Source organism: Astyanax mexicanus, chromosome 5 (assembly GCF_023375975.1).
Source record: "Astyanax mexicanus isolate ESR-SI-001 chromosome 5, AstMex3_surface, whole genome shotgun sequence".
Lineage (NCBI taxonomy): Eukaryota > Metazoa > Chordata > Actinopteri > Characiformes > Acestrorhamphidae > Astyanax > Astyanax mexicanus.
In genome coordinates this window covers 43,092,495-43,164,583 of record NC_064412.1, presented here as the reverse complement: position 1 = coordinate 43,164,583, position 72,089 = coordinate 43,092,495, and positions in this window count along the sequence as shown.

Below are 72,089 nucleotides of genomic sequence, written 5' to 3'. Positions count from 1 at the left end.
AAAACATATATATTAAATGAACTTAAAATTCAGGCATACTAACTTAACTTTTTATGTAAATTAGTTAATGTTTTCAGTCCACATTACTTAAACATGCTATGGTACCAGTTTCCTCAAATTATTTAAGTAAATTCAGCTTATTCAGGTGAGGATATGTTAGGGGTGCACATGAATCTTTAAAATTTCCAGTTTGTTGTTTATTTCCTGGTGTGTGTGTGAATATGTTTTTAGGTTCAGCACATCAAATCAGCATTCACTGGACTCAAACCAAACCTCAAACAGCCTGTCTGAGAACGTGTGAGCACTCAGTGGCTCGGCCAGTGAAATGGCCATTGATTGCCTGATCATTAGGAGTGACCGCCAGAACGGCAGCTTCTCAGCTGACACTGTTAACACCAACCTCCAGCCTCTGACCACTTTTTAACGAATAGCCATTGAGTGACCTGGCCCACTCATTGACCCCAGTAGTCACTATGGCCTGTCCTGTTGGCTAACTACACACAGCCATCTAATCAGCTGCCGCCGAGGGATCGGTCCTCCACTGACTGACCACTGCTGCCTGCAGTAGCTGCTCTACAGTCTTTTCAAAGAGAAATGATCAGTGAAATAGCAGAATTGGCAGTAGGGATTGATTGATGTTTATTTACGAAATCAACCTGTGCATATCTGATAATAATATGGCCGAAATCTGCAAAGTACAAATGTTAAAATGTTACTGGTTCACACTACATGTGTTTCTGAGTAATCAGATGGTTGTAAGCTTAAGACTACACACCTTGTTGTCGTGTAATGGGGAATATACAGGGGTTGGACAATGAAACTGAAACACGTGTCATTTTAGTGTTATTTTCATTATTTGCACATTGCACCAGTAAGAGCAGAGTATGAAGGTTCAATTAGCAGGGTAAGAGCTCAGTTCTGCTCAAAATACTGCGATGCACACAACATTATGGGTGACATACCAAAGTTCAAAAGAGGACAAATATTTGGTGCACGTCTTGCTGGCGCATCTGTGACCAAGACAGCAAGTCTTTGTGATGTATCAACAGTGTTGGGCACGTTACTTTGAAAAAGTAATTAGTTATAGTTACTCGTTACTTCTCCAAAAAAGTAACTGAGTTACTAACGGAGTTACTCCACTATAAAAGTAATTAGTTACCAGTAAAAGTAACTATCGCGTTACTTTTTATTATTCGCCCGTCAAAAAAAGGAAATCAATTATGCATTTACTATTATTATTAGAAAAATAACAAAAAATAACAAACGAAAATAAACCCAAAATGTTGACAAAAATATAATCTAACGAATTTCAAAAAAATAAAACGAAATTCTCCACACAACCAAAGAAAATTACTAAAACTTGTAATACTGAAAAAAGCGGAAAAACGCGTCTGGGGATGAAATTTAACAAACCAAGCCACACTCAAAAGAAATATGTATATATAAAACAAAATAATGGACAAAAACAACAATTTAATGCCCGTTAAAATGGTATTAATATAACAGCTTCACCAAAAGAGAATAGAGCTTAGATCGTGCCCAAAAAATCCGACCCAGCCGGAGCCCGTGCACATTCTGCCCAAGCCCGAACCATAAACTGTCATTATGAGCCTGACCCGATCCGCCCCATAAACTGTCTGTTTTCGGGCTGATTGAATGAGCGAAATATAATCAGAATTATGTTAATTAACACTGTAACATAGAAGCATAGAACTATTATTTAATTTAAATGATTTTTAAGAACAGGTACACACAATGCTGCAAGTCAAACGCGGAGGCGTTCACGTGCGCCCAGAGCTACGTGATTACAGTTTTCATTTTTATTATAGTTTAATTTTATTTTGTTTTTATTTTTTCTGTTCATTTTAGGGTGGGCTTGCTAGCGCGAGCGCTTTACACAAGAACTAACGGACCACGAGTGCCGCGCGCTCGGCACAACAACTCCCGCTGTACAACTCCGCTGTACAACAGCGCTTATAAATAAATTAAACACAAAAATGAGGGTATTCTATCAGTAATTTCAGTTCGTTTTAGTTAGTTTTATAAACACAAAATACAGTTCGAGATAGTTATGTTTTTCCTTTTAATTACCGTTTTTATTAGATTCAGTTAACACAAATGTTTTTCACTTTCAATTTTCGCTATTTCGTTCGCTTTAGTGAACAATAATAATTGGTTACTTAGCAACATTGTGATTATCACACCAGAGCTTTATATAAAATAAAAATAGGAGCCTGATTTCGGGTCGGTCCTCAGGTCAGGTGGGATTCGGGCAGAGAATCTAAGCTCTAAAATAGAAAGCAGCAGCACCACAAAAACCGGAGCAGCTAAAAAGAGCTTAACGTCCTTAATTCGGAACTTGGGTTGTCCACGGCAATCACTGAATTGATTAGAGCACGCAAATCGTCACAATTGTGCCTCACTTCACCACGCCAAACCACAGGCACAGCGGCCAGAAGCTCAAGTTCACCGGACAGAGGAGGGGTTAACCAGGGCAAAGCGAAATAAAAAAAAAAGTTCATAGAGCTGCTAAAGTAACGTGCAGTAACGGGGTGTCGGAAATGGTAACGGCGTTATAGTTACAGTCATAGTAATTAGTTAGATTACTCGTTACTGAAAAAAAGTAACGGCGTTAGTAACGCCGTTAGTTTTAACGCCGTTACTCCCAACACTGTGTATCAAGAACCACAGTATCCAGGGTAATGTTAGCATACCAGCAAGAAGGACCAACCACATCCAACAGGATTAACTGTGGACGCAAGAGGAAGCTGTCTGAAAGGGATGTTCGGGTGCTAACCCGGATTGTATCGAAAAAAACATAAAACCACGGCTGCCCAAATCACGGCAGAATTCAATGTGCACCTCAACTCTCCTGTTTCCACCAGAACTGTCCATCACCACAATAAATTATTGTGGTCTAAAACCAGGTGTTTCAGTTTTCACTGTCCAACCCCTGTATTAGTGGGTCTTTTGCCAGGAGGAACCCCCAGTGAGCCTAACTGCTCTGCAAAATTACATTTTGTGCAAAAAAAAAAAACATGCAAAAAAGGATGCGATCCAAACAATAGCAGCGTATTTTGGAATTAGCCATTTTAGAATTTTTTTGTATTTTAGAAACTGAGCTTTAAGTTGTCTGTGTGTTGATTTGCGGCAAAAACACACAGAATAAAAAAAAAAGAAAATAATATGGATGAGAAAATGGATAAAGACTGGTGGACTGTATAACTCCACCCTCTGCTTTCTCCTCCCCCTGTGTCTTGTGCTTTCATTAGCTGTAGCTATTCGCCAACCAGTTCAGATACTAAACCTCCCTGATACTGTCTGGGTCTTGTGAGGCATCGGGGATCAGTCTGCGATCTTCTATTCACGTCTTACAGGCGTTCACACAATGACTAAACCAATGACTAAGTTAGCTGAGTTAATGCAGATTATATAATAAACATGTGCATATCTGCTGAAAATATAAAAATAAACTATGCATTACAAGCACCTGCCATTTGGGAAAAATATGGCTCACACTATGAAGTCCAAATGCTACAATTAACCCCTTAGAGGTGGTAAGAGGAGGTGATTTGTAGCCATGATTTAGCATCAAACATTAAGATTGATACTACATATAATGACAGAGCAAACTGTCCTTTATAGTTTATCGCAATTTTGCGATAAATGGACCAATGGAAATGTTCCGAAATTGCTTGGAATTACCAATTGTACTCTCTCAGACTCCGGCTGCTGATGGAGAAGCAGCATAATCGAGGATTCAAACAGGCGATCTTCAGATCATATTGATAGTGTCCCTGTGTTCACACAAGCAGATGAATCTCTGATACTTGCCCACATGTAACAATGTGAAAACAGGGCCACCATGAGCTTAGTTAAGGCTTCTTAATCAACTTTACATCCCTTCAGACCCACAGCCATGAACTATCTATTCTATTCTATTCTATTCTATTCTATTCTATTCTATTCTATTCTATTCTATTCCCAGCGAGAATCTCAGCTGCTCTGAATCACCTGTGGATTATGTAGAGTGAGATTTTGTGAGATGCACAGCATTCCTTGCGTAGAATAGTCAATAAATTAAATCGTGAGTTTAGTTTACACTGGGCTCACACCCACCGTAAGAGGTCTACTAGTGGCACTGTTCATCTCCCGCCGAGCAATTAGACAGCATGACTGCCAGTCCAGAATTACTGCTTCACACTTCCTCCCTGTTTGTGTACGAGCGAGAGAGAGAAGGAGAGAAAAAGAGATAGAGGGCAGAGATATGGGTGGGGGGGTGGGGGGAAGAGGAGAGAGTGATAGACACAGATACAGAAAAGAGAGAGAGAGAGAGAGAGAGAGAGAGAGAGACAGTGTGAAGGTGTGTGTGCTGTATGTGTGTAAATGAGAGAGGGATAAAACGAGACAGTAAGAATGTGTTAGTGGCTCTGATCAGTGAAAGAAATGAGCTATTTTGCTGGCCAATGCTGTTTCTCTCTTTTTCTCTCTCTCTCTCTCTCTCTCTCCCTCTCTCTTTCTGACTCTGTTCCTCTCTCTCTCTCTCTCTCGTTCACACACACACACACGCTCTCTCTCTCTCTTGCTCTCTCTCTCTCAGCAGGAAGGAAGCAGTTCAGTGGACGGTGTGGAAATGAACTCGACAGAGCGGTGAGTTTGCTGACCCCACACTGCCCTCTCCACGCTGCCTGAGACCCGCTGCGTCCTGTCTATCACTGGAAATGTCCTGTGAGATAATACCTGTCCAGTCCATTACACAACTAAAAAGGCTCCTAAAAAGCTTTGAAGCCACGGTGCTGCTTAAAAAAAAAAATCACATTTACACAGTTTTTCCTTTACTTTAGTAATCAGTAAGCCAAGGCTTACATGTCTAAAGATAACAAAAAATGGAAAAATGTTCTGTTGTCATATTAATCAGAATATTAAGTTTTAAATAAAACTTGGTCCAGAGAAGACAGCAGTGTTTCTGGCTTTTACCTGCATTATGAACAGTGATTTCTGGAAGTGTTCCTGAGCTCATGCAGTGATTTCCAGCACAGAATCAGTACAGCCTGCCTGTTTTAATGCAGTGTTTCCTGAGGGCCTGAAGATCACCAGCATCCAGTGCTGACCAATGGCCTTGTCTCCTACACACAGTGATATCTATTCATTTTCTGAATCTTTTGATAATACATGTATTATGGGCTGTAGATGGTGGGATATCCAAAGCTTGTCCCGAGGAACATTTATTTACTGACCATCTGCCCATCTTTGCTTCTAAAATGCTCTTTTCATACCCAGTCATATGAGTTGGTAGTAAATTACGCTTATTGCAGCTGTTTATTAGTACAGCTTACCTTCCAGCCTTTTGTTGCTCTGTTGAGATGTGCTGCTGCCATTAAGAGTTCTAAATGAATACATGTTTATCATGAAATGTTATAATGTCTCAATTTCAACATCTGATATGTGCTCTATGTTCTTTTGTGATTAAAATACGGATCAGATTTGCACATTTTTGCATCCTGTTTTTATTTACATTTATTTATATTATGCACAGCTATTATGTGGCGGTCTGCTAAAAACAATCTAGTTCAAGGCCAGATTTTAGTTGATGTAAATGGATTTAAAGGGTCTGATCTGGGCCTCAAAGTGGTAAAAAAGCAAGTAAAGTAAAAAAACATAACCTATGCTGGTAAACAGCTTTTAATCAGCATAGTATATAACATTTGATTTTGGTCACATTGGTCTTGCTGGTTAATCAGAGACTATTTTTGAGGCCCTCATTTACAATGTAGCCAAACCAGAACATAGAATATCGATTTAAAATGAAAAGACAGTATTTGTAAAATATACAAGATATAAAACAAACAAGATAAACATAAATATAATGTGAAATACTAAATACTAAAATACTAGATTAATGTTAGCAAACCATAAATCCATAAGTTATTTACATTTAATAAAATGGGAGCAACATAGGTAATAAGAAACTAATAGAGTGGAACCTAAAAACGTAAAATATAGTTGAGCATTACCAAAAAACGTTGCTGGTCATGCTTGTCTTCTTGGTTTTGTCAGTCACTCAGCTAAATCATGGTAAAGCTTGGTAGAGCTTGGTCATACTAGTTGTCTAGTTTGGTCAGGTTTATTATATGGATGCACATAATAAAACACTTATGTTGGTTCAGAACTAAAAGGCCAAACAGTTTAACCATTTAGACGGACGCGACTGACTAACCTGAGCTGTCCAGGCTGTTTATTTCTGTCTAAAGTCTATTTGTAATTAATTATCGAGCACAGTCTGAAGTAAGCCTGTCATTATGTAGGCATGCTAATTAGCGAGCTATAATATTTTTTCCATTACTTGTTAGCTTCATTAGCCTTCTTTGCAAATAAGGATATCTTGGCAAGAATCATGTTAAATTAGTCAAAATATCTTCTCATTTTAATGTTGTTGTTAGAATATTATTGGATTAATGAACTTGAATTAATCATTTCTCAACATTATCAGCCTGTTTTTCATGTCTGAGTTTACATGTCTTTTTTATGCTCTGTGGGAAATTATTTCTTATATTTGTTTTATATATTAATATTTGTTTAAACAAAACCATATTAATTTACACTAAAACGTGGAAAAATATTGAAGTTGAAATTATAAATAAAAATATAAGAGTTAATCTATCCAAATAAAAGTAGACATCTTTGCTAATTATAATAAAATTGTAAAAATGAAACAACACAGATATGAAAAAATAGAAGTGGAATATAAAACAGTAAAATACAAACAATTAGAAAAGGATAAAAATAATAAAAGAAAGAAATATAGTGAAATGATGCTAAATTGAATTAAAATTGTATCTTTTATTATATTATACTAACAATTGACATAACATATTTTATAACCTTTTAAATGAACTTTTTTTTTTGCATCAGTGCAAAATGTGGATGATTGCACATGGGTACATATTGTGTAAATTAGATTATTTTTTCCAAACTATTATTTTTTCCAATTTTTTTCTCCCCCTGTGGAATAAATTGAGGAATTGTTTAGATTTAGATGTAGAAAGGTATCTTATTCCCCTATTAATAACTTTGCTAGCTTTGCTTGAAAATGATCATTTTTTTACCTACACTTCGTTAAATTACTCTGAAAAGTGATTGCATGATTGAATTTTAGCTACAGTATCTTTATAACTGTCAGTTCTCTTTTAACAATTGTCAAACATAATATAAATAAATTGCATTTTTTTGCTTTTTGTTTTTTTGTATCATATATGTGTAGCAAAACGTTAGCTTATAAACTTTTGGTTTATGAATGACTGAATGCACATTTTTCTGAGTAATTGCACATTAATGCAGATCCAGACGCAGATCCAGATATCTGACCAAAGCCAAGAGCAGGACCAAGAGTCCGTTTTGCTGCTAAACACCTCCACATTTCTCTTCCTTTGAGGAATACATTTCTGAATGATGTGGCTGCAGTGCTGGGCTTTAGATTGGTACCATATGAGCACTCACTGTATGCCCACTGGCCCAACAGCTGCGACCTCAGGGCCTCTCTACATGCAGCTCTCAGTAACAGAGAGGCTGGTGCTTTACAGAATACTCTGCCTTTTTGTAAACCATAACTTACAAAAATGACTTACAGTTTTTAATTCTTTTGACTATTCATCATATTTATTTATTAGTTTATTTATGAAGATTTTAGACTTCAGATTACACAGAAATCATATTTTCCAGCTTAATCACATTTTATTCTCACTTTTTATTTCATGACAGCTTAAGCTTTGCCTCAGCTAACAGAGACAATATAAGAAATAATATGTGAAATTAATATTTTTATTGGTTGAAAATGCAGCATCTTTAGTACCTGAAAAGATGAAGAGTGTGAAGGTTGTGATGTCACAGAGGTTACCCTCTCAAAGCGGCAGGGTTATTGGGATATATACATATATATATGTGTATATAAAATATATATATATAAATATAATGAGTAAAATTGATTTCTTGGTCATATATATATATATATATATATATATATATATATATATATATATATATATATATATATATATATATGTGTGTGTGTGTGTGTGTGTGTGTGTCTATATAAAAAAATATATGTAAATATAATAAGTAAAATTAGTAAGTAAAAAAAATAAGTGAAAAAAGTTTCCCAACTTTTTATTTTTGCCTTTTTTAAGTAATTTAATTTCAGATAAATGTAAGTAACTTCAACTCGACTTCAAGACTTAAATGTTACATAAAGTAAATAAGTGAACTGAACTTCACTCAATCCTTTCTATTAGTAAACTATAATTAATTAATTGTTTCTGAATCAGTCCTTTCTTTTACTAAACTTTACTTCATTTCTGCATACAATATTACCTAATTACAATTACTTCATTTATACAATATTACTCAAATTATTTATTATACATACTATATTATAATTCCTGAAATTTTAATATTTTTAGTTAAAACAATTAAAAAATTGTGGAACTTTTTTAAAGAAAATTATATATATATATATATATATATATATATATATATATATATATATATATATATATATATATATATATATATATAATCTTGATATTAGAACTAAAATAGCAGAATGAATATCTGAAATGTATAAATTTATAAGATACATCTTTAGAACTGAAAAATCTAAATTAAACTAAAAATCTCTTTAAAATCAGCTTAAGCAGACAGCACTGCAGACAAAAAAACCTCCCCTCCACATCAAAGAAAACTGTATACACTGTATAAAAAGTTCTTTAAAGTAAAGGTTAATAATGCTCTATATGAATCCATATTAAAAATGCACTGTTACTCAGTGTTTGTATGAAATTTCAACAGCTATGCTGCAACACAAAAGACAGGATATATAGATAATGGCCTGTTTTAAGGCAGCAGGTAGCAGGTTTCTCGGTGGGCTGTCCGCCTGAGCCACGCTGGGGTTGCAGAGTGCTGGCCCCCACTGGCACAGGTGCTGTTGCTCGCTTCAATTTAACTCAAAGCCGCACTTGAAACGCTGTGGCTGTCACAGGCAATCTGTAAGTCGAGACAGAGCGCTGCCTTGTGGGAAGGGGGCATCAGAGCAGGCCAGTGAGAGGTCTTATTGCAACACAACACCCCCCCCCACCCAGCACTATCACCACCACCTGCCCCCCTCTGCCATGCTGCTCCCCTGTGTAACACATGTTCACTGTAGGTGCCCTCACCCACAGCAGCACAAAGAGAAATCAGCCCAGTCAACAAGTTATTTACTGCAGAGGAGACGCCCCCCCTCCACGCCTACAATCTGCTCCCATAGACTGCAGGATGAGGGAAGAGGAGGAGCCAAAGATGGGGACCAACCCATCAGTCTATTATGAAACTGAAGAAGGTTTGATTCACACATTCCTGTCTTCCTGTCTGAGACCACAGCTTTAAACCACCATTTAGGCCTGCCACAATAACTACAACTATTACAAGTATTTTACATCAGATGATATATTTTCCTAGAAATGATTAAGACTTAATTAATGATTAGCTTAATAATAAGACCATGGCATAATAATTCAGTTAAATTAATAAGGAACAAGCTAAATATGTAAATAAAAATATCTGTTTTTAAAGATTTAAACCTTTTCTTGTTTTTTTTTTTGTGAAATAAAATATGTCTCTCTGAGTTGTATATGCAAGCTGCACATGAAACTGCTCCTCAACCTTGATTTTCTGCAGTAGCTAGTAAAATAAAATATTTAGGAAAAGCACAATGTCTACGTCAGCCTTTGAATTAGTATTCATGGCCACGCCCACCTTGGCTCGCGACCGCACACAGACAGCGCTGAAACCAGGCAGGGATGGCGTCTGGTCAGAGCTAACAGAGCTAGGAACAACATGGTAGTTTTTTCCTGTGTTATTTCTGCAAATATCACATACAATTAAGATAGTTAAGTGTATTTTAGAATAGTTCTGTTTACACTAGTTAAAAGTAAAAATCCACCCAAGGGTTTGTTTGTCTGGTCAGAGCTAACAGAGCTAGGAACAACATGGCAGTTTTCCTATGTTATTTCTGAAAATATCACATACAATTAAAATAGTAAGGTGTATTTTAGGACAGTTCTGTTTACACTAGTTAAAAGTAAAATCCACCCCAAGGGTTTGGTTCAACTGCCTGGATGGCTCTGTTGCAGTTCAGCCAAAAAAAACCCAGGGTGGTTCTGGACTACCCACCATTGTGTGTAAGTACAGTAACTATAGGTTTAAATAGGATCTCCGGTGGATTTTGCATCTTACAGAGACTCTAAGTCTAGGTCAGTGTCTGAACTGCACTTAGCAGTTCTTTGGCATTACACATTTTGTAAAAAAAATATGACAGTGCAAAGCCTGTTATTAGTGAAAAAATGTCTTTATTTTAAAACATTGTCCGTCTAGCTGCCTCGCAGTGCTGTTAGCCAATCAGAGGTGATATGTTTGCATTTATGAATATTCATGAGCAAGAGCCAAAATTCTATCGCCCCCCCACCCCACTCCTCCCCTGGACTAAAGCAGCGGTATACTAGATCACCTGAGCACTTTTTTTCACAAAACAAAAACAGCTCACATGGCATTCATTCACTCTAAAGATCACAACTAGAATATTTTAAAATGAATGAAAAAACGATGGAATGAGACCTTTAAATGCCCAGATAACAGTGTATTCATGTTAATAGAGCTCTTCTTGCTCAGTAAAATCAAAGTCTGCTAAGACACACTCAACTCAAACACAAAGGGCAATACTGAGATTAACATTATTGAGATCATGCAAACATTTTATACAAAAAATTGTTAATGGTATTATCATGGCATTGCATCTCAATCTTTATTCTCCTGGTAAACAGAACCAGCAGAAAATATAGAAAAAACAACTAAAGAATCCAGCCCAGTTCTGGAACAGCGTTCTTTGGACACATGATTTAAAGATCAACTTTTACCAGAATAATGGGAAGAGGAATGTACTAAAAAGGCTCAGAACAGCTCAACACACAGGATATTTAATAATATTTATAATAATATAAATAAGATATATAAATGTACAGGGATTTACTTTCTGCTCAGATCTAAGCAAACTCAGCAAATTGGATGGGACAGATTTATGCACATTTATGTCACAACCCCTTCCTTCTAGTTATCAGCACCTTTTCTAATAAATGTACATTATTCCTTTCCATAGACCCATGTATGAATGGGCATCACTAATGATCAGAAATTTTAGTATGTGCCTCAAATGTATTAATAAAAAAAATCATACACTTTCTCTTGTTCCCTCTCTCATCTCCAACTTCAGGCATTTCTTGGTCCATCTCAGTGACTAGAAAGCACTTTGTCAGCAGGACGCTCATCAGGCCTATTACTATTCACATCACCTGAAGCCCCATGCAGGTTCACCATCACTCCTTTTCTTTCACCACCCTCACCTTTTGACTCTTTGGATGTTTATGCAGTAAAAATGCTCACCATGAGCAAAACAGACAGGGATAATGTTCACCAAGAGCAATGGAAACAGGGGTAATGCTCACCATGAGCAAAACAGACAGGATTAATGCTCACCATGAGCAATACACGCAGGATAAATGCTCACCATGAGCATTACAGACAAGGTTAATGCTCAAAATGAGCAATACAAGCAGGGGTAATGCTCACCATGAGCAATACAGATGGGTAATGCTTGTCATGAGCAATACAAGTAAGGGTAATGCTCACCATGAGCAATACAGACAGGGGTAATGCTCACCATGAGCAATACAAGCAGGATTAATACTCACCATGAGCAATACAAGCATGGGTAATGCTCACCATGAGCAATACAAGTAGGGGTAATGCTCAACATGAGCAATACAAGCACGGGTAATGCTCACCATGAGCAATACAGACAAGGGTAATGCTCACCATGAGCAAAACAGACAGGGATAAAGTTCACCTTAAGCTAAACAGGCAGGGATAATGCTCACCATGAGCAATACAAGCAGGGGTAATGCTCACCATGAGCAATACAAGCAGGGGTAATGCTCACCATGAGCAATACAAGCAGGGGTAATGCTCACCAAGAGCAATGGAAATAGGGGTAATGCTCACCATGAGCAATACAAGCAGGGGTAATGTTCACCATGAACAATACAAGCAGAATTAATGCTCACCATGAGCAATACAGGCAGGGGTAATGCTCACCATGAGCAATACAAGTAGGGGTAATGCTCACCATGAGCAATACAAGCACGGGTAATGCTCACCATGAGCAATACAGACAAGGGTAATGCTCACCATGAGCAAAACAGACAGGGATAAAGTTCACCTTAAGCTAAACAGGCAGGGATAATGCTCACCATGAGCAATACAAGCAGGGGTAATGCTCACCATGAGCAATACAAGCAGGGGTAATGCTCACCATGAGCAATACAAGCAGGGGTAATGCTCACCAAGAGCAATGGAAATAGGGGTAATGCTCACCATGAGCAATACAAGCAGGGGTAATGTTCACCATGAACAATACAAGCAGAATTAATGCTCACCATGAGCAATACAGGCAGGGGTAATGCTCACTATGAGCAATACAAGCAGGGGTAATGTTTACCAGGTGCAATATTGAACTACCCTAAACTTATGCACTATATGAAAGAGAGAACAGTTAATTCTGCCCACAGTATGCACAAAGACCAATCAAGATCTTAATCCTGCCCACGTAGCAAACTGATACCTCTGAAGACAAGGTGAGACCAATTAGGATGTAAATCCCATTTACAGGGCTCACTGATAGGTCTAAGCACAATGAGAGACCAATCAGGATGCTCACTCTCACTTGATCATTCCCAAACAGTGCCCATCTTGAAATTACAATTTCCTGAATTCTGGGATATTGTTGATGATTTTTGGGCATCACAGAGCCTCTAGCAATGTGCATTAGAAGCACTGACGTTTCAGGAGGAGTGGGATGTCTCTGTGAGGGAGTTATTAGCAGATGCTGTGAGTGGTGTTACTGTGCTAAGCACAAAAGATAAGCCTGATAAAGATATCATAGCATTTCATTTCAGACTCAGCAGTGTCTCCAAGCACAGATCCTTTCTCTTAATTAGCCCATTTCATTCAGCTTCCCTGATTTTACTTAACGGAAGACGTGAATTGCTTGCAAGACAGTTTCCCTCGGGATGGCCTTGTCTGATTAACCGTAAGGGTTGCCCTATATCTCTCACCAAAATCAAACGTTCTTCAAGTGAAACCGCTCTGTGTCTTTGTGCAAATCTAGACGGCTGATGAACGCTGATGAATAGCTTACTATGCGCTTGTCAGAGTGCAGGCACTGGGATTAGAATGGATGGAGGTGCAGCATCAGCACCAGTTCTTTCACAATCTCCCTGACCCACTCCACAGGTTCCTCTGGCAGCTCCGAGGCGCCTATACATGAAGGAGACATCGGCGGCATCTGTGGGAAGACAAAGCGGATTGTCAGATTACAGGGAGCATCGCGATCCAAGAAATGTTTCCTCATCAGAGAGCGGCCGTTTTAACTGGTGTTGTCTTAGCCCCGGGCTACAGCCCACTATGTGCTCTGGAGCTTTTTCACGGAAGACAAAGGGAGAGCAACACGGAATGCAAATGGGACCAGTGTGTTGCAGACGTTGCGCTGCTGACGGACGCCGACAGATTTTAACTCTGGTGGATGCCTTGCTTGCACAGTAAAGGCAGTTATAACCTGTTATAACTGCTCTAAGGTTACGTTCACCCAGCCGATAAAAGTAATGCAAATTTGATACTATTGGTCACGTGTTATCTACAGTATGTGGCAGGGTGAATGGTAAAAACACACTGAATCTGATATTTGAAATCATATCTGATATGCAGCAACGTGTCTCAGTCTGATCGGTCAGATCAGAATTTATGAGACTTTTACATTAAGGAGAAGAAAATGGTTGTAAGTAGAAGGAAAAATGAATGGTGGGATAGTGAGCTAAAAGAACTTGTCAATATTTGGAATGATGTCTCGGACGGCACAGGACGTAGCTGCAGCATCAAAGGAAAATAAAAAGCTTAAAACAAAGGAGTGAAACACAAGAATGCAACCTAAAGATATGGGTGTGGCTGAATAGCACATCCTTTTTTACAGTGAGTTGGAACACATTCTCTGTAATAGATCTAGAGTTGCAGACACCAGAACTGTTGATAGCTCCTGTGAATCAGGAGATGTTGAAACTGAAACTTTAGGTGAAGCATTACTCTTTACAGCATGGGCATCAGTTTAGGAGTGTGTGATGTTGTTTGACAGATCACATCACATCAGTTTTGGTGGAACAATCAGATTCGGCCCACTTTTACCTGCTGTGTGAACGTAGGCATTTGTATGTCTACTGACTGAGATCAGTAGAACCTCGTCTCTACAAGTGGCTCTACAAATGTCAACACTGCCTCATGATCATCTGCTAATTGCATGATGACCTTTCGAGCTGTCTACTTTGTTTTTGTGGAGTTTAAAGCAGGTGTACTTGGGAAGAGGCACACGGACCTGATTTGCTGATTTGCCACACAGAAATGGGACACAGGTGTTTCATTTTTTTCAAAAGCTTTTCTGGCATGGTTGACATAAGATCCTTTCTCTTTGTTCCTCTGTCTGTCGTAGGCATACAATTGAGACCATCTTGTGATGGCTAATCGGAATGGCGATCCAGCCAATACGTCTTGTTTAGTAACTACGAATGGCGCAAATGTTCATCATCAGCAATGCTAAAGACATTAGTTAGCTCTTGAAATGGTGATTCCACCAGCCCCCAATACTTATCCAGCACTGGTGTTTTCTAGCTGACATAACAGGGTGGATGGTTAGTGTTTTCTTAGTGTGTTGAGCTGTTAAATGCTTTAATGATGTTACATTAGGGGCAGTTCAAAGACAGATCAGATAACATGTAATTATAGATTTTCAAATCATATTCTACAGGGAACTCACTTTTTACATTTTAATTAAAGATAGGTTAAAGATAGGTTGGCTATGTTTAAGCCAAAATATGCATTTAGCAGACAGACATAAGGCCAGGCATGCTCAAGACCAGAGGTGAAAGAAGGGGGAATGAGAAAGAGTGCCATCGATATCTGGAAGAAATGACCTTGCTATCTTCAGCAGTCGAAAGCAATTCCACTATTTTACTTTGTCCCTGCATATTTACTGGGATGGTTGATTTTAGGTCTTCCGGTAAAAGTTCCACAAGCATCTGCACAGTCATCAGCAGGCAGCCTGGCACTGTGCAGCGTAGCATGACCATGGAGAATGGAATCGTCATGCCCCTGTGCCCAGTGCCAGCTGAGACTGGTGTCAGGGATCTGGCCAGTGATCCTGTGCTGCCTATGGCACGTCCCCCACCCTTAAGGTGGCATACTTTTGCATGCCTTCCAGGGAGAGAGACTGGCCATTGGAGGAAGCCTGCGGACTGTAGCGACTTCGCTGGCATGGAGAGACGGGTACAGGACCCCGCCTTTCATCCTCAGGCTTCAAACAGAGCCGAAATTGAGTTTTTAGCCAGTTTCTGCCGCTCCCGCTAACACAGCCCGCGCAAGATGGCTTTTTGCCTGAAGCAGCAGCAGGGAGTCCTTTCAAAGGCTCCCACACTCTGCGAGTGCACACTCACCATGCACCAAACGCATGGGAGTCTGCACACAGAGGACCCTTGCGGAATCATTTTCATGCACATTGGAAGAAAGAGAGGGAGCGAAGTTTGTATCTAAACCCTCGGAGGCATATGCTGGGGTGCGCGAGTGCACGCATGTGCGAATTGGAGACTGAAGCTGTTGATGGCTCGTCTTGTAGCCCGATTAGTGCTTGCCTTAACAAAGTGAGAAATGTACTATAGTGTACATCCTACAGCCAGGCCTTCTTCCCTGATGTCTCTCTCATTACGCCATCGTCTAGCAGCGATTCAACGTTCAGAGCTTCCAGTTTTTTACAAAAAAAGGTATTTTTCTTTGTACTTGAATAACATTGGTCTTGCTCTACAATTGCACTTTTTTTAACAACCAATCTCATGTCTAGTGTCATGTCTTTCATGGCATTCGACTAGCATATTAAAAATATGCAAGACGCAGCAAGTGAAGACACTAGATAGAGATCTAGATAGATGGATGGGTGGATGGATAGATAGATACTTTATTTATCCCGAAGGAAATTTAGGCATCCAGCAGCAACAACACAATACAGTAAGAAACATATTCAAACATAAATTAAAACAAAGAAGAATAGAAATATATAAATATATAAGGCTATAAAAAAACTTACTATACAATGTAAAGATCTATCTGTAAACAGAGCAGTGCAGTAGATGTTGCTAATAAACATTAAATAATAATCAGAGCAAAGTGCAAGGTTCAATGACATTGATTATAAAAGTGACTGATGTGCCATATAAATATAAATATAACTATAACTATAAATATATGTGTGACGCCAATGGTTGTTTGCTTTCTCAAAGTAGTACACAATCACATCACATTGGTCACCAAAGCCAAGCGAACATCATCTCTGCAAGAAGTATGCTGAGTATGCTTTCCTTGCAGGAAATCTGACTTGTGGAGGTGTTTCCAGTTCAAATTTCCTGCTTGGAACTCGATGATTCCCACATGCAGTTCAGAGGTGCTCAGCATCCATATATGTATATATAGAGAGAGACTAGTCATGCCTATGTCATTCTTCTATAGCTGTGAATAGGAAGAAAGAGAAAGAGTTTGAGAAAGAGAGAGAAAGAGAGAGAGAGAGTTGGCAGTCAGGTGAAGGGCTAAACTGACAGGATTAATGGTTGAGCTACTGGAGCTGTGCAATTACATGGCTCACTGTGGTACATTTTTCATTTTCGGGGACTCTTCTCCTCCCCTAGCTCTCTCTATCTCTCTCGCTCTGTGCTTGCCTCTCCCGGGGGAGACAGTGCAGTCCTACTGGTTTGTTTGTTTTAATTATTTTTCCCTATGCAAATGTGGTTTTATTTAATTGCGGCAAAGCAAGTGGTGGGCTTGGAGAAGAAAAGGGGTGGGAAAGCATGCGTGTGTGTGTGTGTGTGTGAGATGGGGGGGGGGGGGGGCGATGGGGGTGTTGGGGGGCAAACTCATTATTGATTCCTGAGCCTTCTTTCTGGAAGCCATTGCCATTACGTGCCGTAATCAATCTCTCCTGTGCTCTCACTTCAGCAGGGGGAGAAAGAGAAGTGCTAATGTCCCCTTACTGCATCAATCAGAGAGCGAGAGAGAGAGAGAGAAAGAGAGAGAGAGAGAGTGATAGAGCGCCCTTGGATCAGCTTTGTTAAATAGGGGCAGCGTCCTACCACAATATGTTTTCTCAGCCCAAGAATGAGCGGAGAAGTTTTAGTTAGACTGCATATATTTAATATGAACGTATGCCCTGCTGTACTCCATGGGAGGAGCTAAAGTGAAAAAAAAAAAACCTTTGGTCTATGGGGAAAAATATATATATTGTTAGAGATGTTTTGGTCCTTCAGTTGAAATGGAAAAATGTTTATGGGTTTTAATTTTTTGTGTCAGAAGTGTTCACAGGTGTGAACTGTAATGATGCTGTAATAAGGCCATTAAGTATTATCCTAGTCACAAGAGACTAGAGGCAGCAGACTACCATTCCAGGTTGTTACAGGAGATAGTGTCCTGTGTTTGTTTATGTTTCATCAGTTTAAGTGCTCCAAATAATACACTGCCTGGCCAAAACAAACAAACAAAAAAAGTCACGACCAGAAAAAAATGTCACACGTTCTAATATAATTAATAATTGGTTAAATCGCCTTTATCTTTTATTGCAGCTGCATTCACTGTTGCATTGTTTCAATTATCTTCTGCAGTGTCACAAGATTTATTTCAATCCAGTGTTGCTGGATTAATTTTTTACCAAGATCTTGCAGCAGCATTGATGATGGTAGAGTCTGACCACTGCACAAAGCCTCTCCAGCACATCGCAAAGATTCTCAATGAGGTTAAGATCTGGACTCTGTGGTGAACTCTCTCTCAATCCATGTGTGAAAATGATGATCTCATGCTCCCTGAATCACTCTTACACAATTCCAGCACCATGAATCCTGACTTTGTTATCTTGGAATATACTTGTGTTCATCAGAGAATAAAAAATCCATTAATGGAATAACCTGGTCTATATTCAGTATATTCATTATTTAGTCAGCTGACCTCATTCTTTCAGCACATACTGTTGCTGAACCTAAACCTGCAGACCAACTGCAGCATCAACCCCACATCATTTACTTACTTAAATCCAGGTGGAGATTTTTTTTGGCCAGAGTATAAAACTAGAAACTGTTTTCTACTGTTTTCACTTCACAGCTCACTGTAACAATACCTCAAACATGGCACTTTGGTGATGTTACTCGTAGTGAACACACATATGTGACAATGGCCAATTGGGTGCTCCAATAAACACAATCTGATGGGGCAGGTTTAGTCCTCTAAGCCAGAGATTATTTTAAAAAAGTGCTCTCAAAGACACAAGTGATTGTGGCCATATTTGTATGTATGTGTATCTATGTGTGTGTCATTGTGAATGAAGATCTTGATGGATCCTTTTAAGTGCAGACTATGACTTATATATACGCGCGGCGTATGTGGCAGGGCATCCAGGCAATCACCAACTACAGGACAATGCCACCGTCCTGTGAACGTGATGCCTCCCTCCCTGATGCCCTGAACAAATTTTATGCACGGTTTGAGGCACAAAACAACACAATGGTGAGAAAGACCATGCCCAAGCCGGACGAGCAGGTGTTGTGCCTGACTGCAGTGGATGTGAGGAACACTCTGCGCAGAGTCAACCCACGAAAAGCTGCAGGACCAGACAACATCCCCGGCAGAGTGCTCAGGGAGTGCGCAGACCAGCTGACAGATGTTCTCACGGACATCTTCAACATCTCCCTGTGCAGCGCCACTGTCCCAACGTGCCTCAAGTCCACCACCATCGTTCCCGTGCCGAAGAAGTCCACAGTGTCCTGCCTCAATGACTACCGGAGAAGAAGGACACTTACGTCAGAATGCTGTTTATAGACTTCAGTTCAGCATTCAACACCATCATCCCACAGAACCTCATCAGGAAGCTAAGCTCGCTCGGCCTCAACACCCCCCTCTGCAACTGGATCCTGGACTTTCTGACGGGGAGACCCCAGTCAGTCCGGTTCGGGGGCAGCACCTCCAGCACCATCACACTGAACACTGGGGCCCCCCAGGGCAGTGTCCTGAGTCCTCTGCTGTTCACCCTGCTGACTCATGACTGTGCTGCAAAACACAGTTCTAACAGCTTTATCAAGTTCGCAGATGATACAACCGTGCTGGGTCTCATCACCAAAGGCGACGAGTCAGCATACAGAGAGGAGGTGCAGCGGCTGACAGACTGGTGTACAGTCAACAACCTTCACCTGAATGTGGACAAGACAAAGGAAATGGTTGTTGACTTCAGGAGAGCACAACACACCCACTCTCCACTCAACATCGACGGGTCCTCTGTGGAGATTGTTAAGAGCACCAAGTTCCTTGGTGTCCACTTAGCAGATAACCTCACCTGGACCCTGAACACCAGCTCTACAGCCAAGAAAGCCCAGCAGCGTCTCTACTTCCACCGGAAGCTGAGAAAGGCCCGTCTCCCTCCACCCATCCTCACACTCTTCTATAGAGGGACCATTGAGAGCATCCTGAGCAGCTGCATCACTGCCTGGTTTGGGACCTGCACCGTCTCTGACCGCAAGACCCTCCAGCGTATTGTGAGGACAGCTGAGAGGATCATAGGCGTCTCTCTCCCCTCCATCACGGACATTTACACCACCCGCAGCATCCGCAAAGCAACCAGCATTGTGAATGACCCCACTCATCCCTCACATGAACTGTTCTCCCTCCTGCCTTCGGGAAGAAGGTACCGCAGTATCCGGTCCAGCACGACCAGATTCTGCAACAGCTTCTACCCCCAAGCCATCAGACTCCTCAACTGCAGAGACTGAACTGATGGTTTTTCTGTACATGCACACACACTCTTACCCCACTTACCCCAGAAAATGGAAAGCACTAAAAACCCTACTACCTCACTGGACTCTATTGCACACTGTGTAATAGAGGTAATTACTACCTCACTGGTCTTTTTTGCACACTTTTTGCACACTGCATAATTTGCACACTGTCTTGTTATTTATTATTCTTTGTCTGTATTGTGTTGTATAGTCTGTCTGCACTTTTGTACTGTTGCACTATTGTTCTGTCTACACTGTGTTTATGTGCACCATGGTCCCTGGAGGAACGGTGTTTCGTTTCACTGTGTACTCTGTATATAGCTGAAATGACAATAAAAACCACTTTGACTTTGACTTTGACTTGCTTCAATCAGAGATGAGACCGGCGGACTAGTGAATAAAGTGCAGCGCGTTATTAAACCCTGCTTTCACACTGGAGGGACCATTTACCCATCGCCATGCTTGTGCAGTGTGTGTGTGCCCATTGTTGTGATCTACTGGCGGTGAGGAAACAACTAATGGCTAATGGAATTCTAGCAACAGTGAGAGACACCTTCCTCTCAAGCCATCAAACCCAGAGGTGTCACCTTCCTTAGGTAGGAATGTTGGTTATCTATACTTTACTGGAGTAATAATTTAATAATAATTTACATCTACTTTTTACATTTTCACACAGTTATCTGTACTTTCTACTCCTTACATTTTACTACTATTTCATTTCAGCTTGTTTTCATTCCGGCATCTCATCGTTCAAAAAAACCCTTTGCAGATAAATCTCTCTCTGTCTGGATAAAGTGAGGCCATGGCTTAAGCTTTTGACCTTAATGGCATTTTTCCCCTCTTATATTATTTTTACTTTTATCCTTTAAATAGTCTAAAAATCAGTAGTTTTACCACACTTTTACTTGAGTAGAAGACATTGATAGAGTTGATACTTCAACTTCTACAGAAGTATTTTAAACCCTCCACCTGAGTAATGAATGTCAATACTTGAGGTATTTGATCAAGTCCTGCCTCCCTGCAGTTTATAGACTAGCTCCAAGTTTTGGGGCATTTTTTTTACACCTGAAGTTCATGTGTTTGTTACATTACACACAGTTTGTACCGTTGTTTCAGTATTTTTATCACATAGAAAAGTGAAATGGGGCCACCTCTTTTTGTTGGATTACATTTTGGCTTTTTGGTCTGGCACCTTTCACACCTGCTGTTTTGACATTTTGGTTTGGACCAGACTGAAGAGTCCGGACAGAACGAGGCAGGTGTGAACGCAGCCTTGGTCTCGACACCTCTTGAATCACTTACTGAGAGTGTTTACAGATGTGTGATGAGCTCATTACGGCTGGGGAGTATTAGCGGACATCCCGAGATAAGGCAGATAAAAAGAGCCGGCTTGAAGCTCTCGGCAGCTTGAGATCCGGAGAGAACCAGGAGCTCTCTCTCTCTCTCTCTCGTACTAAACCAGAGAAAAAACCCCTCAAAGTCATCTCTCTAATCCGCCCTGACAAGACAGAGGCTCAGTCAAATCAGCCTCTTTCTCTCTCTCTCTCTCTTTTCTCTCTCTCTCTCTTTTAACACCACACCCCCACTATTCCATCCCCTCACCTCTCCAGAAGCCTGCAGTGCTGAAGTCACTGTTAGTGGTGTGTGGGGCATTCTGAGACAGCTGATACACTCGCATACATACGCCAACCAACGACCCCCCCTCCCACCACCACCCCCAACCCCATGAAGAGAGGTAATTCCCTCTGTACTGTACTGCAGTCAGAGCAGCTCTAATCCTTTTCTACTCTGTGCTCTGGGTCTGCACAGAGAAGATTGCACCTACTGTGTGCATGGTAACATGTGACTCCACTTGCACCATCGCCTCAGCACTAATCGCAGTTCACATTTAAGCTATGGTACAAATGTGTGCCTTTACAAGACCCTGCAGTTACAGAACTCTGATAATTACCACATTTACAGCACAGCAGAGGGGTAAATATTGACGCAAAAGTCATTACGCACTCTAATATCATCACACTTTGCCATGTTTATGGCAAATTGTAATGAAATTAAATATTTTACATACCACGGCAATGGAAATTTCTAGGGATGTACCATTGTTAATCCATTCAACTTCAGAGAAATCAGTGTGCTTAGTTAGGAAGCAGGTATGATGGATACAATGCGTGTAAACCAATAGAGTGTCAGAACGATATATGTTTATAATTCTCATCCAACCACAATCAAATTCACTCTATCTGGATGAAGAGATTTATCTAGATAGGTATATGTGCTTTATTACTTGACACCTCTTGACTGTCGCAAGAAGGTTTGCTGTGTCTCTCAGCACAATCTCAAGAGCGTGGAAGAGAAACCAGGATGCCAGCTGTTACAAGAGGAGAGCAGGATGGAGACGAAGAAAGATCAAGCCAACAGCAGAACCGGTATCTTCTCAACTGTGCAGGAAGGAACAGGAGGAGCTCTGCCAGAACCCTTGTGATGATGTCAGGGCCCTGTGTACATCACCACCAACTCAAGAGACATTTTATTTACACATACATTCTTAAAACAAACAGAGTACTTACCTGGATCCTGTGCAAATGGCGGCGTGTGAGCCACCCGGGTCCATAAGGGCTTGGTAGAGACCAAGGGTTGTCCTGGGGCACGGGGGGCCTGGGGTACCTGTGGAAGGGAAATGTAGAAAACAATGTATTAACATCTTAACATTATAATAAATACTTATCTGGACGTCCAAATGGTTGCATGCATGTCTACTTTACTATAAATATGCCCACACCTGCCCACTAATTAATTATTTATTGTTTTAGCCGTGGGTGGGCTAAGAGTATTTAAGGGCAGGCGGGTACATTATTAGGACACACTGGATGAGCGTGGCTGGTATGCTGACGGGGAGTTGTCTGATTATAGAGCATTTTGGTGGTAGCTGCCAATCCACCTTAAAACTTCTTCCAGTGTAAAGTGTGTAAATAATTTTGTATATATTGTATATTTCATTTTGTTTAGTTTTGTTTTAGGGTTTGGTGCTTCGGTGGTCACAATAAACACTCGAAAAGGGATACTTGCCTGATTCCAGATTGTTTTTACGTCTCTGCATCACTTCTCTCCGGTAACCTCCTGGCCCCTTGTCCTCACACTTCCACAGTCCTACAAACTGATGTCCAGTGGGCTGCTGGTGTACATGTTTCTGATCAAACTGTGGGAACTGAACACTTTTAAATGAATAACTCCTTAAATGATAAAGCATTAGTCTAGCCATAAAAACAAGTTTAACAGCTCTGAATCAGGATAGAGAATCTTTTTCCTGTTTTTCCACTAGTTAGCAGGGTAGCAGGATAGAGGACACTACAGTGCCTGCTTGTACCAGTACAACACACACTAACACACACCCACCATGTCAGTGCAGTCACTGCAGAGCTGAGAATGAGCCACCACCCAAATAATAATAATAGTTGCTCTGTGGTGATCTATCCTCTGGGGTCTGGAACATTGCAGAACAGAGTGAAAGGAAGATAATGATAAAGTATATAGAGAAACAGATTCAGGACTACAATCTGTAATTATAGAACTACAAAGTGTCCTATATGATCATAAACAAGGGGTGGTTGTAAAATTCTGACTGGACAGTGTAGAATCTGTATTAGCCAGACTTCAGCCTCTCCAGTGGTTCGTTTCTGAGCACAGATCAAGATAATTTTCAAATAAATTTAGAACTCTTCACCTGGACATTACAACAGCACCTTGTGAAAATTCCAGCAGCAGCACCCAAATCGTTTCTGCCAGTGTAGGGTGTTTCTGACAGAGCGGACTCTGAGTGGACAATTTGTGACCAGATAAGACATTCAGGTCTTTCTCTCCAAATCAGCCAAAAGCCTGTTGGGAATGCCACTACTGTATATAGAGGATATGCATTTCAACGTCCCTTTCTGGAAGATTTCTGCCAGAGAAAATGAAATATCTGTCCATCCTGCAGAGTTGGCCCAACCGCTGATTGAAATTCTAAGCTTGGCAGCTTGGAGGAGAAGAGCGGAATCTTGGCGAGCGAGGTTAGGAGGGGGGAAGGCACGCTGAGAGCAGCAGGCAGGCGGTGGAGAGAGTGCCTCGCTGGAAGCGCTGGCTGATTGGATACGCTAGTTTGAGCTGAGCAGCCTGGCAGTGCCCGAGTATTCCAACGTGCCGTGCCCAGCCCAGGTCTGGTGTGAGCCAGCGAGTTGTTGTGAGGGACACCCCCACAAGAGGCTTCCTTTGGAGGGAAGAGAATCCCTTGTGGACCCGGTGTTGGACCGTGAGCACCTCCTTCCCAGGCCTTGCTGTGGGGGGTATCATGTAGCAGTCGTACAGATTAAAAGACCACAAGGTTGGGAAGTGAAACCAGCTTTGGCATGCTTGCCGTCCCATGCCATGCAGTCGGTGCCAGGGCCAGGGCGATAATCTTCACTAATGCTGTCTGTCGGGGCTGCCCGACCATCCTCGCCACCGCCACCACCACCGCATACCACTACACGGACGCCTCTGCCACTGCCAAACCCAGGGCAGGCGGGTGGGAAGGCTCGCTGCTGGTGCTGTACTGTTTGGGTTGGGATCTAGGAACTGGGAGCCAGGGCACAGTTCGTAATGTTCTCGGCGTACCGTATATCAGGCTGCACAAACCCTTAAGGATCCTCAGCAGCACAGTGTAGTGTTTTCCATGCTCCAGCTCTGCCAATTCAACCTGATAATTAGCTGACAAGCTGAGTCAGGTGTGCAGGAGCCGGGAGAAGCTGAACAGTGCTGGATCCCCTGCAGGACCATCTTATGTGGATTTAATACTCTGCGTGATACCAGCATCCACATTCAAAGGCAGCATATATATATACACACTCACTGCTCCCATTATTACACACATCTTTTGGCACACTTTATATGTGTACAGTTAAGGGTGGTGCACTTGTACACACATTGTGTTTGTTTGGAAAAGATATAATTATATAATTTACACTTATATATTTATTCATAATGAATCTTTTATTTCAAGTCATATTGCAGTGTGTCCTCAAATGGAAGTACATTTTTGTGCTTGGAATAAAACTATCAGCATCAAACTATAGGTGAGACCTTCCTAATTACAGTAACTAACTGCAAATAGCAATGGATGCTGGGAGATCAGCTGCTTAGTAAGGAACACTGTCTTCATTTTTGCACCTTGTATTACTTTTGTTCAAAAAGCATTTAGCTATGTATTATATAATATTATACCACAGTTATTTCTGACCCTACAATGTGATGGCTGAGAGGTAATCTATAAGTGCCATTATCAGCAGGTAATGCACTGTAACCAAAGCTCTCCATGTATTACTCTGTCACATACAGGTAACCTAGCAACAATGCAGTGCTTATCAGCCAAACAGTGCAGCTACACACAGAGCAGCAATGAAACTATTTTAACTCAGAGTTTTTTATAACCAAACAGGTCGTATTTTCTTGTCCTGTTTAACTCAAAATCTTTTAGTAAACAGCGATTATGGAACTGTGGTATAATCACAATTTCAACATTACACCTTATAGCAATCCCTCTCTTGTATTATTGCTTAAGTATTGAAGGCCATAAAATATTTTTTTTTCTTTACTGAAATGTGACAGGCTGAGAACTGCAGTCCATCTGAACTGAATTTTATTGAACATGTAATTATTTACAATATGGGCTTAACTCTATCCAAATAAAGTGAGTACAAATTCTTACTTCAATTTATTAAGTAGGTTCTATAGGTGGCTTTTTATAGCATGCACTTAAGCACACCAATTTCCTAAAATTCAGCCGTATCTATAGTAGAGACATTGTAAAAGAACACCAACGTGCTGCAATTCAATATACAGTAAAATACTTTTTATATAAATTAATTAATAAATTACAGTGGGTGAGACCAGGCACAGTTGCATCATGGGACAGTTGTAACACCTTGAACTTCTCCAATTAGAAACAAGCTAGAATGATTATTATAATGTCTTCTTGGTTAGACTGTCTTCTTGCTCAAAAAAAAGGTCCACGTTTAAAACTTCCAGAGAAAGTTTTTTAAGTCAAAATTTTCAATCAGAGGTATTTTTTGGAAACCATCCTGAGATAAGTATTATTATAATGTTTTATAAGCTAAAAAAATAAATAAATAAAATAAAACATTGCTGAAATCATGGCTGGTGATAATGGGAAGGTTGCAATGCAAAGTACAATAAGCATATGTTTTAGGCCTACATAAACTAGTGGACTACTAGTAGTCTACCCCTTACCGAGAACTACCTAGGATGTGTGTTCTACCCATTAAAAAGTTTTCATGTTGTGTAAAAGAAGGCAGTCCTAAAGACTATTTAAAAAAAATAAATTAAGTTACAATAACATGAATGATAAATAATCTTTTTCATTTTGAGTATTTGATTGATTAATTATGTACATATATATATTTTTTTAAGTGACCTGAAAACAAAGACTGTTTAACATCATGGTTTAGAGGAAGGATAGAAAAAGAGAGATTTCAGCTGTCAGTTTCCACTGTGAGGACCAGAGTGAGGAAATGAAAGATCACAAGCACTGTGTGGCTGTGTGTTCAGTGCAGGTACTGGGAATCTTGTTAAAATGGAGGGTCGCATGGATTTCAGTCAATATCAGCAGATTCTTGAGAACAATGTTCAAGAATCAGTGAGAAAGTTGAAGTTAAAGCCCCAGGGCTGGATACTTCAACAACGACCCTAAACAGTAAAGACTGCGTACAGTCTACTAAATCATTCATGCAGAGGAACAAGTACAACGTTCTGGAATTATCATCTCAGTCCCCAGACCTGGATATTATTATAAATCTGTGGTGTAATTTAGAGCGGGCTGTCCATGTTCTGAAACCAATAATTTATTAAGAAAAATCATTTATCAGGTGGAGCCCAATGTTTGTTTCAGACATAATGAGGTTTATAATATAGCAAATTGGCTATTCCAGTGTAAATGGTTTATAATTTATTGGAAAAAACACAAAAAGTGTTAAAAAACTGTCCCTGGTCTCCTCTAGATACACTGTAAAATGTTGGTGAAACTGGTAAAACTGCGTTTAGACTGTCTGTTTTCCAGGTAAAAGATGCAAGCTGTACAGGCTAGGACAGTAACATTAACTGAGCTGACTTACTAAACAAACATCTCTAAATTTCTCTTTGTACATTTTGTATAAATTACATGTGATCTACTGGAGCTTTCTGCATTTCCAGAAAATCTTTAATTTAACATAGCACTGCCAGAATGCTGCTCAGCACATTTAAAGGGGTTTAAGCAGTGCCCAGAGTCTCTGCATCTCTGCATGTGTTAATCTTGTTTTAGCCATTCATATCCTTTATCACTGGGGTCAATTAGACCCCAGCAACTTAAACCCGCAGAAGTGTGTTATAATTAATTATTTAATTACAATGTGATCATTGTTTATGCATCAGACATTTTATATTCCTTTGTTCATTTAAGAAAATGGTCTGCAAAATGAAAAACTGGTCTGTGGTCAGGTGTTTTGGTCCAGAAAAGATGGCAATGTTTTTGATCCAGCTTTAACCTGCATTAGTGGATTACAGCACGGTTCACACACAGTGATTTCTGGAAGTGTTACCGAGCTCATGCAGTGATTTCTAGTACAGCCTCATTTTATAATGCAGAGGCATTTGAGGGAATGAAGATCACCTGCATCCAATACTGCAAGTCAGCCTTGTCCCTTACACACAGTGATATCTCCAGGTTCTTTGAATCTTCTGATTATATTATGGGCTGGATATGGTGCGATATCCAAAAACTTTACAATTTTACACTGAAGAACATTTTTATGAACATTTTTATACGCAGAATTTTGTGCTTAACTTTCTGAGATGTGATCAATTTGCATCAAGTTTTAAATGAGTTCATGTTTTTTTATGAAAGAGCATCCAACAGCTAAGTTCTACCGTGAATAGGATGCAATTTTTTGCATTCTGTCTTAATTTAAATTTCATTTATATTTATACATTTTAAAAAGTGCCTCAACTTTTTTAGGAATTGCTGTGGTAAAAATAAATAGCTCCATATCAGAGGCAGAAACTAAAATATATGTTTTACTCTTATTTTTTTCTGTTGCTGGGACTGGGATTTAGGGTTGCCTGAGCATCTAAAGGACAGCACATTATCTGCAGGACAGTTTATGACCACAGTCTTCTAGTGTATTAGATATACACCTCTGGAAAAAACTAAGAGATCACTTCAGATTCTGAATCAGTTTCTCTGATGTTGCTATTTATAGGTTTATATTTGTGTAAAATGAACATTGTTGTTTTATTCTATAAACTACGGACAACATTTCTCCCAAATTCCAAATAAAAATATTGTCATTTAGAGCATTTATTTACAGAAAATGAGAAATGGCTGAAATACCAAAAAAAGATGCAGAGCTTTCAGACCTCAAATAATGCAAAGAAAACAAGTTCATATTCATAAAGTTTTAAGAGTTCAGAAAACAATGTTTGGTGCAATAACCCTGGTTTTTAATTGCGCTTTTTCATGTGTCTTGGTATGTTCTCCTCCACCAGTCTTACACGCTGCTTTTGGATGACTTAAAGCAGTTCAGCTTGGTTGGATGGCTTGTGATCATCATCCATTTTCCTCTTGATTATATTCCAGAGATTTTCAATTTGGTAAAATCAAAGAAACTCATCATTTTTAAGTGGTCTCTTACTTTTTCTAGAGCTGTATTTTGACATCTTCCTGAAGATCTTCCTATTTGCAGGTTATAATTTGCTGTGTGGAACAGTGTGGCTGCCCTGGGCTCAGCAGTCAGACAGAATAAGAGAGTGAGACAGTTTTCTGCAGCAGTGTGAGGAGGTCACTTACAGCATATGCCAGCCAGTCAGGCCGTCCTGCCCAGGGCCGGGTGAGGGAAGCCTGGCCCTGCTCAGATACCAGCTGGCCTGGGAGGTGGACAGGCACTCCGCTGGGGGTTAAACTGCCAAGCAGGAGGACGGAAGGGGGAGACAGCTGAGGGTATGAGTGGCAATTGTGCATACAGTTTCGGTGTGTGTGTGTGTGAGTGTGTGTGTGTGTGTGTGTGTGTGTGTATGACAGGATGCTTGGGGAGAAGCGGTGTCAGCTTGTCCAGGAGGCCAGATGGACGTGAGGAGGGGTTTGGGTTCAGATCGGGGGGTTTTGGGACAGAGTGACAGGAGAGACAAGATTTCTCCAGAGCTCATACTGCGCTGCCAGCCTGCCCCTCACTGGCCCGCCTCCTGCCCCCCGCAGAAACCTGTTAACCCCCACTACTTTCAGCTCGGCTTACAGGCTGACACGGATTCACTCACACGCGTGCATACCTACACATGTACACAGGCATGCAGATTTCCACAAAACACCCAAAAGCTCACATAGTCTCTCTGTCACAATATTTTAGATGTAAAATATCATGATATTTTTAGACGTGCCCGTGCACGTTCAGCTCGAGCCCGACCCGAACCATGAACTGTCATCATGAGCCCGAGCCCGAATCGATCCGCCCCATAAACTGGCTGTTTTCGGGCTGATTGAATGAGCGAAATATGATCAGAATTATGTTAATTAACACTAAAATAGAAGCACAGAACTATTATTTAATTTAAATGATTTTTAAGAACATCTACACACAGTGCTGCAAGTCAAATGTGGACAAGCGGAGGAGTTCACGTGCGCCTAGAACTACGTGATTATAACATTTTTTCATTATAGTTTAATTTAATTTAGTTTTTCTTTTTTCTCCTACAGTTCCGTAAGTTTTAATTCGTTTTTAGGGTGGGCTTGCTAGTTTGTATTAGTTTTCACACATTTTATCAGAGAGATCAGTCTAAGAAACAAACTAGAGAGAGAGAGAGAGAGATTTGCGTGTTCTGGTGTATGAGCTACTCACAGGTAAAGGTTCTCACACACTGTATCTCCTGTTTCTCTTTTATCTCCCTTGCGCTCATATTCTAATCCCATACATAATTCTGCAGTTTCTCAGTGTTTTCTGTCCTATTTTGCGGCTAGCGCGAGCTCTTTAAACAAGAACTAACGCCACGGACCACGAGGTGCTGCGCGCTGCCGCTGTTGTGCCGAATCCGACTCCCTACTCTGCTTCGCAAACAACACCACCCGCTGTACAACTCCGGGAGTGAAAACAGAGCTTATACATAAATTAAAAACAAAAATGAGGGTTTTCTATCAGTAATTTCAGTTCATTTTAGTTTGTTACGTTTTTTCTTTTAATTATCGTTTTTTTTAGGGCCTGTTTTTTTTTTTAGTGTATAGACTTTAAATATATTCACATTCAAAAATGGTTAGACTAGAGTGTTTATGAGTTGAAAACATAAGAATATTGATGATAGTTCATTACATGGCTTATTAATTATTACTTTGATAAAATAGATGGAGAAACAGCATCAGGTGGATTTATTTTTCTTGATAATCACTCCTCTAGGATACATGTAGATACTAAAAACCTGACACTCAGAGCAGCCTATGCCTTTCAGTATTTTAATCAGGTCCAATATGGCTACATATGACAACAAAATTGTAATAAAGAGTTATTCCACAAAATTATGAGAAAAACGAAAACTATATACAAAAATGTAAACTTTTTAGTCTAAATAAATAAAAATGTAGTTTAGCGCAAAACAACTTCTTAGTAAAAATGTGCAAGTAAAATAAAAACTATATAAAGTAGTGCGCACACCATACCTAGCTTTAGTTTGAGTAAAGCAGGTAGTTTCACACTTTTTCTGTGAACACTTTTGAGTCTTTATTTACTGATATTATTTGGTTTGAAACATCATATAAATATGTTTGAAGCACTAAAGGTAAATAATATTGGTTGGGGAAAAGCTAATTGCTCATATTTTCCTTGCTATGGGGAAAGTCCTTTTATACTTTTTTACTTAAATTGCAAAGCTTTTATTTATAATTTATCAGGTTTTAAAACTGTTATTTCACTTGTTTGAGTGCTTTTTAAAACATGTTGAACCACAGCATAGAGGCTACAGATTCAAACTACTATTCTGCCTTTCAACACAGCTTTAACATAAATATCTAAAATGCTATGATGTAGCCTAAAATGTACACTTGCTGCTCATCCAACACTTCTCAGTCTGCTATTTTATCAGAATAAGGGGGCATGGTTGCCAGATTTTGGGAAGTATGCAAATACCGATTAATATTGATACCAATCAATCGCCATTGCTCACGCGTAACTTCTACGCACCTCCTTCTGCCTCTCCTTTTATATACGCGCTCGACACTAAACGTAGCAGGAGTTAAAGCAGACCACGCAGAGAAAGGATTTCGTCCTATATCCTGATTGGTTCAGTCCACTGTCTATATTGAAGATAATATTTGAATAATCCAACAGCATTGGCCCTTCAGGACTGTCGGCCCACTGGGAAAACACCCAGTACGCCAGATTACCAGTCCAGCCCTGGATGTCTGAAGGTCTGGACCAAACAAGGTAAGAGTGAGAGAAAGAAAGAAGTTCCGCATGGCCTGTCCTTCACGTACCAGCGTAGCACTCCCAGAACCAGCACAGCGAGGGCTTCAGCAGCTGGGTCTGGAGTCAGGCAGTGTTTAAATGAGATCGGCTGGCAGGTTTGCAGCTGTCCTCCCCTCGAGTTCTGTCTATCTCTCTCACACACCTTTACACCCCCTGAGTCATCCCTATTCCAGATGCATCCATGCCAAAGAAAGTGACAAATGTACACACACACACACACTGCATTTACATTTCAAACTGCTACTGTCTCCCACACATTCATTATTTACCAGCCCCTGGCCAGAGAGGAGAAGGCCTGATATTCACTCTTCCCAAAGTACAGTATCTCTCTCTCTCACTCTTCTCTCTCTCTCTCTACCTCTCTCTCACTCTCTACCTCTCCCTCTTCTCTCTGTCTCTCTCTCTCCCTCTCTCTACCTCTCTCTCTCTCTACCTCTCTCTCACTCTTCTCTCTCTCTCTTTCTCTCTCCCTCTCTCTACCTCTCTCACTCTTCTCTCTCTCTATCTCTCTCACTCTTCTCTCTCTCTCTCTCTCTCTCTCTCCCTCTCTCTACCTCTCTCTCACTCTTCTCTCTCTCTCTTTCTATATCTCTCTCTACCTCTCTCTCACTGTTCTCTCTCTCTCTCTCTCTCTCTCTCTCTACCTCTCTCTTACTCTTCTCTCTCTCTCTATCTCTCTCGCTCTTCTCTCTCTCTCTCTCTCTCTATCTCACTCTTCTCTCTCTCTCTCTCTACCTCTCTCTTACTCTTCTCTCTCTCTCTATCTCTCTCGCTCTTCTCTCTCTCTCTATCTCTCTCGCTCTTCTCTCTCTCTCTCTCTCTCTATCTCACTCTTCTCTCTCTCTCTTTCTCTCTACCTCTCTCTCACTCTTCTCTCTCTCTCTCTCTCTCTCTCTCTATCTCTCTCACTCTTCTCTCTCCCTCTATCTCTCTCCCTCTCTCTCCCTCTCCTCTCTCACTCTCTCTACCTCTCTCTCACTCTCCTCTCTTTCTCTCCCTCTCCCTCACTGTCCTCTCTCTCACTCTCCTCCCTTTCTCTCCCTCTCTCTCTACCTCTCTCTCACTTGCTCTCTTTGTTTCTCTATACTGTATATATGTATATATACCTGCATTATTAAAATAGCAAAGACGCTTCCAAATATATCTGTGCCGATGGGCGAGGTGGTATATATATTCCTAAAATAGGGCCCTATAGGTGAGCCATCACCCACACACTGTGCAACTAGATTTTGGGTCTGTCAATGTGTCTTTGTTTTCGTGAGGATGCTAAAAATATGCCTTGCGCTGCTCAAAACCTGCAAAAAGCATGCTTTCATTTTCTTAATTAATCATAAATGCATCAGCGTTTCACTTGCCATTCCCTCTAAGGTGACTTTGGTGGATTTGTATTTTAACGCTATTTGGGGGGGTAAGCACATTGATCGCGTGTGGTACACCTGCATTGCCAAGATAGAAATAAACGTCTGATGGTGGCACCTGTGTTTTCCATTGTCAAGATAGCAATACACCAGAAATCATCCATCAACCATCACTATTTATATGTTGCGGGTGCAAGGTGTGAAAAATAGACTGGTAGCGACGTGCTTGTGCAGGATGTAAAATAGGGTAGTTGGTTCTGCTTCTGAGTTAAATTTGAACAAATGATACTACAGACTGGTGATGCTACAGTCCTTTTCCAGCTACAAATGCCAGTGGATGCCGGTGTTTCAGGGTGTCTCCATGTCTATGTTACCTTCTGACTCTCTCCCTTTAGTTAAGCTGTTTTATGTAGATCTGCTGGAGTCATTAGATAATCACACTCTGATACGATTTCATTCATTTTAGGTGTGACATGCTGTAAAAACGTGATAAGACCAGAGCTGGATAACCAGTTTAATACCACCACTAGCCTGCTAGCATACTGTAACGCTTCCCTGTGATGTCAGTTCAGTGTGCAGTATCTTTAGCTTACATGTAGCAAACTTCTAATTAGGACTCTTAAATGATCTGGTTATTCAGAAAATCCAGTTTTGTTCAGGAAAAAAAGGTACACAGAATAAAACATATACAGTTCTGAATATATTCATTTACAATAGACTGTGATAGAGGTGATTTTTTTTGAAAACCCCATTCATTCTGTTTATTAAAGCTCACCTTCCGCGAAAATCCGATTTTTCTTGTTTTTTGTGGAATACAGTAGGTCTCTCCGAGTTGAATGTGTACACCTGCACATTAAACTGTTTTGCAGCCCCCATTGTCTGCAGGAGCTAAGCAAAGAAATCCCCCCTCCCCCCCTCCGAAAAACGGGTGAATTTTGAATTATCTTTCTGCCTACGTAGGCAGAAACTCACAGACAAGCCCACCTTGGCTCGAAACTCCCAGAGGCGGAGCTGAAGCGACGCAACATCACCGCTCATCAGTTAGGAGGTGGGAGGCAGTGAGCGGCAGAGCGGCGGAGGGGCGTCGCAGTGCTCCTAGCCAATCAGAGGAGAGATATTTGCATGCTGTTTGCATGTATGAATATTCATGAGCAAAGCTGGAATCCGGTCATTTTGGACACACCCCTAAAACAGTCCATTAAAAAAGAGCTATACAGAGACACCTGAGCACTTTTTTTTTACAAAAACGGCTCACATGTCATTCATTCATACTAGAGACCACAACTAGACATTTTAAAATGAAAGAAAAAACGACGGAAGGTGAGCTTTAAAAGCTTTAGCTTCAGCTTAGACATGGAAGTCCAAATATGGGCATAAACAACATGTCACAGACTACAAAATGTGGAGAGTACACAGTGGTCTATGTTGTGTGTCAACAGCTGAGGTGTTTTATGGTAAGTATATTAAGTTGTTGTTTTTTGTCTGTCTGTTTACCTGCACAGCAATAATATTACTGGGGAAAAATCACCAGATATTATTAAATTGTGGTAGAATTTGGTGCAGAATGACTGTGCAATTGCAAAGGTAGCTAGTTAGTTAATTAAGGTTTACATTCGACAAGTTGTTAGCTAGTTTACTTTTTAGCTGTCACATCTTTAGCCTGTTTTCTATCTATTCTCATGTCTGTCTGTTATTCTCATGTGACCCGGCTCCTCTGTGTTTCTTCCCTGGTGTTTTTGCACTCACCTGTGTCCATTTGTAGCTCCGCCCCTCATTACCTTTTCGTCAGGTGTTTCCTGTTTGTCCGTGTCTTTGTATAGTCCCCTTGTTCCTGTATTCCTTATCCAGTGTTGTACGTGTTACGTCAGTTCAGGTGTTTTGTGTTTCTCAGTTACGTTCTCCATGTTTCTTAGAATGGTTCAGTCTTTTTGTTTCTTTAATAAATATTCGCATTTGTGTCCGCTCTCCTCGTCCTTCCTTCCTGCACACCACTTGACAGAACACTGGATAAGGAATACAGGAACAAGGGGACTATATAAAGACGCGAACAAACAGGAAACACCTGACGAAAAGGTAATGAGGGGCAGAGCTACAAATGGACACAGGTGAGTGGAAAAACACCAGGGAAGAAATACATAGGAGCCAGGTCACGTGAGAATAACAGACAGACATGAGAATAGACAGAAAACAAGCTAAAGATGTGACATTAGCTAGTTTGCTTTTTAGCTAGCTAGCGAAGCATTTTTTTCCTGTTTCTTTTTTTTGTTTGTTTCTCTATGCTAGCTAACTAACTAGCTGATTTGTTACACAAAATTATATTTTGTTTGTTCATTTAAGGAAAAAAAACATGATGTACCTTTTGTACCTCTTTACACACAAGCTATTAGCAATTTAGCTTCTTAGCTAGTGTGCAGTCTATGGTTTTACTACTTGGTTAATTTTGCACCTAGCTTAAAGTAGGTTTTTTTAGCTTCCCAGCTGGCATTTCAATGTTAAATAAACGTTAAATCAATGCTGATCAACGTAGATGTTATGGTTGATTTTGAAAAGTGAATCAACGTTGATATAGCAACATTGTTTCAACGTCATATGTTCAACCTTTAATAAACCATAGCTCACTAAAATTAGAAAATCCTATGGTTAACAAAGTGTTATCATTAAACTTACATCACTGTAGTAAAGCTGAGTATAACGAAAGTTACCCACCACTACCAACCTGATTGAACATCTGATCTCAAAAACATTAAAACAGTAAAACTATTAGAACAGGAACATGATGTTAAATTAAAAAGCAGTTACTGCAAATAGAAATAAAACTGTTTCATTCCTCCTTTCAACTGTTTTTAGAAATTATATGGTGATAAAAGGTAAAAGGCTGATTCAAAAGGAAGAAGGTTGAGGACATTATGTTGATTCAACGTTAAAATTTCAACCTTAGCATAATCATTATACATTAAAAGTTGGTACAACGTTGTTTCAACGTTGAAACAACAACATACATAATTTTAGTCATATTTTAACCATATTTCAACGTTGAAGGTCGGTTCTGTGCCAGCTGGGTTGATAGCTAGCTTACATTTTTTTTAAGTTAGTGTAAGTACAAAATTCATAGGTTAAGTTGTTAATAGTCAGTAAATGTGCTTCATAATTAAATCTGGTAATGCTAGTTTCTTTTTTGAATTTTCATCTTACACCTTAAATGGTGGTGCGGATACATGTTGGTTAGATACAAGTCACTAAAGCAGTGCTCAAACCCAGTTCTGAATATTGATACAAAATTAATTTACTAAATAAATCAATTTAATTAATTGGGCAGCTTATTGATTTTTTTTTTATTATTCTGATAAACAATAGTAAACACTTTAATGTTAAAATCCTGATGTAACATAAGTGACACAACAATATCTTAACTTATATTTTAACATTTTGCTTTAGAAATGCTGTCAGAAGTTATATTTAGCATAAAACATTTTTAAAACAGTTTTGTTGAATGTAGAAGCTAAAAGAACACGTATTGAAAAAGCTAGTTTTATCTCCAGGGATGGGAATCACTGGTTTAGAGCATTTGAATTATTTGAATTATGTGTGTTATTTGTGTCATTTTTTCATCCAACCATATCAGATGTTTTGTGAACAAAGGATGAAAGCCAGGTAATTCAGTAAGCAGCCAATGAAATGCTGACCCAGACCATGAGAGATTTTCCTGTCACTAAGGAGTTGTTTGTAACGAAAGTTCATAAGCTTGCAGCCAGTAAACTCTGTACCTGTGAATCAGAATCCTTCAGCTAGCAGCAAGTAGTGATTGGCAATATAGAGAAAAAGGCAACATTTCCATCAGCATTAACACAGTGCAGAATTACAAAATGTAAAAAAAAAATAAAATAAAATTCTCACAATAAACACAACTGTTTTGCTATTTAAATAAATGGGTAACACTTTAAAATAAGACTACCTTTATAAATAGTCATAAACAAGTTATTAATGGTTATATTAATGGTTAAATAGGTTGCAAATACTTTAAGACCCATTAACAATCAGTTAATAATATATCTATGTCAACACATGAATAGAAATGGCAACAGTGAGCTGAATATTTTAAAATGTGGTTCCACACTTATTTATACTGTCAAACTTCAGATCTTTCTAAATACTTAAATTGATTAAATGACTATGTTGATTTATTTGGCTAAGCAAACAATGAATCACTGTTGCCTTTTCAATGGATGTGTTGTAACTGCTTATCATAGTTTTTAAAGCATTTACCACCTAATGAATAATAATTAATTTATATAAAACTCATTTATAAACCATGTATAAACCTTTTATAAGGGTAGTCTTATTTTAGAGTGGAACTGATAAATGTAAAGGCATAAAGCCAAAAATGAACTATGCTTTTAAAAAAACAACAGAAATTATGGTTAAAACATTAGGTTAAGGTTAAGACAGTATTTTGGAAATTGGGTATAATTAGGATGTTTCTGTATTGCATTTTATTAAAAAAAAAATAGTTAAAAATTTTAGAATAATTGCTACTAGCGTAATGACGTTATATTATTTAGCGAAATTGTAACTGTTTAAAAGTGTTTCTGCATTCCTTAAAATAAAATAAAAAAAATAATTAAAATATAAATCAAAATATAAACAAGTCATATCAGCAAAAGATAATGTTGCATTAACAAAAAAGTACATGTAACAAAAACATATTAATCAGATTAACATAATTTCATTCTCAGATTAACCTTAAATGATATGATATCATGAGATGGGAAAAGTAACAAGAAGCAGAACTCATTAAAAGTACTCTTTCTTAAAAATAATATTTACTCAAGTAGAAGTAAAATGTTCATTTGAATTATAATTTGGTTAAAAGTTTGAAAGTTTTTGTAACAATACTACTGAAGTTAAATCCCCAATCTCTTTTAATAATCCACTGTTAATAATGCGGTACTGGATGTTTTTTATGGTATGTACTAAAGCTGCACTTGATTGGTCAAACAATGTCATGCAAGATGCTTTTGATTGGTGAACGGCAGGGGCCTTCCACAAAATCTAAAACCTGTAAAACCTTTATATTCTTCAGCTCTACTAGGGTTATGCTCTACTATGAAGATCGCATTCATTGTGAAACGACACTAATACATATGTATGCATAAATATATAATTCAGTGTATTGTAAAATATTCCGTTTAGTACAACACAATATATATGTGATAATATATAGTAGTGTATGGTAATATATATATATGGTTAAATATATAATGAAGCATATTGTTACATATGAAACTCAATATATTAACATACCTGAGTAAATATTTCCATATGAACAATATATGAAAAGCTGCCATTCTTTATGTATTTTTATAAAATAAATTGTAATATATTAATTACTGTATAACACCATATATTAGTCTATATATTTTTATATTTTTTATATAATATCTAATATCTGATATTTTTAGTCACATATTAATTAGCTGCACATACTGTATCAATGAAAAATATTGAACTTGTTAAACCTTTCTAATTAATCAGTAAATTGTGAAATGAATTAATTCCATATATTGACAGTTAATATTTTGGGACATATATTTTCTTTTCATAAGGGAGTGCTACTGATTTACACATTTACTGGCTAGCTATTAAAACGATGGAACATGATGTTCACAGTAACGTTAGCTTTGTTAAATATCTGAATTCTCCTAACACCTCTAACACACTAACTACTTCTAACCCCATTTCCTTCTTCCCCTCCTTCACTTCTCTATCCCTTTATTTCCCTTCAACCTCCTTTAAGCCCTATCTAAAAATGGGTTATCTAAATTCCTATTACTTTTGTACTTCATTATTGTAAGTCGCTTTGGACAAAAGCGTCTGCCAAATGTAATGTAATGTAATGTAATGTAATGTAATGTAATGAATTGTTAGCTGGCTAACAAGCTGAAATCAGTCCTACATAATTACCTTAAAAACAGCATAATATTCTTCAGCTCTATCACTGTAAAGATTGCTATCGTTGTGAAACGACACATACCTGAAGCAGAAAAATGGAAAAATAGATTTTTCTCTCTTTTTTTCAAACTGCGATAACTTGCAATAATCTTTCACATCTCTGAGGAGGAAATTTGACCCACTCTTCTTTGCAGAATTGAATTCAGCCACATTGGAAAGGCTTGTTTAAGTTTTTGTGCCCTATTTTAGTGATCTATAGTGCACTGATCAATTGCGTATTACTCAGCTTGATTTAGGATGTATTGGTGTGTCTTTGGTTTTGTGAGGATGCAAAAAATATGAATTGCACGGCTCAAAATGCGCAAAAGACATGTTCTAATTCTCTTAATTAATCATTGGTATGTTTTGATTGTAGCATCAAATAAACCGATCAGTGTGCCAGTTGTCATTCCCTTTAAGAGCCGGGTTTGCTCTGACTTTGACGCGTTTGTATCTTAACAGCGCAGTGCTTTGTGTGTCTCAGCAGAGGATACTGACCTGCATATTCACACTGTGAAGATACACCAGCAGCTTATTAAAGAACACAGCAATGTTATTTTATTCTTTATTCTGTTTATTGTTCAGTTAAAGTCTGGTTTGCACTCTGCAATGTGTTCGTGTGTGTGTGTGTGTTTAATAAGCAGGGGTATACACAAGTTGGACTTGGATGATTGACTGTTGTCTAGGTTCACTTCAGTCAGTGGAGCTCCTGTGTTTTCTGCTGCCAAAATAGCCACGTTTTGTGTTTCTTCAGATCGGGGCAGAATGTGTTGCTTTATAAGATCTTTTAGCTGCTTCATGTTGTCAGACCGGTTTTATTTAGGCGATTTGATGATTCTACAGGTCTGGTAGTAATCACAGTTAATGAATGGAAGTTAAAATACATTTTTTTTACATAGGGCCAGATTTGTTAGGATAGATTTTTTCCTTAATAAATGAAATAATCATTTACAAGGTTTTTTAAATATTTACTCAGGTTTATCATCTTTGTCTGATATTAAAATGTGTTTGAAAATGTGAAAACTGTAAATATGACTAAAAAACAAAAGAAATCTGTAAGGGGGGGATTCTTTTTCCGTGGCACTGTATACGATATGTACAGTAGTATATGTTACTCTGCACCTCTGCAATTAACTTGACATTTTAAGGATTATTCAGGTTACTTATTGTTTTTACAGATTTGAGCCAGTTTTACCTGCTGTTTGAATGAAGTCATTGTAACTTAACTTGACCTGGAGTTGCTAACTGGAGTAACTCGAGTGCCCATCTCTGACCTGGTTGTGGCTGGACTGGGCAGGGAGGTTGCTGAGGAAGTAATAAAGTAGTCTGATGTGCTCTAACACTCTAACACTGCCAGCCTGTCTCTCTCTCTCTCTCTCTCTCTCTCTCTCTCTCTCTCTCTCTTGCTCTCACACTCACTCTTGCTCTCTGTCTCTCTCTTACTTTGCCAACCGCAAAACCCAGCTCAGTCTGACAGCACCCGTTGGCAGAGGCTCCTGGCTCCAGCAGAGCAACAGAACCTGTTTTCTGCTTCTTACTCTTTTTTTCTCTCCCCCTTTTCTGCTGGCAGGTAGGCAGCCACCTGCCGCCATAGCTCCCACCGATCTGAGATCCAGGGACCCCCGCCAAGGCTCAGACACCCTCCTGGCTGGCCCACCTCTCCGCTGGCCACGCTTCGCGCCTCTCTCCTCACGTTAAACAAACCTCCGCACAGCAGACCTGCCGATCGGCGTCGCGTTACAGTATGGAGGAGCGGTAAGCTCCCTGCCACCCGCCGCCCACCACGAACCAGCGGATCTGGTCGGATGGCAGCACCTCTGCTGGTCATGTGCTTTCAGGGCTCCAGTAATTCAGAATAAACCCAAACCCGTGCCTTCCCCAAGACCTGGCAGCTTCTGTTAATCAACAGGAACTTGGCACGTGCTCCCTCTCACACCAATAACAGGTGTTATTTTCACATATGCTTTTTTTTTTCTTTAACAATTTGTTGTCGACAGTACAGCCCAGTTAAAAGCGTGAAATTTAGCACATTTGCTCCACTTTCTTTTTTTCTGATTTTTTTTTTTTACATTTTATTTTTATCAGAAACAGCTCAGCTATGGGCAGCAATCTGGTGAAGTTAAAATTTGGCGAGGATTAGCAAATGGGAAAAGGCCACGCCTGCTTCCTTTTATGTTAAATATTTATCTGAATATAAGCAGCACTTGGGGGTGCACACGTCTGAACACATGCCTCTGTTGTTTTAAAATTGCAAATTTTACAACTTGCAGGATAGTAGTAAAGTGTTTTAAGATTCTTTATATATATAATGGCTCTGAGTGGTCTGATACTATGATCTGATGATCGCTGGGTTGAATCCCAGTCATCAGCCACTAGAGTCGGATTGACTATATTTTGTAATGCTCTCTCTGGGTGATAGGTGGCGCTCTCTCCCCTCATCACTCCCACTGTGATGCTGGCTGCTGCAGCTATCTGTTAACTGATGTATCAGAGCTGGGGATCTGGCACTTCCTCATAGTGCACAGTGATGCTGTTTAGTGATGCTGCATTTGCAGTGGTAGTGGAAAAAGGGGCGGAGTCCCTGACTTAATATCTACTGAAGGAGGCTTGCACCTATCCTCGCCCTCCTAGTGTTGGAAACACACTACTACACACACACGCTTACACACATGTGCTGGCCTACACACACACATAAACCCAAACACACACACACACACACACACAAGGTAATTTGTTTTTAAGGCCCTTCATGGGTTAGCACCTTCATTTAACTCAGAATTTGCATCTGAGGTCATTAACCTCTGGCTTGCTAAATGTTTCAAAATTATTAAATAGTAACCAAAAACAGATTTATTCAAATGTAGACATTTTTATTAAATGGTTACTTTTTTACTTACATCAAAAATAGTTGCAACATGCCCAATGCTTCAGCATGTAGTTAAAGAGGTTCCTAATAAAACCCTGCTATAATCCATCCCATGCAACTTTAATATTCTCAACAACTGACGAATCAACCCTTATTTTAATGATTCATTGTCTATTAATCCTAATGTAGACACTTTGGGGAATTGCTGGGTTCCACAGGGTTCTTTTGTAGGGACTATGAACTTGATTTTAATAAGTCTAGTGATGTATAAGTACTGGGACCCCTTCTCTTTTCCATCTACACCACCTCTCTAGGTCAGGTTTTCCACTCACATGACTTCTCCTACCATTGCTTTGCTGATGACACCCAGCTCTATCTGTCATTCTCACCTGATCTCTGCTCGAATATCACAGTGTCTCTCAGACATATCCTCATGGATGAAGGAGCATCATCTCCAGCTAATCTGGTTATACCAGCAAAACCATCCATCCAACACAACTTCACCATAACCATCGACTCACTCTCTCTCTCTCCCACAAAGGTTGCTAGGAACTTGGGTGTTATGGTTCATGACCAATTCTCCTTTACACTCCATGTTGCCTCAGTCAAGACAGATTTGACCGTTCCTAACGCAACAGGCCACCCAACTGCTGGTACAAGCAGTGGTTATCTCACTCCTTGGCCACTTATAAATGGTCCAGATTGCAGCAGTGTGCCTGGTCTTCAACCAGCCAAAACCATTGTCCACAAGGTGATGACAGAGCAGGCACCCTCCTACTTTCACTATTTTCTAAAGGCTTTCGCTACCTCCTGCCCGCTGTGCTCCTCCAGTGAACGTTGCCTTGCCCTACCAAACATTCACACAAAACAATCCAGACTGTTCTCATACAGAGTTCCCCAATGGTGGAACAAACTACCTTCCACTACCAGATCAGGAGAATCTCTCACTATCTTTAATAAACTCCTGAAGACTGAGCTCTTCAAAGAGCACTTACTCTCCTAACACCTCTAACTAGCTACCTTCTACTACCAGATCAGGAGAATCACTATCTTTAATAAACTCCTGAAGACTGAGCTCTTCAAAGAGCACTTACTCTCCTAACACCTCTAACTAACTAACTACGTCTAACCTCATGAGATGCATTTTAAAAAATCATCGGGGGGGGGGGGGGGGGTGGTGGTGTTGAGTGAGATGCGTTTTAAAATCATCAGCAGGGGGAGGATGTGCTTTTAAAGCGTCAGCGAGGGGGGGAGTGAGATGCGTTTTAAAATCATCCGCGTCCTGTCATTACTTTCCCACCGCGCTCCGCAAATTTATTTGTGGCTTTGATTTGGCGCCCCCTCTAGTGCAGCGCCCCTATGCGTCGCATACGCTGCACACCACCTTTTTGCGCCACTGCCGAGACAATATTGGTATCGGTGCAGATATTAATGTAATTCGACGAATCGGATATCGGGTGAGCGCTTCCGATTCACTTACCTATCCATATTCCAGTCCACAGATTGGACAATAAACCCGACGTAACGTTAACACAAAACACATCACTGATCCGGATTCCAGTTTAGGAGAGTTTTCACTTTGGAAACGCCGAAAAGCAGAACAGTACACATAATATTCGTAAAGTCAGCGTTTGAGGGGTGAACAGATTAACACCAGCAGTCTGTTAGCCTAGCTAGCACTGAACTGACAGCAGCTGAATTCTGATGTTGTAAAGGTATTAAATACATACTGGTGTAAACTATAGTCATAATCCACATACAGTATAAAACCACAGGATCTACCAACACTAACCAGCACAAACACACACCCATCTGTTATTAAAAAACAGTGTTTAATTTAGTTTGGAAATACAGTTAGCATCGCCAGTTAGCCTTTAGCCATCTCCATTAACATCTGCAGTCTGTTAGCCTAGCTAGCCAAGGGCCGACAGCTGAATTACGGCTTTGTAAATGTAATAAGTAACTAACTCAAGTGAACTACAGCCATTATCCACATCAAATATCAAACCACAGATCCTGCCCACTCTAACCAGCACTGAGGCATCAATCTGTTATTAAAAACAGTGTTTAACGCAGTTCGGAAATACAGTTAGCGTCACTGGTTAGCCATTAGCTATTGCAGCTAATCCACTACGCTACCTGTCAAAATAAAAGTCTCCTGCCCAACCAGTGCAAAAAATTTGTCTAGAGCCCTGTATTTAATATTCAACATAACTTTAATAAAACAATTATTATAATAAAAATTAAAACCTTTAATTTAAAGACAACTATTGTGTATTTGCATATAAAATGTGTCAAATAAATAACTTTTAAATGTATTTACATTAAATGCACTTGTGTATACTCCTCAAAGGGCTGTGTGGTCTGTTTCAGCCTCATTATGTAACCTTAATCATAGTACTAATAATATACTAAAAGTATTTGTATTTGTATCGGTATTGGCAGTTTTCTATCAGTTTTATATCAGAATCGGATGGGAGCTATAAAAAGTGTATGGTCCCATCACTAATGACACAATAATAACGCTACTTCAAACTCCACCTACTTTGCATATCACATACCACAGTTTGAGAGCCACTGCTTAAGTGTGTTTGATCCATTTGTATCCTTGCTTTGGGGCTAAAGAAATGCAGAAAAGTAAGAAAGGGATTTTTTTTAGACATGTGGGTTTTATTATATATACAGACCTCTTTAGCCGCCAGTCACAGGCAGTTTTGGATGGGTTGAGTGAGTTTTTTTTTTTTTCCTGAGTCATCCAGAGCCCTGATCAGGAGGAAATCTCACAGAACATATGTGTGCCATAAGCTGCGCGTGCTGGATACCCCATATTATCTTGGCAGCGTGACAGTTGTGGGTTCATTTGCCACCTGTGGGCTCAGTTTGTGTCTCGCGTGTGCATGTGTGGTTCGGATATGTGGTATGTATGTGTGTGTGTGTGTGTGTGTTTCTGTCCACACACAGCGCACCTGCGTGATGGATGCAACATGCGCACACACACACACACACACACACACACACACACACACACATACGCACACACACTCGCAGCTGCAGGTCAGGAGGAAGGTCCGTGTGGGCTCTCTGACAGCAGGGGAGACGGGATAAGTGCTCAGCCCACACCAAGCATCCAATACCTGCCCCAGCATCGCAGTGGGTCAAATCCTACTCGCCTGCAGCCCACAGCTATCTGTCTCCACTCAACTCATTTGCACCTCACAGTAGTGCGTTTATATATATGTGTGTGTGTGTGAGTTTACTATCTGTAAGGCATTAGAAACATGTGCATACAATATGGGATGAGGCCGGTCATCACAAGAAACACAGCAATCTCCAGAAGCTTATTTGCAGAATTGCCAGTCGTTTGCAATGCTAACTTCACTCCCGCCTTGTCTGTCTGTGTTCAGCAGAAATACATCCTACAACCCCAAACCAGCATTTCACACTTTATTCACAGCGTTGGAATCAGCGTTGAAATAATCAAATATCAGCAGCTTTTTAGCAACTTTTCATCATTTAACAAACTATAAATTACATTTCTTTTTTATTCTATACTTTTAAACGGTGTGGTTTTTCCAGCATTCAGAAAAGACTATGGCTGTATATAGAACCATAAACACCCAAACACCCATCACCCAAGAAAAGCTCCTTCAGACTGAAGCAGAAAAAATAGATAGATAGATAGAGAGATAGATAGATAGATACTTTATTTATCCCTAAGGAAATTTAGGCATCCAGCAGCGACAACACAATATAACAAGAAACATATTCAAACATAAAAAAATGAAGAAGAATAGAAAATAAAATATATAAGGGCATAAAAAACTTTCTATACAACACAACTCAAAGTCTGAGCACTAACTTTACTCAATGATTGTTGTTTTCATTTTATAACATACCTTTAGATATTTAACCTGGTGTAGTGATCAAACAATGTTAGATAAAGGGAAACAAAAACAATTTTACTTTCCAAGGTTCAAATATTCCTTATGTAAAGTAAGGTCCTACATTGTTTTAAGGTTCTTGAGACGTATTCTAAATTACTCTATATTGCTCTATATCACAATATCTAATTTAGTTTGGATGACGTATTGTCACAGAAATACTTCCAGTATTATTGTGATATAATTGTGAGCCAGTCATCACAAGAAAGACAGCAGTCTCCAGAAGTTTATTAACAGAATTGCGAGTGACAACTTTATTCCCAGCTTTTCTACTTGTGTCCAGCAGAAATACAACACAATACAAGGGAAAGGTTTACAAAATGCATATATGAAAAAAAAGCATATTGTTTCTTCTTATATATACTGTTAGTCCTGATGCTGTCAGTCTACCTGCTCTGGATTCTAGACTCCAATTCCCAGCGTGCACTGACACCAGACCTCCCTGACTACGCTAGGGCGTTCACGCTCTTCGAGCTTCTGATTGCCCACACCTGGTCTATGTTTGTATAAATACCCCTCTATTTCAGTTGCTCCTCATCGATTATTTAATCTAGTTAGCAAGCTTTTCTTCAACGCGATGTCCTTTGTTTTTGCCATTGTTATCATCCTCTTTGTCAGGAATACCCAGGCAGGGAGACGAGGAGGCGGACACAAGTGCAGGTAGGGTGAAAATAAATAATAATTTAATAAATAAATAACAAGAAAACAAGGAACAAGTAACATGAAACAAAGATACACAAATAACCAATAACAAATCAAAGAACCTAAACTAAACCAACTAGAGATAATAAATAAACAAACAGGGAGTAAATAAACAAAGAAACAAACAAAGCTAAGAACATAAACAAGGAATAAACAAGAAACTAGAAACTACCAAAATAACCAAGAAATAACCAAAACTAAACAGGGCAGGGATATATACAAGGGAAACAACAAGAAGCAAAACACTAAGAAATAAACAAGGAAATAGACTATATATATATATGGCAAAAACAGAGAACAGAGAAACGCTAAGAGGACTGATAACACTGAGAGAGACAAAACAACATTGGAAGGTGCAAAGACCGACGGAGACAAAGTGGCAGAGGAGGGCTATTTAAAGAAACAGGAAACACACTATAATTAGAAACACCTGGGGAAGGGGCGGAGCTACAAATGAGAAACACATGGTGGAAATCTACTGACAAGAGACACAGAGGAGTACAGGTCACGTGAGGAAAACACACAGAGACATGAGACAGGGCTAAGACATGACACTCTTTTGTTTTTTGACTACTTTTCTCTTGCCTCTTTGTTGTTTGTTTACCATTGCTGACCATTACTTTTGTGTTTAGACTACTTTTTTTGCTCTGCTTTCTTTCTGCTGTATATTACTTGTGTATGACCCTGTTTTTGACCCTGTGTATTTTCCAACCACTATCCCTGGTATGTTTTCGTATCTCACTTCCTTTTTGATTTTAACTATGCCTGTCCCATGATACTCATGTAATTTTAATCGCTTGGTTAATAAACGTTATGTTAAATATCTGTGTGTATCTACCTTAAGTCTGGCCTGCATGACATAAACGTACATTTTTACATAAAATCAGGTTAGTAATGTGTTAGTCAGCACAAGTGCAAAGCTAGCTTCACTTCCTGCCTTTCCACTTAGGTTCCAGCAGAATCACATCCTACAACCCTTAAACCAGAAAAGTTTGGGATCACATGAAAAAAATAAACAACAGTGTTTCTCCTATTTCCTTTCACTTTTATTTGATTGCAGGCAGCATGAACCCAATATATGTTTTCATATCTGTATTTATGTTTTATCCATTTATTATTGTACATTCATTTCTGCATTTTAGGCCTGCAACACCAGATGCAAAGCCAGACATTTTACACAACTGGAGCGACTGGCGTTCAAAAGTCCCAGACCATGCTCGCTTCAGAAGATTTATTTTCTCAGTTACACTTTTTTTCTTGCCATCTGACACAAACAAAAACACATTATTGGTTTCCTTCAAAGAGCCATGTTGGAAAATGACATATATGTGTCTGAAGAACCTTTAAAAGGTTTAAATGATATTCACCTGATGTGAGATTTTACATCTCAAATATTTCAAAGTCTCAAATATCTCTCCTACATAAAGATTTCCACCTTCTCAGCACCATTCTTATTTAGAAAACTGTGAATGAAATTATATACACTGATAAAAATGATGAGTAAAATTTACTTTAAAAAACTTTTGCAACTTTCTGCATTTGCTTTTTTTAAGTAAATTTAATTTCAGATAAATTTAAGTAAATTCAACTCGGTTTCAAGACTTAAATGTTACATAGAGTAAATAAGTGAACTGAACTTCAGTCGATCCTTTCTTTTAGTAAACTTTACTTCATTTCTGCATACAATTTTACCTAATTACAATTACTTAATGTATACAATATTACTCAAATAATTTATGATACATAATATATTATAATTCTTGAAATGTAAATCTTTTTTAGTTAAAACACACATATTACACTGTCTCAACACATGGATGGCATGTAATACAGTATTTTTAGTATACTACAAATAATATATAACATGCCGTCCATGTGTTGAGACAGTGAGACTTGGTCTATTTACAAAATAAATCTTTGAGATTATGTAAATATTTGAATGTGTATTTTTACTACACGTATTTAAATTTCAGTAATACTCTATAAATTAAATAATTGTAATTTGGTAATATTGTATGCAGATGCATCATTTTTTATTATGCATCATTTTTTTTTTTTCAGTGTAGCTCATATAACTCCAAGAATGTAGTAGATGGATGTAAAGGACAGAGATGTTTGTGTGATCAAAGGGGGGGTTCTGACCTCTGGTTCAAATCCAACCAAAGGAGCCCACACAGATAACTTCCTGTGCCTCAGAGTGTACTTCCTGTTGGTGTTTTTACCATTTGTTCTTTACTACAGTGCTTTTACTAAGGCTATGTTCGGAACTGCCAGCCCAGATCTGCGCAATATACACACACACACACACACATATATATATATATATATATATATATATTCCTGCATTTAAGGTATTACATGAACATAGAGAGAGTAAGAGTGATCAGAGTACAGAGCATCCAACTGACGTTTAGCTTCAGATTCAGATTATCAAAAAATGATGTTCAAATCAGTTCCGAATCCCATTTGGAGGTGGTTTGAAATGTGATTATAATTAGATTTGTACAGATGTGTACAAAAAAAATGTGATGGAAGTTCCGGGTTCCAAAAGAGCGCCAAAGTTAGTCTCTAATGTTCAGCTCCATACCCCAGCAACCCCTGCAGATACAAAAAAACTGATCTGACAACATATAGAAAATAACAGTGCAGACAGTCATCTCAAAACATCTGATATACAAATCTGATTTACCAGCAGTCTGAACACAGTAAAAGACTGAACTGATATGTATTTCTTGATCGCCTACAATAATGGTTAAGAAGAGCGAGAGGCAGAGAGAGAAGGGAGCAGTAGAGTGAGAGAGAAAGAAGGAAAGATATAGACACAGAGAGAATGAGAGAGAGAGAGAGAAAGAGAGAGAGAGAGAGCAGCTGGAGCAGTTTTGGGCTGAATTTGTGCATTTTTCAGATAAAGTGAGAAAACTACTGGAGGCGGTGTTGTGAGCCACTGTTACCACAGCAACCACGATCCAGAGACCAGGTTCTCCATTACCAGTTAATTTAGGCTTCCTAATTGCATTCAGTAGAATCAGTGACCACAATGACTGCTTCCAAAAAAAAAAAAAATGTAAATTAACAAATAATGAGAATAATAATAATAAGAAAAAATATTAATTAGTATTAAAATAATTTAATAATTAGAACATAAAACAAAAACTTCTACATAAAAAATAACTGCAATTGCAAAAAATTGTAAAACAAAATGAAAAAAGGACTTTTTTTCTATCGCATGTTTCACAGAAAAAAGAGTAAAGAAAACAAAACATGGGAAATTCTCAAACACAAACTAGAATGATGAAAAAGTCCTCCTTTTGTCTTGGTGGAGATGACCAGTGAATCTGTGTGTGGAGACACCGGGGTCATCACTAATGATCTGTTGTCACATAGGACACAGGACATCTTTCACAGGACACTGCCCACAGGACATCGTCCACAGGACACTCCTCTCAGGACATCGTCTACAGGACTCCACCCACAGGACATCTTTCACAGGACACCGCCCACAGGATGCTGCTTACTGGACACTGCTCACAAGACATCTTTCACTGGACACTGCTCACAGAACATTTTTCACAGGACACTGCTAACATGACACTGCCGACTGGACACCGCCCACAGGACATGTTTCACAGGACACTGCCCACAGGACATGTTTCACAGGACACTGCCCACAGGGCATGTTTCACAGGACACTGCCCACAGGACATCTTTCACAGGACACTCCTCTCAGGACATCGTCTTCAGGACTCCACCCACAGGACATCTTTCACAGGACACCGCCCACAGGATGCTGCTTACTGGACACTGCTCACAAGACATCTTTCACAGGACACTGCTCACAGAACATTTTTCACAGGACACCGCCCACAGAACACCTTCCACAGGACACTGCCCACAGGACCCTGCACTACTCTTAGTCTAGCAGTCACAAATAGGATTTTTTTGCTGCTATTATTTACTGCTTTTGTAGAGCTGTATTAAATAATTGCACTATTTTTACCTTTACCAATACAAATCTAATATATATATATATATATATATATATATATATATATATATATATATATATATATATATATATATATACATAGCATGTGTGTGAAAGTGTACCAAAGGTATTTCGTTGTCTGCAGGTTCCAGTGTGGGTGTGTTTAAGTGTCCCTGAGTGAAAAAGTGTGTGTGTGTGTGGGAGGGTGAAACAGCTCTAATTGTGCTGGACCGTGGCCTCTAAGCTCTATTATTCCAGCCTATAGCAGCAGGTCAGGGCTGTGAGCCTAGCCGCCCTTTGAACCTCGGCAGGGCACGGCCCCCTGAGAAAGGCGGCCCACAATGCTTTTCTTCGCTGCCTCTCTTTTCGGTGGGGTTTGAAATGATTGGTAACTGTTGAGCTTGTGTTCTCTCCGCCACTGTGCTGCTGGTGACCCTCTCTCCACTGTGTCAGAGCCACTAGATAAGACAGCGCTCCAATTATCTGCACACTCACACACACACTCACAAACACACTCGCACACACACACATAGACTGATTGAATAAAGCACCAGCGTGCGCTTCAGCACTGCTTGCTCCAATCTGGTACTTCTGAGAAAACCTGACTTTTGCTGCTTCTTCTGAGAAAATATTGTCATTGCTTTAACTATACTCATAAATATATAGTTGCTAATCGATTGTTCTATAAAGGAAAAAATATTATTTTCCAACCAGAACTTTCATAGCAAGAGAAAAGCTCTCAATATATACATTAAAATGTGGGATGGAGAAGACCAATGAATCTGTGTGGAGGCACTGTGGTCAGAGTGACAAAATCAACGGCATGTTGTTATAAATCACCTGTCTAGATGTTGTGGTGTGAGATGCAATTTTTGTACAGTGCATGGTCACATTTGCTCTTCATTACAGGCTCTTTTACAGCCCAACATTACATTATGTTTTTGGATACAATCCGGGTTTGCACCCAAACATCCCTTTCAGACAGCTATATCTTGCGTCCACAGTTAATCCTGTTGGATGTGGTTCGTCCTCCTTGGTGGTATGCTGAAATTACCCTGGATACCGTGGCTCTTGATACATCACGAAGTCTTGGTCACAGATGCGCCAGAAAGACGTGCACCAACAATTTGTCCTCTTTTGAACTCTGGTATTTCACCCATAATGTTGTGTGCATTGCAATATTTTTAGTAAAACTGTGCTCTTACCCTGCTAATTGAACCTTCACACTCTGCTCTTACTGGTGCAATGTGCAATTAATTAAGATTGGTCACCAGGCTGCTCCAATTTATCCATGAAACCTCCCACACTAAAATGACCTGTGTTGCAGTTTCATTGTCCAACCTCTGTATGTATTAATAACATTCTAACAAATGATGATAACTGAAGAGTTCTGATTTGCTTTAGATTTGGTACACTGAGTCTTCTTATTGGACAATTTTGACTCAAGAGAGGTCAGTCTCCCATTCAGGCTGGGCTGACCTCTGAGGCTGACCATTTTCCACTTTCTTTCTTTCTTTCTTTCTTTCTTTCTTTCTTTCTTTCTTTCATGAATCAAGATTCAAAGTAGGTTTATTGGCATGACCGAAATACAAACAACTCTGCAAAAGCATTACAAAAACCAATGACAATAAAAATAATTTATTAATTGAAATAAAACGCAAATACTTTACTGAAAAATAAATGATGTATCTCTCTCTCTCTCTCTCTCTCTCTCTCTCTCTCTCTCTCCCTCTTTCTTTTTGAGAGAATTGGTGACAGCCATCCCCTTCCTCCACAGCCCCTCACCAGAGCCACAATTTATATCGTTGCCTGGGAATTAGGACCCCCGACCCTTTTGTTGGAGGTTGTATGGTGGGGGGTTTGGGGCAGGGCCCGGGTGTGGACCCCTCTTTTATTCTCCCTAAAAGAGAGGGGCATGGTTCCCACAAGAGGGCGGGGGGATATGGGGGGCATCGATGAGGTAATGTTGACCAAGCTATGAGAGGACAGACTTTTGCTAATTAACACAGAACACATGTGCACATACATTAATACACTAAAGTCTGGATCATCTGGGATTCAACAAACGTTAATACAACCCCAATATCAAATGATGCAAATGTTGGTAAATAGTTGAGATGCTGTGCAAAATGTAAATAAATGTAAATAAAAACAGGACGATAAAACTTATAGACCCATATTTTATTCAAACAATAGAACATAGAGCACATATCAGGTTCTGGAATTGAGACGAAAAAAGCTTTTCATGAAAAACTTTTACTCGTGTAGCAACACATTTTATAAAGGTTGGGACGTGGCAACAAAAGTCAGGAAAAGTAGGATTTACTAATCAAAACAGCTGCAATAGGAGCAATTTAAAACTAACTCTTATACTGGGTGTAAAAACAGCATTTTAGAGAGCTTAAGTCTCTTAGAAGTGGAGCTTTCCCAATCTGCTAAAAACTTAATCTAAACCTTGTGGTTAAGATATGGAAGCTTGCAATTAACAAAATAAAAAAATACCTTAAAATATCTTTTTCCAACTTGATTTTTTTTTGCTTTACCCAAAGGCACCCATCATTAAAAAAGTGATACTTTGCTTTTCTTTATGTTTCCATGTGGGCTGTAAACCACAAGGGTACAAAGATTGTCTTATGTGTAATTTTTGATCCATGAATTATAAAAGCTTTTTAACACCAGAAAAAAGTATAAAGGCCACACACAAACTTTCTCTAATACACACAGCATCAAACATCATAAAGATGACTCCAGGGCCAAGTGTATTCCGCTGCCCATGTCCAGCACATTTTATCCCATCCAACTTTCTCCTGTTCGTCACACCAGCCATCCAAAAAAAAAATCATCCTGGAGTGACAAATTTGGAGAATTCAAAATTCAATTATGCTGCTTTATTTTGGTGCTTTGGTAGGGCGGGTAATTTTTGACCCGTAGGACAAAAGGAGTAAACAGAATGTTAAGATTGCACAAGAGTTACTATAATCTGTAACATCACCTCTTATTATATTGTACTATGACAATAGCTCTGATGACTATATCTCCATACTCAGCTATCATGTGGAGGATATGCTTCCCCAGATCATTACTGACCCACCACCTGACCAGTAAAGCTAGATGATGAACAAGTCTTAGGGCTCATTCACGTCTGTTACATGTGCTCAGCGTGAACCTGCTCTCACCAGTTCTGGTGATGTCTGGTGAATAACGGTCGAGCTGCACGGTGCTGAGCTGTGCGTTCACGTCCCATTAAAGGACGATGGGCTCTTATATGCCACCTTCAAGCAGTCTTTGAGTTTTTATTCCATAAATAAAATAGTAGTTTACTATATGTGGACCTTAGTCTAAGACTAGGCCTGGTGACCACCTGGCCAGACAATTCCATGAAATGAAGTCACTAATTAGATGAGGTGTCTGGATACGTTTGTGCATTTAGTGCATGTGTCTTTCTGTATTTATCTTTCTTCTCTACAGATCCCATTTGCTGATTTATAGGGCGGCCTGTGACTCGAGTGCAGAAACTGTACAGAGATCAATTTACACAACTCTACTACCAATCAGCTATCGACACAGTGTGGATAGCCACTACCTGTTGTCTCTTTTTCTCTCTAATTCAATTTCTCTCTCTCTCTTTCTCTCCCTCTCTCTCCCTCTCTCTGTATCTCTCTGTCTCTCTTTGTTTCTTCCCTTCGCTCAGGCTTGAACTCTGTTGTGCGTTCGCTCGTTCTGGTTCTCTTGCTCTGAGAGAGGTAGCTGGTATTATTTTTTGAAGGGAAAGGTCAGAGGTTGAAGGTCAGGTCAGCTATGAATGCCTTCTCGCCCTTCGGAATAAAAGCTTCTTAAGCTGACCACTTCAGCTCCAGCGGCCGGGACATTCAGGCAGGCGGATTTGGGAAAGCTCTGCTTCACTGGTATCCTGAAGTGGCTGCTGAGGGCTCGATCTATAAAAAGCCGTATCCAGAATTCTCCCATTGGTATTAATACAAGTGCTGTTTAGACCTAAGATATTGATTTCCATTATTGCTTCTTGTTCTGCACCAACCAGTATCACAATAGGAGTCAATGGGGGGAGAGTGCACCATCTACCCACCCAGAGAGAGCATGACCAGCTGAGCTCTCTCAGACTCCGTCTGCTGATGGTGAAGCAGCGTAATGCAGAACTTGAACCAGTGATCCTCAGATAGTGATCATAGTGACACTGCCTTTGTCTGGTCTGTAGAACCCTGTTCTGTTTCTGTTTTTAGTTTAATAAAAATGATACAAGGAGAGCGCAAAGCAGGTCCCCATTACAAGGTTGCAACATTCTTGCAAAATTGGACAACTAAACACTATCTGAACCACTGGCATATTGAGGGAACCAATCTTGGGGACCTGTCAGCATGGTACCATACTACAACTGATCCAGACAGCAAAGCTATTCTCTGTTCACACTGCTAAAAGTTGATATTATAAGAAGAGAGAGAGGGGTTTGATGGGGATGCAGATGATACATTTTCAGAATGTGAGGATCCGACTCTGATGTGGGGCTGGTGTGGTGTTAAGACTGATGTTACGTGTAAACTGACCTGAGAAGGTTACATTTCTAATAAAATTCAAATAAATAATACACTATAGCAAACTTGCTTTATTTGTACATTTGCTGATTAATGTTTTTTTAATTTTGTAGAATAAAAAAAACGAGTTGCATTTCTGTTCACAAACGGGATTTAACAAAGGTAAAAGTAACAAACTGAACATATGTGTTGTTTAAATTACTTGCAATTGGGATGAAAATAAAGACCCAGCAGGATCCCTGTCTTACAATAAAACACAAAGACCTTATAAGGGTTATTGTTGGTTTCCAGTTACAATTTACTAGTTTTAAGAGACTAGACTGATAGTAAAGATACACTGTAACCTCGAAATTGGAACCAATTTTAGGGACCTGACACTATGAATAACTTAGTTAACATGGTACCATACCACAACTGATCAAGACAGCATAGCCATTCTCTGTTCAGACTGCTTAAAGTTTATATTATAAGAAGAGATAGAGGGTTTTGATGGGGAAGCAGATGATACGTTTTCAGAATGTGAGGATCATATTTCTTAAAAAATTCACAAACGTGATTTAACAAAGGTAAAAGGAACAAACTGAACATATGTGTTGTTGAAGTTACTTGCAATTGGGATTAAGTAAATCTTGCATCTGCTGAGAATTTTTAACAAAAAAATAAAGAGCCAGCAGGACTTCCTGTGCTACAATAAAACACTAAGACCTTATTAGGGTTAACCGTGTTGGTTTCCAGTTACAGTTTACTGTTTTTAAGAGACTAGACTGGTAGTAAAGGTACACTGTATTCTCAAAATTGGTGAAAGAAAACACAGACTGAGAAAAAAATGTTAATAAGACATTGAATAACAGGCAAAGAGAGAAGGAGGAAGTGAGTGAGTGAGCGAATGAGCGAGGGAGTAAGGGAGGGAGGGAGGGAGGGAGGGAGGGAGCGAGAGTGTGTCCGTTCGTTTTGGCAGGGCTTCCACTGGCTGGCTTGGAGCCATGCTCTCCTCCATCTCTGCCTGTGCTCCCAGCAGGGGACTGTAGGAGGACAGGCGTGCATTTATAAATAAAAGCATATGGCAGAAAGACAGTAATATGCGGACGTGTAATTGCTAATTGCATAACACCGCTCTCTGTCTTCCGCCGTGTTCGCCGGAGCCGCGGAAAAATGAGCAACAGCTCGGCCCTCGCTCTCAAATCCCACCACCGCCTGGGTGCGTGTGAGTGTGTGAGTGTGAGTGTGTGTGTACATTAGTTAACCTGCAGTCGATAGGTACAGATAGAGAGCAGGTGGTATGACCAGAGATAAACATTCCACTTCAATTTCATATTTTGGCATTTATACTCAAACTGCAAAGTACGAAGACTTTTATTATGAAGTTCAGTAGAGCATCTGCACTCAGGAAGAGACTGAATTACATAGTGAGGAATTAAATGGCCAGTGAGTCTGAAAATGATTTTACACCTACCTTGTTTGTTACTTTGTTTGTGACTTTTAGTTTGGTCTGAACTAAAGTAGCAGGTGTATATCGTCACTGTCCATTGAAAAAAAAAATCTCAATTTTTGACAATTTTTAGTTTACGACATAATTTGAACATACAAACTGTCCCTCACACACACTGTGCCAAAATTTCTTGATAAATGGACCAATAGAAACACTTCAAATTACCTGAATTTTTGACTTCCATTGAAAGTGTACAAGTTTTTTTTTCTCTCCTGTAAAGTTGCTGTTTTGGAGATAAGTGTTTTTCATTGGACAGCGACGATATGGTGCTGTGAAGTACAGTCCAACCAAATGAGGTGGTTTAGATTTAGATTAGCTGTACTATGGTCTGGTTTGATTGCGGTGTTAAAAAAAAAGCTTTTTTAAATGCATAATTTCAGACCAATCACAGGAAGTTGAGGCTTGTTGTGATTTGTTGTCCATTAAACAATAGAAGAAGAAAAAGAAGTGAAGTTGTGCTGAAATCCTCTTTTTCCTTGGCGTGCAGGTGCATCATACCACAGTGTGGGTACAACAGATCATGCTGGTGATTCCTGTATTTACTGTAACTGTAGATTAACCATTATTTATAAACAGAAATAATAAGGAATCTGAGGAACCTGCACTCAAAGGGAGTCTGAGATTTTGGCAGGAAAGCACTCAGAAAGTCAAATCACTGAACTGACACTCCACCACACAGGTCTCTGATTCAGATTTACAGGAGTGAAAAAGCTCTAAAAGGTTTACATTCCCCACATTTATGTACGTGTGGAACCTGTTTGCATCCCGAGCTCCGGGCCTCCTCTCTCATTAGCTTATCATAAAGTAGCCACAGTTAGCCATTAATGATAATTCAGCACTGTGGCTGATAAGATCAGAATTAGATCACCTCCCATTAGTCCATATCACGTTTCCAGCCAACAATGGGGCGTTTTTTTTTTCCTTTTTACTTTGGAAATCATTCGCGTTTTTGATAAGGATGCACTTGCAGGAGGTGAGGTTACGGGGGTATGAGTGGTAATAAAGCCAGCCAGTTAATAATGTAATCTTAAATTACAGTTTAATTACAGCCGCTTAGTCACAGGGGACGCCCCGTAATTCAATCACTGGCCTCCAGTACAGTATTGCACAAAGCCTTATCTCTGTTTTAGACTGGAAATGAATGGACTGTTTGGGCCTGTGTAATTACACTGTAGCCTCAGCGCTGCACTGGATACGACTGGTTCTGGAGAGAGAGAGAGAGAGAGAGAGAGAGCGAGAGAAAAGAGAGAGAGAGAGTGTATTGCATTGTTTAAACAAGTAGAATCTGTTATATTATGTTCTATTCCTACACTCTAGAAATTGTTAATCTCTAAATCAGTTCACTTTACTGTAAAAACTGTAATGTAAATGTAGCACAATTTGTCATGCCAATAAAGCACCTTGAATTGAATTGAATTGAGTGTAAAGTAGAGAGAGATGGATATAAGTATAAAGAGAAAGAGAGAGACAAGAAGAGAGAGAATGAGTAAAAGAGAGAGATAGTAAAAAAGTGACAGCGAGAAAAAGACCAAAAAAAGAGAGCCAAAAAGAGAGAGATTGAAAGAGAGACATTGGGGAAGAGAGCATGAGCAAAAGAGAGACACTGAGAACTCAGGAAAGAGAGTAAAAAGTGACAGTAAAAGAGAGAGGAAGTGTTAATGAGAGAGAGAGACAGGCAAAAGAAACAGTATGAGAGTAGGAGAGAGTGAGAGAAGGGAGACAGAGTAAAAGAGAGAGAGTGATTGAAAGGAGAGCGTAGTAGAGAGAGAGAGAGTGAGACAGAGATAGAGAGGGGGAGAGAGAAATTGTATCAGATGTTCCCTGAAGAACAAATGAACATGTGGAATGAAAAGGCCTCCCCAGTGGAGGGAACTGGGAGCACTGGAAGAAACGCTCTCCTCCCCTCCTCCCACTCGTCTCCAGGTCAGAGTCCACACTCAAACCCAATTTGTCTTTTATTTCATAGCCTTTATTCCTTTAGAGACGCCAGCGCATAGATATTATGTGGCAGGGAAAATTTAATGCTCCTCATAAATTTCGAGAAGAGGGGAACATATTAGATTTGCAAACACGGAACTTCATTTCGTCAGGGCCCGCGCTCGCTCGGACCGGTGGCGAGGAGATGCTGATGTGAAAAGTGTCTGTGTGTGTGTGTGTGTAGAGGGCTGGAAGAAGAAGAAGAAGAAGAAATGAAAATCCATACCCTGGTGCTGAGTCAGCACTTTTTCATCCCAGCCCTTATTGTGCTAGAAGACCCACAGCATACTTCATAAACGCTCCGGACGGCCTATGCGCTAACACGCCGCTCGAGACGAACCCCCCTGCATCCCACCATCCCTCTCTCTCTCTCTCCCTCTCTCTCTCTCTCTCTCTCTCTCATGCTCTCACATTCACTCCCATTCTCTCGCGCTCTGTTGGGCCTGTCAATTCCTGTTGGGCCCTAAATTCCTCTTTCTGTCTCCTTAAAGATTTTAAGGTGGCATGGGAGCTCAAAGATAGAAGACCAGACCAGAACACATCAGACAAGACCCTTCAGGTGTCCAGTGGTGATTCCAGAGTCTGTTGGTGCCCAAGGCAAACATTCACTGGGGTCCCTCCAACCAGGGGTCATCAGCATATTACAAAAAATAATCACCAACATAACGAAGCAACAGAACTACAAATCTGATACAGATGATTAAACTTCTGTGCTGGAGCTGCACTGGCTGGGTACGTCTTTACCCAATTAAAATATACACTTTACAAGTTTAAACACAGATATGAAAAATAAATAGAGATACCACACACTGTACATATAGCACACTGATTTACAAATTTCAAAACACTTAGATTACATTTAGATATCTTTCATTATGTAATGGCCAGCACTGGGCTGCTCTGTTACATAGGCTAACTCCTGATAAACATCAAAGTAAACGAAATAAATAATGTGATTGTAGTAGAAGGTCCCCCGGTTTAAGGCTAGGCTAGCAGCTTTTAGTTATTTAGCATTATATCCAATAGTTGCTATATTTACTCATTATTATACTTAATAACTGTTAATCATTATTTGCTTCTATCAGCACTGTCCTACATTTCCCCTCTGTCCTTGTAACAGGAGTGAATGCAGTGTTCCACTGCCCTGGGGCTCTAGCAGATGCCTGGTGTGTCTGGTGGCTAATGGCTCCTGCAGGTGTCCTTAGTCAACTCTTGAGTCTAACAGTGGTATGAAAAAGTTTGGGTACCCCTGATAATATAGCAGATGAACACAGAGATATCTGAGAAGTAAAATGAAGTTTATAGGATTTACAGAAAGTGTGCAATAATTATTTAAACAAAATTAAGCAGGTGCTATAATAATTCGAATATCTTTAGTTTGTTAAGCTAATTGACCTTTGACCTACATACACAGGTGAATCCAATTATGAGAAAGGGTTAAGCTGGTCAATTGCAAGTTTTTCAACATCATGGTTTAGGTGAAGACTACAAAAAGCTCAAATATCTCAGAGATTTCAACTGTCAGTTTCCACTGTGAGGAACAGAGTGAGGAAACACAGGCACAGTTCTAGTTAAGACCTGAAGTGGCAGACCAAGAAAAATCTCAGATAAGCAGAGGAGAAGGATGGTAAGAACAGTCATAGCCAACCCACAGATCTCCAAAGCTCCAAAGACCTACATCATCATCATCTTGCTGCAGATGGAGTCACTGTGCATCATTCAACTATTCAGTGCACTTTACACAAGGAGAGTCTGGACCTTCAAACCTGACTGAACTGGAGATGTTTTTAATGTTTAGGTAAGAAGAATTGGCCAAAATATCTTCAACCGGAATCCAGACTCTAATTGACCTGCCTAATTTAGTTTAAAGAATTACTGCACACTTTCTGTAAATCCTATAAGCATTTTTTCTCTTATCAAATATCACGGTGTTCATCTGCTATATGATGTATTTAACTGAAATTGCTGATCCAAACAACCAGTGATTTATAAAGGAAAATCATAAATGAAAATTATGAGGGGTGCCCAAAACAACTTCTACAGACTTTCTGTAGACAATATTTGGTAACACTTTACGTTAAGTGTTGACTAACTAACATGAATTAATGCGTTAGTTACCATGAATAATACATGAGGTAATACATTAACAATGCTTAGATAATGTTAATTAAACACAGAACTACAGCATTAATGAATGTTATTTTCACATTAACTAACAGTAGAAGTGAAGCATTTGTTAAGATGAACAATAAATCATACACTTCATTAATAACGTTGACTAATGTTGGGTAAACAAGTAACAACTACTGTTCTTGTCATTTGCTTATATGCAGCAGCTATGCATACAGTCATTGTTAAATATTTATTAATTAAATATTAGTTATAAATATATTTGGTTGTGATAACACTTATGCAGTGGTAACCAGTTACTTGTTTTATTTACTAATGTCAGTTAACTAAAATAATATTAGAATTATTTCAATTTCATTCACTTTATATCAGATATATTTATTTTACTGAACAGAGCTGTATAAGTGCTTAGTAATGTTTAACAGATGTTAATAATGCTTAACAAAGGCATTATTGGTTAATTATCCAGACTAATATTTACTTAAATATAAATATATAATGATTACCATATGCATAACTGCAGTACACAAGCAAATGACAAGAAGATGAACTAATGCAGTTGTTACTTGTTTATCTAGCATTAGTAAAGTATATGATAATAAAACATATGATTTATTGTTCATCTTAACAAATGATTCACTTGTAATGTGAAAGTAACATTAATTAATGCTGTAGTTCTGTGTTTAATTAACATTATCTAAGCATTATTAATGTATTTTCTCATGTCTTATTCATGGTAACTAATGCATTAATTCATGTTAGTTAGTCAACACTTAATGTAAAGTGTTACCCAATTTTTATAGTCAAAAAGGTATGTGAATGGGTGTCTGATTCTGGCAGGGAGTCGGATTTGTGTCACATTAAGAAAATTCAGATTAAAATTCAGATTTGAGTGTGTTGAGCTACTTTTACAAGATTTGTACAGATAAAAAAAAAAACATTTAAATATGTCTATTTCAGATAGCAGCTCAGCATCAGACTCTACTTCTCCATCTAGGATCTCTAGAATCTCTTGTTCTCCTTCCTTCCTCCCTCTTTTCGGAGCTTTGTTTAGCTGAAGGCCTGTCAGGCAGCAGTGTGGTCAGAGACAGGAGTGAAGGAATTGCTGTCAGAAGTGCTGAGAGAGAAAAATAAGAAGCGCAGCTCTAGACGTGACCCCTGACCCTCCAGCCGGCTGGTTGGCTGCGCCGGCTGGGAAGGCGGGGGGTCACGGGGGGCCAGGTGAGGCGTGCTGGGGAGTCGTCTGATTCGCGGCCGTCCCTGCACCCCTATACGCCTTTACACCACAGAACAAATCCATTTTCATGTCACGCTGTCACCAGGCCGGCCGCAACATACGGAGGCACGGGATATCCCTGACAGTGCAGCCTATAGGGTTCATAAACACAAAGATAGAGGTTCCAAAGCATTCCCCACAAATGATAAATCTGACACATGCACTCACTTTTACATAGCACATAAACACACAGACACGTGTCACAGTGAGAGAGAGAGAGAGAGAGAGAGAGAGAGAGAAAGAGAGAAAGAGAGAGAGAGAGATGTTTTAAGGTTCTGTATTACTGGAATATAACATAAACAGTTTTTTCTTTTGAAAATGCTGAAGTCCTCCTCTTAGAATGTTTGTTGTATTATACCCCACCACTTTAAACGTATGCCATTTATCATTGCAGTAAAAAACAGAAAAAAGATGAATGAAGAAATAAATGAAAATGTTTAAAATCCGAAGTTTTATTATTTACATACATTGCCTGGCCAAAAAAAGTCTCCGCCTGGATTTAACTACACACTAAGAAAAATAAGAACAGATTTGTACTTAAAAGAGTACAAAGCTTGTCGCTGGGGCTGTACCTTAAAGATTATAAAGATTATAAACATTATCATCAACTGGATATGTGTCAAGAACATGATGATCCAACATTGTCTGGCTTTCAAATAAAAAATGCATAATTAAAATATATATTGTTTATTAGTACAGTGATACAGAATATTGAATGTACCTTTTGTCTGGTTAAACTGTACAAATCTGTACTTTCTGCTGTTAAGAAAAACTTTGTACTTCAGAGGGAACATCTAAACCCTGTAACGACCAATATTATACCTTTAAAAAAGTGTACCTTAGAGTACAAAGAAGTACTCATATCGTACCTCTGTTTTTTAGAGTGTAAGTAAATGATGTGGGGTTGATGCTGCAGTTGGTCTGCAGGTCTAGGTTCAGCAACAGTATGTGCTGAAAGAATGAGGTCAGCTGACTACCTGAATATACTGAATATCGACCAGGTTATTCCATCAATGGATTTTTTATTCCCTTATGAACACGGGCATATTCCAAGATAACAATGTCAGGATTCATGGGACTGGAATTGTGAAAGAGTGATTCAGGGAGCATGAGATCATCATTTTCACACATGGATTGAGAGAGTTCACCACAGAGTCCAGATCTTAACCTCATTGAGAATCTTTGGGATGAGCTGGATGGAGAAGAACTGCTTTGTGCAGTGGTCAGACTCTACCACCATCAATGCTGCTGCAAGATCTTGGTGAAAAATTAATCCAGCAACACTGGATTAAAATAAATCTTGTGACATTGCAGAAGCTTATTGAAACAATGCCACAGTGAATGTGTGCTGCAATCAAAGCTAAAGACGGTCCAACTAAATAATGGAGTGTGTGACCTTTTTTTTTTGGCCAGGCAGCGTAATTACACAAGTTACAGTTCGATAGTGTTGAGGATTTGAGGACCTTTATCTCACCAGCTCTTTTCAGTTCTTGTTCTGTGTTAATTTGATGTAAAGATGTGTGAATGAGAAGAGGAAGACTGAATTTGTGATTTTGATATCTCCATGTTTACAGTAGCTGTTGTCTCAGCACCATTAGCTGAGCCACAGCAGCACAGGTAACCAGCAAAGGCTGTTGTTGTGAGAAAAGCAGAAATATATATTTTTTAATTAATATATTTGACTGTGCAGGGATGATAGTAGAAACACATTGAAGCTGTTTATTTGAATATGTCCCCTCCTCACACAAAAACACCACCGATTTCAATGTAAAGGGAAAAAGACAGCACCTTGTGTGAACAAAAGAGAGAGTGATTCAGGATTTATTTAGTAAACAAAAAAGTGTTGAAACAAACCAGTAAATATGTTTTAGATTTTAGATTCTTCAAAGTATCACCTCTTGTTTAGATGTCAGCTTTGCACATCTTGGCTGGATTTTCTCAGTCAGTTTTATGAGGTAGAGTCACCTGGAATTCAGGCTTTCAGTTAACAGCTGTGCTGAACTTGTCAAGAGTTAATTACTTGAATTTCTTGTCTCTTATTTGTTTGAGAGCATCATGTGTGAAGTTGTGAAGAGGTAGAGTTGGTATTCAGTGAATAGCTCTATTTGAGTAATGTTCTAATCCATATTATGGTAAGAACTACTCAAGCGGGAAAGGGAAAAACTTGAAAGTATCCTCAAGTGCAGTCACAAAGACCATCAAAAACATAATGATTAAACTGGCACTCACCAGCACAACCACAGGAAAGCAAGACCTGAAATACCATAGCAGTTATTTTACCACACTGTAGAACCCATCTTAAGTCCACTTAGAAACTACACAGCAACAACTTGGGATACCATAGCAACAACTCAGTAACACCAAAGCAACCACCTACTAACCACCTAACAACACCATAGGAACCACCTGTGAAACCACAGCAACCACTTACAAAACTATAGCAACCACTTAGCAACATCATGGAAACCACATGTAACACCATTTAAATAGTACCCAACTTAAATACCATAGCAATCACTATAGCAACCAACAACTTCATAATTACAGTAATCACCTGTGATAACATAACAAGCACTTAACAACCACCTGGGAAGCCATAGCTACACCACAGCAACAATCTACTACTAATAATATTCAACAAAAGTGAATACACCCCTCACATTTCTACAAAAGTTTATAGATTTATACCTATAGAAATATACTGTAACTTGGATATAACAGTCTGTATAGCTTAATTGTCCTCTCAAAATATCTCTCTGAAAAGATACAGCCATCCCTTACTGGTGTCATGTAACTTGTAAGAGTCTAAGACATTTTGGGAACAATTCTCTCACACTGGCCACTGGATATTCAACATGCCTCTTCATAGTAAAGAACTCTAAAGGATGTAAGAAATAGACTTGTTGCTTTTTACAAAGATGGCCTTGCTAACACCATGAAATTGAGCTACAACATGATGGCCAAGGTCATCCAGCAGTTAACAAGGAGAGGTTCTATTTGAAACAGGCCCCCCCAGGGTCAATTAAAGAAAAGTTTAGCATAATATCCAGAGGTTGGTATAAAAAGTAGATGCATGAGTGCTGCCGTCCAGCCTGTCATTGCTCAGAACAAACGCCACACAGTGCATTATGCTCATTCCAGAAGAAAATGAAGCATCTTCTGAAGCTGATGCACAAGAAAGTCTGCAAACAGTTTGCTGAAGACAAGCAGAACAAGAGCATTGATCACTGGAACCATGTTCTATGGTCTAACGAGATCAATATAAACTTCTTTGGCTCAAATGGTGTCCAGCATGTGTGGCAGCATCCTGGTGAGGAGTAAAAAGACAACTATCCCTTGCCTACAGTCAAGCATGGTGGTGGTAGCATTATGAGCTGGAGCTGCATGAGTGCTTCTGGCACTGGGGAGCTGAACTCCAACATGTATTGTGACATTCTGAAGCAAAGCAGTTTTCCAACACGACAATTAACAAGCCATAAAAATGACAACTGCAACTGAAACTAAAGGTAAAGATGAAGGACTGGCCTGGATGTCTATAGACCTAAACCCTTGTTGAGTATCTGTGGGTCATCATCAAGGGGAAGTGGAAGAGTGTAAGGTCTATAACATTCAGGTCTATAAGGTTCTATGATGTCATATTAAAGAAGAGCGAAAGGGGCTTCCAGTAGAGTAGTTCCAGAAGAGGGCTAAGGAAATGCTAGATAATAATGGTGGCCACACAAAATATTGACACTTTTGGCACAATTGAACATGTTCACTGTGAGATGTGTTGACTTGTGTTGCAATCTATTTAAACACTAATGGCTGTGGGTTTAATTATTTTCAGAGGACAGCAAATATATACTGCCATATAAGCTGTACAATGACTACTAAGTCATTGTTGTCCCATAATAAAATATAAGAGAAATTTTACAGAATTGTATTTGCATACTTTGTTGCATACAAATGTATGTAAATCATAGTTATATATATTTCTAGTTATATTTATTAAATTTCACTATTGGAAGATAAATTAAACCATGGGAAGTAATGCAAGATGCAGTGATTAATGCATTAGCACACTCACATTAAATCTCTTCTTACATTGTCTCAAACCACTTATTAAAAATTCAGTATGAAACGTTTTCTGCTTGCCTTAATTAGAGTTATCAACATATAATATGAAAACTGTTCGTCTTACATATTTGCAACCACCCCCTGCAAAAACAAAATTGCAATGTAATGTTTCAATATCATGTAAAATTATTGTTTTATATGTTGGACTTTTAAAAGTAATACAGTAGTTAAACATTTAAAAAAATGCACATGTATTTTTTTATGAAAAACAAGTGAATTATCCTAATTAAAGCATTACCTGTTAATGCAGATAAGGAACACCACTGCACTAAATATTAATAGCAATGGAGTTAGTAATAAATATTCACACTGCTTGTAAGGATTTGTTTGGGTTTCAGACATCTTTCAGATAATTAAACATGCGCCGGTTCAAATTAACCCCGGAACACCATTACTGTTCCTGACAAATAAGCATAATAGGAGGGTTAAAAGTAATATCCAGGCCACCATTTCATTGAGTGATCAGTAAACTCAAGCTTTCCCACTCAGCTAACCCTAAACACAAATGGAACAGGGTTCAGACAAAAGGTGTGAAAATGCCCTACCTAAACAGATGCAGGCACGTAAAAGTATTAGACGTTATACTGACGTAAAATGTTTGTCATCTGATGTCATGACCAATATTCAGCCTTAAAAAAATGAATGTCTGTTGACGTTGTTGGCCAGGCTCTACCTGGATCCAATGAAGTCTAGTGGCATTAAGACCAAGGACAATCTATGTATTTTATAAGGAAATGAATGCTCATTTCTACTGTTTGTAAATGCTTAGCAATAATTTGAAGGCCACAGAACTTGAAAAGCCCTTAGAAATGGTTTATTCTGCATGCAGCTGCTGCTGGTCCTGAATGTACTCATTCAGTAGTGTGGTCTGTATGAACTCCAACATTTGGCTAACATTTGGACACAGCAAAATTAGCCAAATATTTTGGTTTTGCACCATTTACCCAAAAGCTTGTGGACACAACTCTGTCAGCTAAAAGTATTCGCATTCCACCATTTAGCCAAGGGTTTCTGGACTCTATTAAGCAAAGTTATTTGTATTTCACAGTTTAGCCAAATGTTTATGGATGCTTTTCTATTAGCCAAATGTTTTCACATTCCACCATTTAGCCAAATGTTTCGGGACAGTGCTGTATTAACCAAATGTATTTACATTTCAGCATTAGCCAGAGGTGATTCTAGGATCAGAGTTTTAGGGGTGCTCCAATGAATCCAGCACCCCCCACACACCTAAAAAAAAAAAACAAGTATTATAAATTTAATTAAGAAGTTCCTTACAAGGGTGAAGAAATGCACTACATATGCTCATGCTGAGCAATAAAGTCCCATCATTTATTTTCATTTTATTCTCTCACCTGAACATCTATCCAATATCCATAGCTCATTTGCTACACACACACCCATCCACACATACACACACAGGACACATGCTTGAAATAGGAACTCACCTCTCTCATCATTTCTTATATATTTTTTTATTATTGTGTAACATTAATTACCCACATACAGACAGTACTAGTCTAGCATATTGACTTTAATATCAGCACACAGACTGGCCAATGGCACCAGAGTTAGTCTCTCTCTCTAGTTTAAACATTGAGTGGCTACACTTAATGGCTCTAGCCAGCAGCATTAGCTTACTAATTTTGATTGCAGGGGAGACTGATGTATTTTGTGTATAAAATTGTGTTCAATTATGTATGTTTTAAGATTTTAAAAATGTTCAGCTTATCAGAGACAACCTTCCATTTTAAAAACAACAAAAAACATGACTTTCTAATTTTTGGGGTGATAAGACAAATTTTAGCGCTGCTTGAGAACCCCTAAAATATTCCAGCCAAAAATATTTAGCCTAATGTTTCTGGACACAGCTCTGTCAGTCAAGTATGTTTGCATTCCACCATAGAGCAACACCTCAGCAATCACAGAACAATCACACTTAGATTGTTCTTGTCTATACAGGCAGAAGAAAATGTAAAATTATGCATAACCTTTCAGACATGGCTGTACTAGAGTAGATGAGTGATGAATCTGTGAGATCTGTGAAAAAGCAATGCTGCATTAGTTAATCTGCCATGCCTGTAGGATGCTCCCCCCCCACCCCCCTTCCAATAAATCTCTTCTACTACATATCTGACATTACTGTGAATCACTTATATGCAGCAACATTGCGTAACATCTTCCAAAAGTGCATACAAAAACCATCCCTCGCCATTCACTTCATCATCTCTGGCCTGGCACACTCATGCATCACTGCTGGGCCTGCCACTGTGGTACCCGGGGGGTCCGTTACAGTGAAAGCAGGAGAACTTTTATGAAGCCAGTAATTTACTATATATTTTCATATACTCTATATTTTAACACTGTATCAACTCTTTGCCTTTCTTTGCCTGCTCACTCATTTAGGTCTTAACTGACACTACCTACAGTACCTACACACTGTAGGTATGGTTAATTAATGTAACTCATTACTATTAAGGCATACAATGTAGAAGATATACAAAATCTATATTATACAGGGTTTGGACAATAAAACTGTGAAGGTTCAATTAGCAGGGTAAGAGCACAGTTTTACTCACAATATTGCAATGTACACAACATTATGGGTGACAAAAGAGGACAAATTGTTGGTGCACGTCTTGCTGGCGTATCTGTGACCAAGACAGCAAGTCTTTGTGATGTATGAAGAGCCACGGTATCCAGGGTAATGTCAGCACACCACCAAGAAGGACCAACCACATCCAACAGGATTAACTGTGGACGCTGTAAGAGGAAGCTGTCTGAAAGGGATGTTTGGGTGTTAACCCGGATTGTATCCAAAAAACATAAAACCACAGCTGCTCAAATCACGCAGAATTCAATGTGCACCTCAACTCTCCTGTTTCCACCAGAACTGTCCGTCAGGACAATAAATTATTGTGGTCTAAAACCCGGTGTTTCATCAGTTTCATTGTCCAACCCCTGTAGATGCACATTTCCACAATCAGAAACCTGTGCATGCAATCTTAAAGACATAGAGAGCTTTAGATCATGTCCACAACAACCAATGGAATTAAGAAACTGTGACATCAGTAATTTTAAGCTTGACATGATCTTTGGTTTTAGGAAAAAATCTAATGTGTGGCAAACTTGTGATGAGAAAAGTTAGTTTATGAAGAATGGTTGGAGTTGACAGAAAGGCTAAAGTCACATCTGTGGAGAGCATAAAGGCACCTCAGAATGCTAACAGAAAGCTAAGACTGCAGTGAGCAAAGACCACTGAAGCCTGGAAGTCATAGCATTCAGAAAATGAATCCATTGACCAAACCCACCTTGTTCTATCAACAGTCAAGTTATTCTAAAATATCTGCAGAATTTAACATGTGTATCAGCTGCCTGAGAAAACCTGTTTGATAATGTGCTTTACATCAGCAGACTTTAGCTTCACCCATATTAATCAATCCCACTCTGTTTTATCCGGAAGATTCATTGAATTAACTGGCAAAAGCTATTTTTGGACTGGAACTCATTTTTTGCTTATGTACAACAGGATCTCATTTTACATAATTTAATGATATTTCAGTAGCCATCAAATTATAGGACATAACAGACACCTGGCATCAGTGAGTGAATATGGTAAATTGTGCAAAAGAACCAAAAATTACGCCGCCATCCTACAGAGCAGGGGTGGGTTTCCCAAAAACGATCAATCTTAGCGAATAACGAACAAACTAACAAATGACGCGAGTAAAGAATGAGCCAGTTCTGCGAGTGTTTCCCAAAGAGCTTCGCAAAGTGAAAATTAAGGAATGAGGTTAAATAAAGTTTTCATGACTCCTCCCCCAAAACAGCGCGCTCAATCGAACCACAAACATCGATTCAACACTACCAAATATGCAGTAATTAATCTCTATTATGCCCAAAAAACATAAAAATGTGTTGTAATCAACAACATTATACATATTGTGAATTTAAATTACAAAAAAAAATGTACTTTGGCATTAATAAAATACTATTAAAGATACATATGACTAAATAAATAAACAAAATCTATTTTAAAATATAAAATTTATTTATTTATATATTTACAGGAACACATTATTTTACAAACAACATTTAACAATATATGTTTTATACTTTATACATTTCTCTTTGAGGACAGATCTGCACACTCTTGGTATTTTAATCTCAGTGTCTTCATGAGGGAGAGTGACCTGGAATAGTTTTCTCAGCGTATTGAAGGAAGGAGTTTCTGGAGGTGCTGAACAATAGCTGCTGCTGCTTTTCCTTCACGCTGTGAAGCTCCAGCTCATCTCAATTAAATCACCTCAAATCACCATCTCAGATCATCAGGTTTAGATCAGGGGATTGTGAAGGCCATGCACTTTTTTATTTACTAGATTATTCCATATGCGTCAATTTAAAGTTTTCATGGTTTTAATATGAATCTACAATGTACAAAATAAATGAATTTAAAAAATAAAGAAAAATATTGATTGAGACGTGCCCAAATTTTTGACTGGTACTTTATATATATTTGCGAGTTGACACACCCCAGAGTTTACCCAGATGAACGGCAACAATGTTGGTTAAAACCCCCCTGATTATTAAATATTACCGGTACATTCACCACAGAGTACCCTTTTTAATAAGTGTAGTTGTGATTAAACACACCTCAAGTGCCCCCTGCAATGGATCTATTATACCAGATTCCCAATGCACGGACTTGGAGACTTTGCAGCTTTGCTTAGACTGTGAGCATCATCTGCAGGAATTCATTGATTGCATTCATTGCAGCCTTATTGTCAAGAACTCCACCATCACTAATCTGGATTTTAATGATTTAATCGTGGGTTTAATTGGTCAATTCCAACATGCAGTTGTCATTATAATAAAATATTATATAATATAATTACCACAAAAATAATATTTATGATAATATAATCTTATAATATTATAATATTCTTCCTAAAAATTGACTGTCTCTGTTGTTTAAGGTGCTGAAGCGCGTGTGGAATCCACTTACAGAAGTTCTTTCTGAATACCGACTGGGTCGGGTTACTCGTTAACCTGCGAGGGGAACACTCTTTAATTAAAGATCAATCTTAAGTACGAGTTAACAAAGTTCTTACGAAGTTCTTACGAAGCTTCGGAAACCATACCTGAATGCGCCCCTTAGTGGCCACTCCAACTGACCCAAAAAATAAAATCCTTGTCTCTTAGCTTTTAAAAATGTGCTTGTTTTAGTATGTGTTTTTGGTGCAGGTGTACAGCTAGCTAAACAGGTGTATTTTTCTGTATTTGCTCCCCCGGTGCACATGTCCATGTACCATGTCCAAGCAATCAGTCAGTAGAGCTAAGCTGATGTGGCTAAGCGTGAGAGATGTCCCGCCGTACCGCTCGCTTGCTTTTAGCAGGTATACAATGTGCTTGTAGTAGGCCTGGCTGTCAAACAGCCCAATCCCCTATGAAGAAAACCCCCTGCTGCTGCATTGCTTTCGCTCTCTCTCTCTCTCCACCTCTCTCTCTCTCTCTCACCCTCCCTTGCTGTCTCTGCCCCCTTTCTCTCTCTCTCTTTTCCTTCCTCGCTTGCTCGCTCGCTCTCATGCTCTCTCACTCTCTATCTCCATCACTCTTGCTCCACTGCCGTGGACCCGGGGCCTCGTAAAGCATCCAAATCAATTTGTTTTAAAAACACGTTTTTCAGAAACTTATTAGGCACTTTAGAGATATATCATACACCTTCGGCCAGCCGAGGCGAGAAAAATGGCCCGGGCGGCGGCAGCCCATTTCTCCAGCTGAGCGCAGAGCTGTGTCGCAGGGGAACCATAAACCGGGCGAGGCGGCCGGCGCGAGCCCCAGCTCTGAGTTCAGCTCTGCTACTAGCCCCATGGCAGCATAAATCAAGATAATTCTCGCCGAGCCTTGAACTCTGACCCCGCCACAATTCATCGGGACATCATAGCATAGCTATGAGAGGAGGAGGAGGAGGAGGAGCAGGGATGGGACAAGAAGACAGAATTGGAGGCTGCAAACGGAGCTGGGCTTAATAGTATGAGGGGGGAAAGGTGTGTGGTGGGGTGGTGGGTTGGTGGGTTGGTGGGTAGGGGGGGTGTTGATATTAGTCACTATCCAGGTTGAGGCCCCACTGCATCTAAATGGTGGCTCTTTACGAGCCATTTGTCTTCGGCTGTGGCCATTTTCATTACCGCAGAAAGCCAGTCGGAGCCTCCAGCTGCTTGC